Consider the following 72089-nt stretch of genomic DNA (forward strand, 5'->3'; position numbering starts at 1 on the left):
AATATATGGGGGTTATGTGCACCCACAATTTTTAATACTGGTATATAGTGCCATTGTCTGACTGGGAATTCAAAGAATATATGGGGGTTACGTGCACCCACAATTTTTGCTACTGCTATACAGTTCCATTGTCTCACTGGGAATTCAAAGAATATATGGGGGTTATGTGCACCCACAATTTTTAATACTGGTATACAGTGCCATTGTCTGACTGGGAATTCAAAGAATATATGGGGGTTATGTGCACCCACAATTTTTACTACTGGTATATAGTGCCATTGTCTGACTGGGAATTCAAAGAATATATGGGGGTTACGTGCACCCACAATTTTTGCTACTGCTATACAGTTCCATTGTCTCACTGGGAATTCAAAGAATATATGGGGGTTATGTGCACCCACAATTTTTAATACTGGTATATAGTGCCATTGTCTGACTGGGAATTCAAAGAATATATGGGGGTTACGTGCACCCACAATTTTTGCTACTGCTATACAGTGCCATTGTCTGACTGGGAATTCAAAGAATATATGGGGGTTATGTGCACCCACAATTTTTAATACTGGTATATAGTGCCATTGTCTGACTGGGAATTCAAAGAATATATGGGGGTTATGTGCACCCACAATTTTTAATACTGGTATACAGTGCCATTGTCTGACTGGGAATTCAAAGAATATATGGGGGTTATGTGCACCCACAATTTTTAATACTGGTATATAGTGCCATTGTCTGACTGGGAATTCAAAGAATATATGGGGGTTACGTCCACCCACAATTTTTGCTACTGCTATACAGTTCCATTGTCTCACTGGGAATTCAAAGAATATATGGGGGTTATGTGCACCCACAATTTTTAATACTGGTATACAGTGCCATGGTCTGACTGGGAATTCAAAGAATATATGGGGGTTATGTGCACCCACAATTTTTACTACTGGTATACAGTGCCATTGTCTGACTGGGAATACAAAGAATATATTGGGGTGACGTGCACCCACAATTTTTGCTACTGCTATACAGTGCCATTGTCTGACTGGGAATTCAAAGAATATATTGGGGTGACGTGCACCCACAATTTTTGCTACTGCTATACAGTGCCATTGTCTCACTGGGAATTCAAAGAATATATGTGGGTTATGTGCACCCACAATTTTTAATACTGGTATATAGTGCCATTGTCTGACTGGGAATTCAAAGAATATATGGGGGTTACGTGCACCCACAATTTTTGCTACTGCTATACAGTTCCATTGTCTCACTGGGAATTCAAAGAATATATGGGGGTTATGTGCACCCACAATTTTTAATACTGGTATACAGTGCCATTGTCTGACTGGGAATTTAAAGAATATATGGGGGTTATGTGCACCCACAATTTTTACTACTGGTATACAGTGCCATTGTCTGACTGGGAATTCAAAGAATATATTGGGGTGACGTGCACCCACAATTTTTGCTACTGCTATACAGTGCCATTGTCTGACTGGGAATTCAAAGAATATATTGGGGTGACGTGCACCCACAATTTTTGCTACTGCTATACAGTGCCATTGTCTCACTGGGAATTCAAAGAATATATGGGGGTTATGTGCACCCACAATTTTTAATACTGGTATACAGTGCCATTGTCTGACTGGGAATTCAAAGAATATATTGGGGTTATGTGCACCCACAATTTTTAATACTGGTATATAGTGCCATTGTCTGACTGGGAATTCAAAGAATATATGGGGGTTATGTGCACCCACAATTTTTAATACTGGTATACAGTGCCATTGTCTGACTGGGAATTCAAAGAATATATTGGGGTTATGTGCACCCACAATTTTTAATACTGGTATATAGTGCCATTGTCTGACTGGGAATTCAAAGAATATATGGGGGTTACGTGCACCCACAATTTTTGCTACTGCTATACAGTTCCATTGTCTCACTGGGAATTCAAAGAATATATGGGGGTTATGTGCACCCACAATTTTTAATACTGGTATACAGTGCCATTGTCTCACTGGGAATTCAAAGAATATATTGGGGTTATGTGCACCCACAATTTTTAATACTGGTATATAGTGCCATTGTCTGACTGGGAATTCAAAGAATATATGGGGGTTATGTGCACCCACAATTTTTAATACTGGTATACAGTGCCATTGTCTCACTGGGAATTCCACAAATAATTTGGGGATTCATTCACCCTACATCTCAGGCTCTTGCCATATTCACCCAGGTTGTCAGTGCTGCACCAGCTCGTTCCCAGACAGCTCGGCCCGAAAAACACGTTACCTATATAGAGGATTTGGACAATGAAGACAACATGTTCTAAATCTAATGTCTGCACCTTCTCCAGAATTAAAATAAAGGCAGCGTTTAACTTTCAAATAGCACTGCACAAAGGAAGAGCTTATCAGCTTGTCTCATGACATGCTACTGAAAAGTTTCATTTGTGTATCTTAATGTAAATATAGTTGTATAAGCTTTTTGGGTTTTAGGCACTGCCAAGTTATTTATTACCACCCGCTCCCTTATAATGATGATGACGCCAAAGTCACTGTGGGTGTTCAGAGCTCACAGCTTTGGGTGATATTTGTCTTGCTCTCTGTCGGTACCAGCTGTCTTTTTGGATACCGTAAAGTTATGTTGACTTTATTAACAGCTATAGAAGCTTTAGCCAGGTTGTGACGGTGTGTAACCCTAACAACACTAAGTGGGATACACATTAATAGTCAGTCTATGTACGCTAAACGTATCACTGAAGTAATTTTTTTTCCCTCTCCCCTAATATAAGAAAGGAACAGACATTAGACCTAGACCGGGGTTCGAGGCTTGAAAAAATCCAGTATTATTTGTTCTTCATGATGTGAAATATGTGTTGAAAAGCAACCCAAGATGAAGTCAGCCATGTGTGCCAGTGTGTTACTTGGCATGCCTTTGCTGGCCCCAACTGTAAGGGTCACTCTCCATTTCCTCCATTTTCCACTCCCCTTCACACCATTTGTGGTGAAGCAATGGGATGCACTGAAGTGCACCCTCTAGCCTCGTGTGGGATAGGGACATCAGATGCCACTCCAACCCCCTCGTCTTCCTCCGCCAGCCAACGGTGCGAAGATGAGAGGAGTGTGCTCTGAATGTTTTCTGCCTAGCAGAGGCTAGTTCTCACTTACGAAAATGGCCCCACTTTGACCTGTATATCAGGCACAATGGTGTAGGTTTCAAAGAAACATGGCACCAACAAGTTGGAAAACGTGGGCCATGCGTGGACCGTGTTTGAGTCTGGCAAGCTCCAGATCTGCTACCAGGTTCCAGCCATTATCACAGGCGCAAAAATGCCAGGCCCCAGGTGTAGCAGGGAAAAAAAAATGCCATCTCAGCCAGGATGGCATCCCTGACCTCGGAGGCACTGTGCTGTCTGTCCCCCAAGCTGATCAGTTTCAGCACGGCCTGCTGACATCTCCCCATGCCAGTGTTACAGTGTTTTCCGCTAGTAGCTGGGGTGGAGGTTGCAGCTTCGTAGGGTTTCAGTCTACTCCTGCCATGAATTTTGGCCTGAGAGAGGAGATAGGCCACCCCAGTTTGCACCCGGGGAACAGACTCCACCACATTCACCCTGCCTGTCATTAAAGATAAGCACTGCAGCATCCCTGACCACAGGCGCTTGTCCATGTGTCGGTGGTCAAGTGGACCTTGCAGCAAAGCGCAGAGCTCTGGGCCCGACTGATGTTATGGGACACATGCAGGCGCAAGGCAGAGACAGCACACCAAGAGAAGTAGTAACGGCTAGGCCCAGCATAGGGAGGTGCCCCAGCTGCCATCTGCTGACGGAAGGCCTGGGTCTCCAGAAGCATAAACAAACACCAACATCTCCAGGGCCAGCAGTTTATCGATGAGGCTGTTACAGGCTTGGGCATGGGGGTGGGTTGTATTGTACTTCTGCCTGCAATGAAAAGCTTGGGAAATGTGGAGTGGCTGGGAAGAGGCGCATGATGGTGCAGGCCAAAAGGGCGCATGAGGGTGAACTCCCCAATGTGTCAGAGATAGGTGTGTAGGTGTCCTTGCATCATATACTTATACCATATTTGGCTTTGGAAGTTAATTTTGTGCCAAAAAGTGGTTAAGACAGCGATCCCTCAGCTACTCCCGTTACACTGTCTATTGAAGTTACCATCTGTGGAAGTGGACCACCATTTCTAAGATCCCAAAGGAAGCAGGCAAGAGATGTGCAGTTCAGAAAAAAAGATGAGAAAATAAGTTTAGGCTGTAGAGCACAGAGGGATCGGAGAGGACAGAGCTGGTGTCGGCCAGGTATTCCCACAACATGCGCCTATACTTGTCCCTCCTGGTGACACTAGGCCCCTGAGTGGCAGTAATTTGTCCAGGGGGGCCATTAACGTGTTCCAGACCTAGGAATAAGTCTTCCAACAGGGTAGAGTTTTGCATGCCTTTGCTTCTACCCACTGTTTTTGCTGCTTAGCTTCCCTCCACATCTACTCTGCTTTCACCCCTAAACATCACCCCAGTTTATGCCTTTGCTTCTACCCAGGTTTTTTTGTTGATTTAGCTTCCCTCTACATCTACACTGCTTTAGCCCCTAGACATCACCCCTGTCCATGTGGGGTCGGTGGCCTCGTCATCCACCAACTCCTCTTCCAATTGCGCACTGCCCCCTTACTGCAAACCGCACATGACCACAGCTTGCCTTGATGGCAACTGTGTCTCATGATCCCCACTTAGGTCCAGACAAGTCGGTGGCGGGTCCAAAACCCCAAAATTGGAAGGAAATGGCAGATGCTGCAGTATTTCTAACACCTGTTCCTGGTGCTCGGGCCTGGTCTGTGTTGTACCCTGCACCCTGCTTAACGCATCTGCCATATCCGAAGTTGTGCTGAGCGCATGCTAATGTTTCGTGTCCAGTGCAATGGATGGGATGGGATTTCACATAAGTCTGCCACCCATGGCCACTCATGGTTGAGCAACTGAGGGAGTTGACTTTGACGAACCCGAGGGTTTTGGAGTTGGAACTACATCAAAGGTCTGTGCTGCTCACACACTCTGCTCAACACATGATATGTTTAGTGCCAGCAGTGTGGAGACGTCGCACAACAGCCGTTGTTCCAGCAGGTACAGGCGTTGTAGGAGTGCATAGAGGCTAGCAGCGGCAACTATACACTTTAAAAACTATCCGCACAAGCGCCACACTTTCACCAGTAGCTCAGGAACATTGGGGTACCTTTTTCAAAAGATTAGCAGCAATGAGTTAAAAACGTGGCCCAGGCATGGAATATGTTGCAGGCTGCCAAGCTACAGAGCCAATCCCAGGTTACGGCCATTATCACACATGACAACATGCCTGGGCCCAGGTGCAGTGGCAAAAACCACATTGCCGTCTCATCGAGGATGGCATGACTCACTTTGTAGGCAGTGTGCTGTCTGGCCCCCAAGCTGATGAGCTTCAGCACGGCCCGCTGACGTCTCCCCACACCAGTGTTGCAGCGTTTCCAGCTCGTAGCTGGGGTCAATTTAACAGCGAAGGAGGGTGGTGTTTCAGCCCTCCTCCCAGGAATGTTGTGTGGGGAGACAAGTCAGGCCACCACATTTTGCGACCCGGTCCACGCCTCAACTACATTCAACCACTGTGCCCAAATTGAAAGGTAGCGTCCCTGTCCGCATGCACTTGTCCATTCGTAACTGGTCACATGGAACTTTAGGGCTAAGCGCTGAATTTAGGGACCGCCTCATGTTTGGGGGAAAGTGCTGGTGTGGACGGCACAGTGCGGTGGCGCAGTAGACACTCTGCCCAAAAAGGGCAGAGTGTCCCCCAGCCGGGATTCCAACATCTCCTGGGCCAGATTTCTTGAGATGAGGCCGTTGAAGCCTTGGGCATGTGGGTGGGTTGCGCTGTACTTTAGCATGAAATGAAAGGCTTGGGAGATGGGGAGTTGCTGGGAAGAGGCGCATGATGGCGCGGGCAAAAGGAGAAATGGCAGGAAAAGGTGAGGATAAGGGTGAACTCCCCAAAGTGTCAGAGGCAGATGTGGAGGTGTCCTGGCTCCTGGTCTGGACTGCAGCGCCAGCCCTGTCAACAGTGGAAGAGGCAGTGGCCGCCAGGCCAAACGACGATTATCCTGCGCTTGCTCTCACCCACTGAGCCCAGGGCTTGCCTTCCAAATGATGGCACCCGCAAGAGGTGGTGAGATTCCTCTCCGCAGATCTCCAAACCATCTTGGACTTGCAAATTGCACTAAATTTGTCATGTAACTGACATGTATATGATGAGTCTATCCATTGTCTGTTCATTTTGGTGAAAGTCAGCCTGTCAGCTGACAGACAGCTGTGCTTGTCAGTGATGATGTCACCGGCTGCTTGTACCCCCAGTTTTTGCTGCTTAGCTTGCCTCCACATCCACACTGCTTTTGCCCCTACACATCACCCCTATCCATGCCTGTGCCTCTAGCCATAAGTCTGCCACCCATGGAAACTCATGGTGCAGAAAGTGAGGGAGCTGACTCTGAGGAACCCTTGGGTTTTGTAGCTGGTACTCCATCAAAGGTCTCTGCTGCTCACACACCCTGCTGAACATACGGTATCTAGGGTTAGAGCTTGTGGTGACCTCGCACAACAGTAGGTGCTTCAGGCAGATGTAGGCCTTGCTGGAGTGTATTGCGGCTAGCTCCAGGTACTGTAGACTTGGGAAAGTGGGTGTCCAAGTGCCGCACTTTCACCCTTAGCTCAGCTAATTTGGGGTATGTTTTTAAAAATCATTGCACCACTACATTGAACATGTGGGCCAGGCATGGAACGTGTTGGAGGCTGGCAAGCTCCAGAGCCCTCCAACAAGCTAAAAAACCTGGCCCCAGGGGCAGCGGGGATAAACAAATTGCCATCTCATCCAGGATGGCATTCCTGACCTCAGAGGCAGTGTGCTGTCCGTCTCCCAAGCTGATGAGCTTCAGCCCAGCCTGCTGACGTCTCCCCACACCAGTGTTGCAGCGTTTTCAGCTCGTAGCTGGGGTAAATCTAACAGCGGAGGAGGAGGAGGGTGGTGTTTCAGCCCTCCTCCCAGGAATGTTTTGTGGGGAAACAAGTCAGGAAAATTCTTGAAACGGGAGAGTTTTGCATCTTTGCCCTTGCTGCCTATGGACATCCCTTTGCCTCTAGCCACCATTTTCCCTGCTTTGCTTGCCTCCACATCCACACTGCTTTTGCCCCTAGACATCACCCCAGTCCATGCCTTAGCTTGTACCCCCAGTTTTTCCTGCTTAGCTTGCCTCCACATCCACACTGCTTTTGCCCCTAGACATCACCCCAGTCCATGCCTTAGCTTGTACCCCCAGTTTTTCCTGCTTAGCTTGCCTCCACATCCACACTGCTTTTGCCCCTAGACATCACCCCAGTCCATGCCTTAGCTTGTACCCCCAGTTTTTCCTGCTTAGCTTGCCTCCACATCCACACTGCTTTTGCCCCTAGACATCACCCCAGTCCATGCCTTAGCTTGTACCCCCAGTTTTTCCTGCTTAGCTTGCCTCCACATCCACACTGCTTTTGCCCCTAGACATCATCCCTATCCATGCCTCTTCCCCTAGCCATAACTCTGCCACCCCTGGAAACTCATGGTGCAGAAACTTTGGTTGCTGACTTTGAGGAACCCTTGTGTTTTGTAGATGGAACTCCATCAAAGGTCTGTGCAGCTCACACACCCTGCTCAAGATATGGTATTGTAGGGTTTCAGCGTGTGTGAATGACGGACAACAGCCTGTGTTTGGACAGATGTAGGCCTTGCTAGAGTGTTTTTAGGCTAGCAGCGACTCCTGTGCACTTGCAAAAGTGGGCGCACAAGCGCCGCATTTTCAACAGTAGCTTCGGTACATTTGGGTATGTTTTTAAAAAACTTTGCACCACTAGGTTAGACGTGGGCCAAACATGGAACGTGTTGGAGGCTGGCAAGCTCCAGAGCCGCTACCAGGTTCCAGCCATTATCACAGGCGTAAAAATGCCAGGCCCCAGGTGTAGCAGGGAAAAAAAAATGCCATCTCAGCCAGGATGGCATCCCTGACCTCGGAGGCACTGTGCTGTCTGTCCCCCAAGCTGATGAGCTTCAGCACCGCCTGCTGACGTCTCCCCACACCAGTGTTTTAGCGTTTGCCGCTAGTAGCTGTGGTGGAGGTTGCAGCGTCGTAGGGTTTCAGTCTACTCCTGCCATGAATTTTGGCCTGGGAGAGGAGATAGGCCACCCCAGTTTGCACCCGGGGAACAGACTCCACCACATTCACCCTGCCTGTCATTAAAGATAAGCACTGCAGCATCCCTGACCACAGGCGCTTGTCCAAGTGTCGGTGGTCAAGTGGACCTTGCAGCAAAGCGCGGAACTAAGGGCCCACCTGATGTTGAGTGACACGTGCTGGTGCAAGGCGGGGACGCCACACCGGGAGAAGTTGAGACGGCTAGGGACGGCATAGTGAGGTGCCACAGTTGCCATCAGGTCCGGGAAGGCGGGAGTTTCAACAAGCCGGAACGCCAACCTCTCCTGGGCCAGCAGTTTAGCGATGTTGGCGTTCTAGGCTTGCGTGGGTGGGTGGTTAGCGGTGTATTTCTGCCGGCGCTCCAATGTCTGAGAGATGGTGGGTTGTTGTAAAGAAGCGCCTGATGGTGCCTTTGATGGTGCAGGAGAAGGAGATAAGACAGAAACAGGGGAGGATGAGGGAGAAGTCAACAAAGTGGCGGAGGCAGATGAAGTGATGTCCTGGCTCGTCCTCTGGAGTGCATCGCCAGCACTGTGAGCAGAGGCAGTGGCATGAACGGCGGGCGACGTTTGTCCTGCCGTTGCTGCCTGCCACTGATTCCATTGCTTGGATTCCAAATGACGGTGCATTGAAGTGGTGGACAGGTTGCTCTTCTCAGGGCCCCTACTCGATTTCGAGAGGCAAATTGTGTAGACGACACTATATCTGTCCTCGGCGCATTCCTTGAAAAAACTCTACACCTTCAAGAAACGTGCCCTCGATGGGGGAGTTTTTCTGGGCTGGGTACAAAAGGGAACATCTTCGGACATTCCGGGTCTGGCCTGGCTTCGGCAAAGCAGCTGACCTCTGCCTCTGGACATGTCTCTGCCTCTAGCTACCCTTTTTGGTGCTGCACCTGCCTCAACATCCACACTACTTTCCCAGCTTGACATCTGCCTTGTCCAGGTGGGGTCGGTGTCCTCGTCGTCCACCACCTCCTCTTCCAACTCCTGTCTCGCCTCCTCCTCCTGCACAATGCGCATGTCAACTGGCTGCCCTGACAGCAACTGCGTCTCATCGTCGTTGATGAGGGTGGGTTGCTGGTCATCCGCCACCAAATCGACCGGAGATGGAATGGAGGAGACTCTAGTGTTTGAGCATCTGGACACAGATACTCGTCTGTTAGGTCCGTGGAATCGCGAAATGGAGGGGCAGGTTGCGGTACAGTCAAAGGAAGGGAGAACAGCTCTGGGGAGCAGGGACAGTTGGGGTTATTGTTCTGGGAAGATTGGGAATTTTGGGTGGAAGGAGGACAAGACTGTTGGGTAAGAGGAGGTAGAGGCTGACTGGCTGGTGGACAATGTGCTTTAAGCGTTATCCGACAGCCATTGCAAGACCTGTTCCTGGTTCTCGGGCCTACTAATCTTTGTACCATTCAGCCTAGTTAATGTGGAACTTTTGTGCAAAGCGCAGAACTTAGAGCCCGCCTGATGTTAAGGGACACACGCTGGTACAAGGCTCAACTCACCCTAAGTGCCAAAAACACTGCTGGTGCAAGGCTCTACTCATGCCAAGGGCCTCAATCTCTGCTGGTAGCTCAGCTTAAGGTCATGTAACTTTGTTTGGAAGGGCTCATGTTAAGGGCTAGAAAAGTGAATTTTGGAAGGTCTTACCACATCACACACACACACACACACACACACACACACACACACACACTCAAAATGACAGTTAAGGGTGAGGGCTTTTGGAATTCCCATTGCCTATTCCATTTGTGGTTGTCATGGGGAACGTGATTTAAAGGGGTGGTTGTTACTGTTTGTTGAGCTTAAATTGGGGTTTGTGTCCATCCATTTGGGGAGTAAAGAAGGTTTCCAGGTATTTTCCCACTTTGATAGAGGTTTTTTTGAATGTGGAAAGTGTGTAGTTGTTAGGCAGTGATGTTGGGGTAATAGAGGGTCTTTGGTGTGTTAGATGCCCCCAGACATGCTTCCCCTGCTGTCCCAGTGTCATTCCAGAGGTGTTGGCATCATTTCCTGGGGTGTCATAGTGGACTTGGTGACCCTCCAGACACGGATTTGGGTTTCCCCCTTAACGAGTATCTGTTCCCCATAGACTATAATGGGGTTCGAAACCCGTTCGAACACACGAACATTGAGCGGCTGTTCGAATCGAATTTCGAACCTCGAACATTTTAGTGTTCGCTCATCTCTATTAAACATGTATTTTGGTCAATGAGCGGTCACAATGTGTTAGATTATGTGAATCGTGAAATGAATGATTGAAAAATGTTGATGTAATGAAGAGGTGCCAGAAAGTGGCATGAAACAGGAGGTTTAAGTATGTTGCCTAAGTTTAGGATGTCAAACAGATGGAACTTGGAATGTTGAAACATAAAGTGATGTGATAATATGCACATAATAGGATGGGTATCAGATTTTAGGGTGAAGCAAGTGGAAAGATTGCTCCAGCAAGTGAAGAGATTGTGCAAGAAAGTGAACCTAGGTTGAGATAGGCTGATTGAAACCAGGATTGTCCCCATTGTAGGAAAACTGTTATTGAAACTTAGAAACTCAGTAAGGTGTCCGAATTTGAAAACGTGTATGTGTATGTTGATTGATTAAAAAAAAAAAAGTAGAACAGATTATCTTTGTAATGATGTTTTGGGTTTTAGGAAAAAGAAAAAGAGAGAGAAAAATTTCTTTGTTCTATACTAAGTGAATTAGAAGTCACTCTCATATCTGTTGTGTAATGTCCTGTGTGTGTGATTTTATTGTGTGACCAGGAGATTGATTTGATCCCTCAGTTAATGTTTCTGCTTTCTCTGCTGATATATATATATGTGTTCTGAATATGTACCCAACCTTATTGTATTGATATTATGAGATTGTACAAATGTGTTTCTGTTTCTTTAAGAGAGATTGCTGAGGTCTGTAGTCCTACACAAGACACAGCTATGAGATACAGAGGGGGGGGGGGGATACCCAGCTGCAGCTATGAGTGGGATAGGCAGCTATGTGAGCGAGCTGCAGCATGATAAGATAATACTGGCTCTTCTTGTATTGTCTAGCTTTGACCTTGCAGAGACTCCTGTGCCCCGTCAGACATGTATCTCTCTCACAGAACATGAAGTACTTTTGGAAAAAAAAAGAAAAAAAAAAAAGGGTCCAGTCCACGTACATTAAGTTATGTTAAAGCTAATTTCTCTGACAAGTCACATTAGCTTGCTGCATTAGAAGATTTTTGTTTTTGTTTTGTTTTTTTGTTTTTTCCAGGGGGGAAAGACAGCACAGCCATTGTTGTTTGTTCTCCAGCACGCCCCATCCTATTTGTTACCATTGGCAGCTGCACCTATTCTTTCATTAGGGGTGACCATCTTTAGTATCCCAGTCCCTAGCCTCTTTCAGCTCTCACCCCACCTGTCTGTTAGGTCTTCGTGTTTAGAGAGCCAGAAGTTGTCGGGGCCAAGTTTAGCTTGGGAACAGCTGACCAACACCCGCAGGCAGGGCCTAGTCAGCCAGTAGCGCCAGGGAGAGTTTTCCTACCCCATTCCCATAGAGGTGCATGCAGCATTCAGTATATGGTTGTTTGGGCATTGACACAACCGAACCGTGATGTTATTAATAACTTCAAGGTGGGGGGGGGGGGGGTGAAGAAGCCTAAGATAACTTAAGAAAATTTTGCTGATATCAATCTGTTGATAACTTTTTTTTGATTGAGCTCTATTATAGATGGTCTTATATTTGGGAAAGATGGTGAATCCTGCATCAGATATGCCACAGTCACCGTATATGAGGTAAACCAAGCGTAAGGAGACCTATTATGGGACCCCACGGGTCTCAGCTGAACTTGAAGCCATCGCTTGAACATGGTACAATGTCTGAGGGTAGGTGGTTGATATAGTAGAATTATGGTCCGATCTGGATGGCAAGAACTTTTGTGTGATGGAGACCCTGCGGCTGCTCATAGGTTGGTATAGTCAGAAGTCATGGCACACACCAAGGCTGATATGAGAGAAAGTAGAGGTAGCAAGTGGGCACACACTGCCATTAGTCCAGCTGCGGAAGCCTAGGGGACATGTTTTACTGATAAGACCCGAACCTTTTAGCTCTCTTTTCAGGTTTTATGACACTGATGCACCAAAGATGGTCCAGGAGGAAAGGAGACTTGGAAAGAGGATGTACAAGTCCTGGTGTCTGGTGGTAAGAGAGTATGTACTGAGAACATTGTTCCCACTTATGGCATAAGCAGCTTTTTACTAAGTGTACTGTTTAGGAGTAGCCATGTGTGACCTGGTGAGCGGAGGATGGGCAGCTGCAGGATTTAGCATCACTATAGTCAGATATATATGTGAGCCCGCACGGCATGTGCTAGGCCAAAGAGCCAGGCCTGAAGCCCTTGTACCTGTTCCAGAGATTGCAGGTTGAGTACATACAGTGAGACGGTATGAGTACGTGCTTGTGTGTAGTTGTCTCCCTTCAGGATGGCTTGGGGCATATCTGGTGAGGAAAAACCACCACAAACAGTCCGTGTACAAAGTCCACTAGTTCTGGGGCAGACGTGTCTATGCGTGTCATTATTGGTTACCTGAATCTATTGTCCATAAGTATGCAGTGTGTTTCACACTAAGTTGAAAAGAGGAAAATTGATATTTAGCCCTGTTTTTGGATTGTATTCTTTTATGAATGTTCCAGATGTAATATGTTGTGCTGACTGACTATGTGACGAATCATCAAAGACATATGATTAATGTATATTCTCGAGTTTTTCCCTTTTTCCCTCCAAATTCTAAGTCAGTGGAAGGAACTTATAAACTAAAACCCAAAGATTGGATGGTGATAAGGAGATATATGAGATTCGATGGTCACTTCCGGTTCCTCTTGATAACCAGTACAGCTGTGAGAGTATAAGGAAAACCTTAAACCTTTGCCCACTTGATGATGTTCTTAAAAATAAATGGGACAATAAACTGTTAGAGGATATGGACCTTGAGAAGAGAGAATTTGAAGACTGTTGGATCTATCTGAACTTATATTCCTGTTATGTTTCTATAGTTATTATATTCATATTGTTTATAGGTCTGACATTAGTCAATGTATATGCTTTCTATAAGATCTGAAGGGTATTTCCTTACAGTCCAGTAGTGAGAGATAGGGACAGACATCCCACCCTGCATTCCCTTTGTCTGGAGCTGTTTCAAGGGGGGACTATTAAGGTCATGTGTATATACATGCTGGTAACTATACCTGTTTTACTGCCAATGAAACATCTGGAGTCAAACTAGGCATATTTGGCTCTGACTTCTGCATGAAAAACTCTACCACACCCTCCTCCTCTCCCCAAAACCTACTAGCTAAAGATATGATCACACCAGAAAGAGGTGGAGTCTGCTTCATGATTGGTGAAGAATGTTGTACTCACATTCCAGATAACACTGTGTGGAAATTTCAGGGAAAGAAAAATATAATTTAGGGGGGAATGTGAAGGTAGACCATGTCTATTCTTATTTTTATACATGCTTTATACTGCTTAAGAAATTATATTTTTCTTTGTGCAACATTTATACATTAAGATGGCGCCTGTATCCAGTACCGCACCCAGATGCTGACGCACATGATCGTCATGTGGTTTACAAGAAAGACAGTATCATTTCTCTGAAAATCGAAAGCTAAGAGATGTTGAAATTTAAGAGCCAATGACTGATCGCCAGTGTATTCGGATACAATACGTATATGCTTACAGCCTGCCGTTATCTTATCTTTCTTGCATTCCTGTATAAAAACTGTAACTTCTTCAATAAACCTCAGTACTGTGTGAGCAGCCAGAGTGCCCAGTTGCATGGACTGAGATTGAAACTGCATCAACGTCAGTGTTTATCTTTGTCAGCGCGCACATGCATGATTGATTTGGAGCAGGTGACTGACCACTGGAAGTGACCCGTATTCTGGCGGAGGTCACTACCTCAACAACTGGACGGAAACCTCCGTCTCCGGTGAATTGCAAGCTCAGAATAACGCAAACCTGGGCGGCACTGTTCTTTTAAGTTAGAGGTCACATGTTTTCGGCAGCCAATGGGTTTTTCCTACTTTTTTCAATGTCACTGGTGTCGTAGTTCCTGTCCCACCTACCCTGCGCTGTTATTGGAGCAAAAAAGGCGCCAGGGAAGGTGAGAGGGGAATCGAGTAATGGCGCACTTTACCACGCGGTGTTCGATTCGATTCGAACATGCCGAACAGCCTAATATCCGATCGAACATGAGTTTGATAGAACACTGTTCGCTCATCTCTAGTAGACAGTGTATAATAATGATTTGATAATATTTTGGCTTCATTTTTGGTCTTTGTACTGTTATGACCTCAAAGTGTATTTTTTTATGTATGCAAGCTAGTCATTTATAGTAGAGACAGAATATGCTGACGCTGTCACCCAAGTCTGTTACCTGAAACCACATCTATTTCCTTTCACTGCAAAACACTGCAGAACTATGAAATGGCCATTCCTGACAGTGGCGTAACTTAAGTCTTGTAGGCCCCGCTGCAATCTTTTGTCTGGGGCCCCCTACCTCATCCCTAAAGCGAATTCTTCATAGTGATGGTTACGGGAGCTAAGGAGTTTAATCACCCTTAGTGTGGTTAGGGTAATCTGTGGGTCTCCTTGGCTTTTGGAGCAGATGGAAGCTGCAATCTCAATACTGATGCCAATGCTTATGGCCCCCTAAGGCTCCTGGGATCCGTTGGAAACTGCACCCTCTGCGCCCCTGATTCCAGAACCTTACACTGTGAGAATGATGTGATCAAAGGTCCTGCAGGCTGCACCATCTACTGCTGATAACATTGGGGATGGTAATGGGGATATAGTGACCCGACTGTGAGAAAGGGAGGTATCTATGGACAATATGTGAGAGGGGGCTATAGAGAGCAGATAATGGGGGAGGCAGAGGCATTTTGATAGAAGAGGTAGCAGGGGACGGGACTCTGATGACCTTGTCTTAACCTTTTAAGGACCTTTAGCTTGGGAGTTTTTCTTCTAATGTTTTTAATAGTAATTCTGCAATTATTTTAATGTTTGTTGTTGTTAGGGCGTTTACTCTGCATTACAATTACAGCAGCAGCATATTTATATGGGTTTTGTAATGTTTTAGAATTGGTGAGTAAACCCAATCTTATACTGGGTGGATAAGATTTGGGTTTAAGGAGACCCACTGTAACTGTCACCCAAGGACCAGCGACAGAAGTGACAACTATAAGCTACCAAAAAGAGCCATTAACAAAAAAAACTACTCTCACAGATGTGGCCCCATAAATTATATGGTTGGGAATCCCATCGCCAAGAAGTTTCAAACTTTCCCAACCACTCCAAAAGACCACAGAGTCCATTCATTGGCTGCAGTGGCTACGAGGGGTAGTCGGACACGTCATCTCCACGGTACCAGGAACAAAGACTGGTGCAGTGTCACCGAACAGGGGGTTATTGCACAGGGAAGTTATACTTATTTAGTTTTTACATTTTATAACATTCCCTGTATTTCGCTAAAAATTTTTTGGAGTCTCAAAAAACCCTTTAAATATTAGTATAATTCAACATTTTCTATGTAACTAGGAACTTTAGCTTTGATCAGCGGTCACAATATGACTAACCTATACATCGGCCTTTTGCATTGCAATATAATTATGTCACACGACATAATTTGCACAGAATATTCAGAGCAGCTGTTTGAGGAGAACATGACTGTAATGGTTAAAATAGTAGCACAATGCAATATGATTTGTGTGGGTAGAAGCTGTACAGTCGAATAAGCTATTTATATGCCGAGATTTAGAAATAAAACATTATCCCAGCTCCTGTCCAGCAAATAGTCGCAGAGTGTAAATGACTGTTTAGCGCCACCTGCTGGTACAAAATTATATATTATAGTTATAAACCTTGCAGTATAGAGGGTTGGGCCATGGAAAACACAACCATGTTTGCCTATAGTGTCAAATTAGAAAGGAGCTTTCTTTTTACCAACTAGTTTAAGAAATGATTGGGATCCATCATATTCTTCATTGCAGTGCAGAGGGCAGAAGTAGTCAATGCAGAGGGCAGTGGTAGTCATTGCAGAGGGCAGTAGTGTTGTGTGTGAGTTGGTCTGACGTTATTTAATTCCATAAATAATTGCAATACTGGAAGACAGTGTACTGCCATCCAGAGACATTTGGACACCCAACAGACCCCATTATAGTCAATGGCGTCTGTTTGGCTCCGTGTGTAACCGCCATTGTAGCAGTCTGGCTAATGTGAATCTAGCGACATACAGAAATATTTTGCTGGCAAATTTAAATCTTTCGTTAACACAACATAGGCATAATGTCCCATAGCGGCCCCTCCACAGAGTATGATGTCCCATAGTGGTTGGTCTCTTCACAAGGTATAATGTCCCATTGTATTCCATAGGGTGGAAAAACTTCACGTTTGGCAGTACCCTAAATTTTTGGGGTTCATGACTCACAAACTATTATTATACTCGGGGGTCTCAAAACACCTCCAAGTATAATGATCAGATGCCCAGAAGAAGTGACAAACATAAAAAAAAAAATGTTACTTACCTCTTCTGGGCTCCGGTGTCACTCCCTACTCAGTCTGCAGCCCTCTTTGATGACATCAGAGATGTACGATACGCCGGTGTAATCGGGTGTAGCAACGACGGCCTTACCCACGTGAGATGAAACCTCTGCAAACTTTTTTTTTTTTTCTTAAATGTAGATTTTGAGCCCCATATAGGGATCACAATGTATTTTTTTTTCTTCCTATCAGTATGTCTGATACGGGAAAACATACAAACTTCTTGCAGATGTTGTTCCTGGTGGGATTCAAGCCCAGGACTCCAGCGCTGCAAGGCTGTAGTGCTAAACACTGAGCCACCGTGTTGCCCCACTTATGCAAAACTTTCTGTGAAATGTGCTGCGGGAAGAACCGCGATGCCTTGCTGCTGCAGTTTTTAGCCTTAGCCACAGTCATGTTGAATGAATATGGGGGGGGGGGGGGGAGAACACAGACAGCCTGCTATACAAATAAAGTATAGCAGCCCTAATGTTCCTTAGGGCTGCACCTGCTATACAAAGACAGCTACCATTTGTTAAAGGTGTTACCTCATGCACTAGAAAGGGTTAATTGTAGTCATAACTTGACCACAACTAATCCTAAATGTAGGGGTTAGTTACAGTCCAGGGTTTACACTTGTGGGTAACTTCTTTACACAGCAATAACTATCAGTTTTGTGCTAGTGATCATTGGGTTGGAGAGTGAGCAGTGCACAAGGTTTATGCGTACATCTCACTCCCTGGACATGGAAGATTGGAGCAGTAGTCTGTGGGGACCATTCTATTTATAATGCAGGGGGATTGGGAATACTCCTATAACATAGAGGGACAGGAGTGTATTACTGTATGTTATAACTCCAGCATCCCTGTGTTATGTAACCAGAGCCACGTGATTTATACAGCCCCACATACAAGCATCCCCTCTCCCAGGACCCCCACAACCACCTCCTCTACATATGCAGCAACATGCCAGGGGCTCCACACACATTCGAAAAGCGACACTCCCCAGGGACCCCCTCCACCAACACATAGGCGGCAACTCCCCAGGGACTTGACCCTCTCTCCCCACAACAGACATATGGCAGCCCCTCATGGATCCCTCCATATGCACACAGGCAGCAGCCCCACAGGGACCACCACAGCCAGCACCCTCAGAGACCCCTCACTTACATGAAGACAGCACCTCACAAAGGCAGCAGCCCCTCAGCCCCCCATCCCAAGACACAGACGGCAGCCCCTAAGAACCGGAACCCCCACATACATACAACAAGCTCCCCAGGACTGGACCACTAGCACACAGACAGCAGTCCCCCAGGCATTATACCCCTTGATAAATTCCTTGAGGGGTCTAGTTTCAAAAATGGGGTCATTTGTGGAGGGGTGGCTCCACTGTTCTGGCACTTCAGGGACTCTGCAAATGCAACATGGTGCCTGCAACAAATTCCAGCAAAATATACCCTTCTACATCCCAATAGTGTGCCTTTCGTTCTGGACCCTACAGTGTGGCCATACATTAGATTACAGATTAGTGGGATAATTTCACACTCGGGAGAAATTGCGCAACAGGTTGTAAAATGCACTTTCTCTTTTAACCCCGTGTGAATGTGTAAATTCTAGAGCTAAATGAATAGATTAGTGACAGAAATTGAAGAGTGTAAATCTGACTTCAATTTTGCTTTAATTGCTGTGAAATGCTGAAAGGGTTAAGAAACTTCCTAAGTACTGTTTTCAATTCTTTCAGGGGTTCAGTTTTGAGAATGGGGTGAATTATGGGGTTTTCTATTAGTGAGGCCTTTCAAGAACCCTTCAGAACTGAACTGGTCCCTTGAAAAATGTGTTATGGAAATATTCTTGAAATTTTGGAAAATTACTGTTTGACTTGTTAACCTTATAATATGTGAAAAACATAAAGGGGGGAATAAAGATTTAATGCAACATAAAGCAGAGATATGGTAAATTATATGTATGAAGTAATTTGGGTAAAAAAATAATCTCAGAATCACTTTGATAACTTAAAACATCTCAAAATTATTTCCACATAAAGGTGTTCTGGGCAGTTGACGTTGAGCGGATTCCTGTGTCACTGCCATTATGAGAGTTGTGGGAGGAGTCAGCCACAGCTATCCCAGGTCGCCTACTACCAGTAGCCGCAGGCTTTGTTTATGGGCAGCACCAGTAACACCGTCAACCCCTGCTCCTCTTTCATTACTGCCTGCTGCCCTGAGCACCATCACAATCTCAGGGGGTGACCATACTTCTGTGGGAGGTCACTCCAATACATCAGCAACTGCACAGCAGGTTGAACCACTTGTGTACAGAAGCACCATGAACCCAACCACTGTGATTGCCTTCTACCGGGCCATGGAGAGGAAGTTGGCTCAAGAACTGCAACAGAAATCCGGATTGCTGGAGTCATCAACATCATCCATGCCATCCTCACCTCCTGCCATTGGGATAACCATCTGCAGAAGCTGAGCATTGAGGAAGCTGCTACCAGTAAGTTTTGTGTCCCCCAGTCAACACCTGATTGGGGAGCTCAAGATTTGTGACCCTTGGAGTGATTAGTTGAACTCTTTCTGGTTGTACATAGCCACCAAGTTTTTGTCCCTTATCTTGGTGCTGAACTTGTGGACACTACCCCAGTTACTTCTTGTTTCATCATACAGTGCGAACAGAGGATATTGCTCCAGTTCATCCTCTTGTGTTATTTCCCCATGCTCCAGGATTGGACACCTAGGCACCTGTGCGCCGGAGTCCCTTATGTTTTTGTTGAGGCCCTGGGATTGGACACTCACACATCTGTACCTCATGGTCCTCTTTGTATTGTCGATGCCCCTTTTCCCCATTTGTTTTGCGGCCGCAAAATTACAGGTGCAAAATTACACGGTGTATACACTTGTAACTCCCATTGAAATCAATGGGATCTTTTTGAGCGCGCAAACTCTGACACGCCGTATACGTGCCAGATTGCGCTCCACTTTACTACGTGTGAACTCAGCCTCATACTAGGAAGCGGAGAAAAGTATTGCATTATGCTAAGCATGAAGCAGAATTTCCATTATAAAATGTGTAACTGTCCCCCAATTACCATTACACTAGTCTCTTCTTATGTGACATCAGAGCGCGGGTGTGACTGCTACCCCCCAATCCCCTATAGCTGCTCCATTAACATTAACTAGGAGTCAGAGAGAACTTTGTGGAAATTCCATCATGGGATTCCAGATACCCAAATGTCATTATAGATTGTAAATAAAACACATATTCACACACAAAAATAGAAAAAATAACACGGAGGCGATAAAGAAAGTTAATGTGAAATTTATTCTATGTATTTTATTCTATCTATTTTTATATGTGCTGGTTACCTCCCATCACTCACGAAGAGCGTACAGCAACACTCAGGGCAGGAAAAACCCCCAGTGGAGGAAACCTGCAGGGAAACCATGGCCACTGTATTGCCCCTCCTCTGGGCATACTAAGGGAGGCGACCGCTAGAGCAAGTATCAGTGTATATGTGTATGCATGTGTGTGATGATTGTGTGTATGTGCAGTGACTGTGTATAGTGATGTAACGAGTGTATTTATGTGTGTGTGACTATGGAGGATACTTCTCTCCATGATTTCGGTCTTCATCCTGTGCTGTTCTTCTCCTTGGACGTCTGGTCGATGTCTTCCATCGTGTCTTCTTAGTTCTTCTTCTTCTTTTTGTTGGTCTGGTTGCTGAACATATAAATAGAAATGATAGAAGGAAAACTTTAGTAACACATTTATTATAGAATAGAAGCAAAGCAATGTTACCAAGCTTTTCTACAGCAACTTCTCATTGAAAAGGTATTTCAGGTTCTACAATATGCCATAACAATCCCATAGAAGTGGTTCCAACCCCCGACCTCCTTGGCCAGAAGAAGATGCAAAGGAGCTGTTTGTTATTTTCATTCACCCCCTTGGGGCTGCACTAATTATATTCTGGTGTCTGAGATGACCCCAGATATAATAATAGCACTTTTGGAAAAGAAGGGGGGAGGGGCAAACCTCACAAATATTTGTGGAAACAAATCTAGTGAGGTTCGCCCATGTCTACACACCAGTATTCATGGCTCTGCTTTTTATTTATGAATATTTGTATCCATATTTACTATTAAAAAAAATATATCCATTGAACGGATCTGCTGAATGGACAGCAGAAACGTCATGTGAATGGCTCCCTACTTGAAGTTCTCTTTCACACAATGGATACACTTACCTGAGATGATTGTGACTGATGTTCCGGGTTTCTCCTCTGCGTCTGTCTGATGATGAATGTCTTTCTCCTCTTCTTCCTTGCTTGAATCTACAATGGGGTTACAAAGAGAGCAGGTTGGAAGGGTGGTCCATGGGCCTCTTATGGTGAATTCTGAAATATCCCTCCTGAACCAGCGTATAGCCCAGCTGTGATGGTCTTCTCTCTGTCTCTTCCATGCCCAGTGGTCGGGGTCTTGTGCCATGATCTAGAATTTAACATAATCTACAATTATTAGAATCACCACAAGCTTTAGTTCAAAGTTTACATCTTTCTGTTTCATGCTACACACCAGATCGCAGGTTTCCTTTTCTACCCAAGCTCTGAAGTCCATCTTGATGAGCATTAGGTCACGAAGGTGAAGCAGCTGGTTCCTCTTAATCGTCCTTAATGTCCGTCCAGGGGTCCAGGCGTAGATCTCATCTCGAAATTCTTCATCTTCTTCAAATTGGTTTGCTAAAAACCTGGAAGAAATAAAAAGTAGGGCAAAGAAATTATAGAACATGTAAAAAAAAAGCTAATGAGGAGAACTGTTGTCTAGTAGAGTATGAATGGCATGTTAATAGCAGAGTGTTGTAGCTCACTATATCTACGGTTGTACAATTAATGGCTGTTATAAGCCTAGAAAGGGAATTTGACGACTGTCTTCTATTAAACACATACTATAGGTATAGATTGGGCTAATAATAATAGAAACTTACAGAGAAGGAAAGAAATACTGGCGATATTCCTTTATACGCAGTTTGGCTCTTCTAAAGTAGGTCAGGACCATCGCCAGGAGATACTAGTAGGATAAGAGGAGAGTTAGAAGTTTGCCATAGATTTCCTAATACATAATAGTATGCAGTACAGATATATGAGCTCAGTATATTCTTGTGTATACTGATATCTAGTTACAACCTGACTGCAGCATAGATTGGGGTTATATATCATTGTATAGTATCTAATACTGATATCAGGTCATAGTTTGCAAAGCTCAGGAATATTTTCTATTCTTTCCCTCTATATCATGATACCTTGTCTGAGGTCTTCAGACATCTGTCCCTGTCTAGATACAGCTTGATGTCCTCGTCGTCTATCAAAGTAACAAAAATAAGATATTAGTTTAATGTATTTCATCAATACCTTCTGAAATGTTCAGAACACCTTTATATCTACAGCAAAGGAACAAACTGCTTTATCATTGTGTATACTTTTACTGATACATTGTATTCTATATACTATACTATGTTTTGTCTGTAAGTATGCTAAATCTCCATAATACAACACATTGTAATAATACTGTGTTTCCCCGAAAATAAGACAGTGTCTTATATTAAATCCTTGTCCTAAATATAGGACCTGTCTTATTTTCGGAGGAATGTCTTATTATGGTGCGACTTCCTTAGCAGAGCTCTGGCATGACTGCTGGTTGTAGGTAGTTTCGGGGAGGGGAGGTGGAGGTATCCTACTTACCCTCCCCATCTTTGTAGCAGCGCTGGTGCTGCTATTTGTCCCAGCAGCGGCAATGGTGAGCGGGGCTAAGCGAGGCTTCAGGCGGTTGCGCCGGAGAGCCTCACTCGTGGGAATTGCAGCCGGCTGGATGCTGTGCACTGTGCTCCGTGTGCACAGGAAAGCCGGCTGCTGCCTCTGCTGTATGCCGGCTGCTGCCTCTGCCTCTTGAGTGAGCTGGGAGAGTGAACTCCCTGCAGCATATGCACAGCGGGCATCTCCCAGCTCATCCTATAGCAGCAGGGACAGTGGATACAACAGTAGAGGCAGCAGCCGGCTTTCCTGTGCACACGGAGCACAGTGCATAAACTGTGGCCCTTCCCACCCTCCTACTTGTTATATCTGACTGGGTATAACCTGCCAGATATAACAAGTAGCAGAAGCCTGACATTACCCGGGTGGGAAGGGCCATAGGTTTAAGCCCCTCCCAGTGTAATAATACCAGCCTGTGGCCGTGCCACTATCCAGCAGTCTCTTTAGACCCATTATGCATACTTTTGTGTAAAAATAAGATACTTTCCATAAGGTTGTAGGGGCTGGAAGGAGTATTTTACCCAGGAGTTTGAAGTAAGCAGTCTTTTCTTTCTGCAAGACGCTGTCCTCCATCTTCCTCTTCTTGGCTTCCTCCTCAGGGTCCGTCCGTGAACTGTGAGAGAAGAAACTATATTAAGCCTCATGTTCACGACCCATTATAGTTTATCCAGGTTCCAAAATATGGTAAAAAAGGACATATATGGGACCATAGTGGGCCACAATGTGCCTATGAATTAATATTGTGCCATGCAGAGGTTTCTACTATTCATTCTTATGATATCTGAGAGACTGTATACAGAGCCATGTGTCATCAGATGCCATATTAAGAAGATTTCTTTCTCTTAAATACACTGCATTCATCTAGGAGAAAAATCTTCCATTGTATAAAGGGCCCATTCATAGGTACAAGGAGTGCATATGGCTCTGTAGTTTAGAAGTCTACAAACCCCAAGTGACAAAATAAGTGAATCTTTAAAGAATTATGCATGATTTGGTTTTTGCAGTATAGTATGTGTAAGGTGCAGACACTTAATAACAAAAGGCAACATTCACCCTGGTCTCCTCATGGGTCAATCTCGTATTAAAGTGTCTGTCCAAGATTAGATATTGAGGTGTTATCCTTAGGTTAGGTCATTAATATTACTTCAGTAGCTCCAACATCTGACTGCCCCCCTTCCCACACGGATCAGATGATATATGTAAAGAGTTGGCTCCTTAGATGGCTCCTTAAACTGTGTAATGTCTTTGCTTCAAGTGAATGGGAGCTGAGCTGCCATAGAACTACAAGGCTGCTACATAGTGGATGAAGCCATCTTCTACTGGCTCTGAGTGGAAATTAGATGATAGATGGTGGTGTCATTTGACAGACTCTTAGGGTGAGTTCACACTGAGTATACGCCAGCTTAATCTGAAACACGTTCAGAATCAGCAGCGTATAAAGCAGTTCCATTCATTTCTATGGGAGCCGGCATACGAGCGCTCCCCATAGAAATGAATGGGCTGCTTTTTTCACTACGAGCAGTCCCATTGAAGTGAATGGAAAGTGCTCGTGTGTATGGCTAGCTCTGCTGATGCCGAGCCGTACACGCGAGCGCTTCCCATTCACTGCTTTATACGCCACTGATTCTGAACGTGTTTTACGTTCAGAATAAGCTGGCGTATACTCAGTGTGAACTCACCCTTACTGATCTGATATTGATGACCTATTCTAAAGACAGGCCACCATTGACAGATCTTTGTAATACAGTGATATACACTATCGCACTTACTGGGAAATACGTTCTCTCTTCCTTTTCCGCATCATCTTCTCTTCCTCCAGGGAAACGTGAAGAGAAAGAAAATTGTACACAAATACTTAGGAACGTGACTTAACAAGACCTTACATAAGCATAAATTTTGGAAAATCTAACACCACAACACCGCTCAGATGTGCTGTCCTATGTGAGAGCAGGAGAAAAGCTATGCCCTGTGATAAATAGGTTTGTGTGATTTGGAACAGGTTTTCTAAGTAAGAGAGCCTGCACACGGAGTAAACGCTCAGGGTTGGTTCACACTAGCGCTCGTATTCTGTCCGCAAGGAGTCCGCATGGAGACCCCCCGGACGGAATGCAATCGCAATTGCAAGCGATGTGCTTGCGAAGCACATGGAGCCCATAGACTATAATGGGCTCCGTGTGCTTGCCGCGCACTGCCCGCACGAATTAATTGTGCAGGCAGTGCGCGGCAAGCACACGGAGACCATTATAGTCTGTGGGCTCCGTGTGCTTAACTGCACAGCGCTTGCATTAGCGTTGGTATTCCGTCCGGGGGGTCTCCATGCGGACTCCTTGCGGACGGAATACAAGCGCTAGTGTGAATCAACCCTCACTCATTATGAATGTAAAACTCATTCAGAGTGAGCGGTGTAAAAAACAAATCCCATTGACTTGAATGGGTGCCAGCATATGCGCGCTCCCCATTGAAATCAATGGGAGGCTTTTTTACCTATTGCTTTCAATGTGATATGCGCGTAATACATTGAAAGCAATAGGGAAAAAAGCCTCCCATTGATATCAATGGGGAGCCTGCGTATGCCGGCACCCATTCAAGTCAATGGGATCTGATTTTTATGCCGCTCACTCTGAACGAGTTTTACATTCAGAATGAGCGAGCATTTACTCCGTGTGCAGGCTCCCTAAGAAGTAGAGTAAATCCAGAAAGGACTCTTAGGGGAGACAGTGAGAGTCCTGCTTACCCTGCTTGACAATTTGTCAATGGTGATTAGGAGGGCAGTGCTAGGCAGTATTTTTGGCTGAGATCCTAAACTGGTAATGTCGGGCTCTGAACCTTGTAGCATATTAGCATATTGCTGAAAATTTTTTTCCCCCAGTAACGTAGTATCAGTTCACCAGTATGGAGGTAGGAGCTTGGTGAGGGGGATGAGACCTGTAAGGCGCTGTGGTAGCTTAACATTGATTATTCAGATGACAGACTCCTTTTAAAGATGTCTCATAAAAAATATAAGCTTTTATTACTGACTTACATGAAGTGTTAACCAAAAGGATCTGCTTTTTTGGAAACAATATCAGCTAATGGTTTGTCTCAACTCAGCTCCATGTACTGGATTCGGGGTAACAGTGTGTCTAATAGAAGAGACTTTTCCTAATTCCATACAATCTCTGTAACAGTTATTATATTAACCCCTTAGTGACCAGCCTATTTTGGACCTTAATGACCAAGCCAAATTTTGGAAATTTGCCCTGTGTGACTTTATCAGTGAATAATTCTGTAACAGTTTTAGGCATCCAAGCGATTCTGATATTGTTTTTTCGTGACATGTTGTACTTTACTGAGAAGGTAAAATTAGACTGATATAACTTGTGTAAATTTATTAAAAAACTCGCAAATGCTGAAAATTTTTAAAATTTTTCAATGTTTTCCACTTTCAGCTGCGATATCTCACATATGCACAATAATACAGGGCAAAAAAGTTAGTAGTTATATACTTCCAAATGTTCCTTTTGTGTTTCAAGCATATTTGAAATAATTTTAACATATTTGAGTAATTTAGACAATTTAGATGTTTATCAAGTTTATAAGCAAATTTTGGAAATTTGGAGTTTGTGATTTTTTTCTCTACCAAGCTATGTTTGCAGACAGGAATAGGTGGCATAATGACAGAAACTCCCATTAAATGACCCGATTTGTAAAACTAGACCCCTTCAGGTTTTCTTTGAGGGGTATAGTGAGCATTTTGTTCAAACAAATATTGTTTTGCAAGAATTATTACAAATGATGAAAAAAATTACATTTTCATTTTCTTCAAATATGTGTCATTTTAAAGCCAGTTTTTTTGCACACAACACATCAAAAAGAAGAAACACACCCCAAAATATATCACCCCACTTCTCCCGTGTTAAAAAATGTACAGTTTGTGGCCTTAATCCTATGTATGGACGCACCTTAGGGCCCAAGAGGTCGGGAGGGCCAAATGGATTTCAAAACACAAATTTTGCTTGCAGATATTTTAGGCCCATTGCACATTTCAACAAGATTTGAGTTACCAAAGCAATTGAAACCCCCCATAAATGGCACCATTTTATAAACTAGACCCCTTAAGGTATTCATTGAGGGGTATAGTGAGTACTTTGACCCCATAAGTTTTTAGAAAATTTGCATCAAACAAAAAATGTCATATTTTTTTACACAAAAGTGTCATTTTATAGGCAGTTTTTTTGCACTTAACACAAGAAAATGAAGAAAAACACTCCAAAGTAGATGACTCAATTTCTCCTGTGTTCAAAAATGTACACTTTGTAGCCTTAATCCAATGTATGGATGCACGGTAGGGCCCAAAAAGAAGGGAGCACCAACTGGATTTCAAGACACAATTTTTGCTTTCAAATGTTTCAGGCCCATTGCGCATTCAAACAAGATTTGAGTTACCAAAATAATTTAAAACCCCAATAAATGACCCCATTTTATAAACTAGACCCCTTTAGGTATTGATTGAGGGGTATAATGAGTATTTTGACCCCATAGGTTTTAAAAGAATTTGTGTCAAACAAAAAATTCTCATATTTTTTACACATAAGAGTCATTTTAAGGGGGCATTCACACTACGTATACTGAAGCTTATTCTGAACGTAAAACACGTTCAGAATAAGCGATGTATAAAGCAGCTCCATTCATTTCTATGGGAGCCGGCATACGAGCGCTTGCCATAGAAATGAATGGGCTGCTTCTTTCACTGTGAGCAGTCCCATTGAAGTGAATGGGAAGTGCCGGCGTGTACGGCTCGGCATGAGCAGAGCTTGCCGTATATGCCGTCACTTCCCATTCACTTCAATGGGACTGCTCGCAGTGAAAGAAGCAGCCCATTCATTTATATGGGGAGCGCTTGTGTGCCTGCTCCCATAGAAATGAATGGAGCTGCTTTATACAGCGCTTATTCTGAATGTATACGTAGTGTGAATGCCCCCTAAAGGCAGTTTTTTTGCACACAAGGCATGAAAATAAAGAAAAACACCCCAAAATAGATGACCCCATTTCTCCCGTGTTCAAAAATGTACAGTTTGTGGCCTTAATCCTATGTACGGACGCATGGTAGGGCCCAAAAAGATGGGAGCACCAACTGGATTTCAAGACACAAATTTTGCTTGCAGATATTTTAGGCCCATTGCACATTCAAACAAGATTTGAGTTACCAAAGCAATTGAAAACCCCTATAAATGACACCATTTTATAAACTAGATCCCTTAAGGTATTCATTGAGGCGTATAGTGAGTATTTTGACCCTATAGCCGTTTCACAGATTTTACTAACCTTGGGATGTGTAGGTTAAAAATTACTAAAATGTCCCTTTATCCCCAAAGTTTTTATTTTCACAAGGGGTTAAAAGAGAAATAGCCCCCCACAGTTTGTTACACAATTTCTCCTGAACACGGCAATACCCCATATGTGGCCATAATCTGCTGTATGGGTACATGGTGGGGCTCAGAATGGTAAGAGCGCTATTTGGGTTTTGGAGGGCAGATGTGTCTGGAATAGTTTTCAGGTGCCATGTTGCATTAGCTGAGCCCCTAAAGTATCAATACAATAGAAACCCCTCAAAAGTGACCCCATTTTAAAAACTACACCCATCAAAGAATGTATCAAAGTGTATTATCATTTTGAGCCTAAAAATTCTTCCCAAAAATTAATGTACAAAATGAAAATTGAAATTTTGAAAGAAATATGCCATTTCGGTGCCCAAAACGTTGCTCCCACTTTGTGTTGTCAGAGACCTGCACAAAAATGATATATGTGGGTGTAAACTGCTGCTTGGGAACACAGCAGGGCTCAGAAGAGAAGGAGCACTGCGCTTTTTAGCTTTTGGGGTACAGATTTAGAGGGACCCTCTGGGCACCATGATGTTTTTGCAGAGCCCTGGAGGTTCCAGGTTCCAGTAAACTGGAATTCCCCAAGAAGTGACCCCATTTTGTAGGGGCAATTTTGGGTCTCTGCAAATGTGACATGGTGTCCAAACACCAACAATCTAAGTCTGCACTCCAAAAGCACATATCGCTCCTTCACATCTGCGCCCTGCTGTGTACCCAAATGGCAGTGTATGCCGACATGTATGACACTGGTGTACCCCGGATAACGGACTTAATGCCATATGTGGGTAGAATCGGCTGTTCGGGCACAGAAGGGAAGGAGCGCTATTTTGGTTTTTGGACGTCACTTTTGCAAAGACCCTGAATTGCCAATAAAGTGGAATCTGCAGACATGTCACCCCATTTTGGACATTACCCCACTGATGGGATTTATCAAGTGGCGTAACGAGTATTTTTAACCCCTGAGTGTTGCATTTATTTAGTTTCCAGAAATGAAATCGCAACTGATAATGAGAAGTTAAAAATGAAAGTTTTTCAGAGATTCGCCATTTTAGTGCCCGATATGTTATGCCCAACTTATATCAGCAGAGACACTCCAAAAACTGGTAAGCGGGTATCCCGGGCACAACAGCTTTTAGAGCGTTCATCTCTGATACAAGTCGGGCACAACATATTACGCACTGAAATGACGTATTCCTGGAAAAATGGTCATTTTCACTTCACACAATCATCTTCGTATTCATTTATGGATAATAAGTTATAGCAACACTTGGGGGTTAAAAATGCTCTCTGTACCCCTGGATGAATCCTTCAGGGGTGTAGTTTCCAAAATAAGGTCTCATATCAGGGGATTCCACTTTACTGGCGTTTCAGCTCTGCAAAAGTGTCATGGCATCCAATAACCAAACCGTCTGTGCTCCAAAACCCCAATAACCCTTCTTCCCTTCTGTGTCCGGCTGTGCCCTAATATCAGTTTATTCCCACATATGACATTACGTCCGTTATCCCGGGTACACCAGTGTCATACATATGTCATACATGTGGCATAAACTGCAGTTTGGGCACACAGCAGGGCGCAGAAGGGAAGGAGCGCGATGCGGCTTTTGGAGTACAGATTCAGATGTTTGGTATCTGAACGCCATGTCATGTTTGTAGAGCCTGTAAGGTACCAGAAAAGTGGATTCCCCAAAGGAGTGACCCCATTTTGAAAACTGCACCCCTCAAAGTATTTATCAGGGTGTGTAGTGAGTATTAGTATCCCGGACGTGACTGCACAGCGGATGGCGAAGAGGGAATATATAAGCAGTGCGGAGAACATTGCAGACACCAAATTCCCTACTATGTTCCAGTAGCTCCTATGATTGGGGGAGTCACTCTGGGGGTCACTCTGGGGGTCATTTCTGGTGTCTGTTCCCTCATAAGCTGTAAATCTGGGGTGTCCCCTGATATTCGCTCGCACAGCTTATATATTCCCTCCCTGCCGCTGCCAGTTGTGTTCTAATGATTTGGCGATTTTTGCGGGTTTTTGTTCTCACATCACTAGATGCTATATTTTCTTTATTTTTCTGGTGACGTGGCCATATAAGGGCATGTTGTTTGCGGGATGAGATGCATTTTGTAATGACACCATTTTTGGGTGCCTACAATCTATTGAATACATTTTATTAACTCTTTTTTTGCTGGATTTTAAAAAATAAAATCAATTCTGGCATTGAATTTTCCCTTTTAAATTTTGCGCCATGCAGCATACAGTATAAGTAACATGTGACCTTTATTCTGCGGGTCGGTACGGTTACGGCGATACCTCATTTATAGTATTTTTTTATGCGATACTAAGTCTGCAGAGGAAAAACACATTTGGGGACATAAATCAGTGATTTTTGCATCGCCATCTTCTGAGAGGCATAACATTTTTATTTTTCACAGTATAGTTGACAGTGTTGGTTGGGGGTCTATTTTTTGCGGGACAACCTGCGCTTTTTATTGGTACTATTGTGGGGTGCATATGACTTTTTGATCACTTTTTATAGCATATTTTCTAAGGTGAGATGGCAAAAAATCACTACTTCCGGCAGGTTTTTCCGTTTTTTCCGGGGGTTTTCTCCGACGTTTACCGTATACATTAAATATTATTTCAGTTTTATTGTACAGATTGTTACAGATGCGGCGATACCAAATATGCATTGTTTTTATTAATTTTTAGGTTTTTTTTTTTACATAACTCATTTTCTATAGAAAAAAGGGGATTTTTGGGGCTTTATAACTTTATTCATTTTTTTCAAAAGCTTTATTTATTTATTTTTCACTTTTTTTCACTTTTTATTTAACCTTTTTATGTGTCCCTTTTAGGACACTTGATTCAGCAATGATTTCATTGCTGAATCAGTATTACAGGCTGGAGACGCAGGCTGCACGTGTCTCCATTCTGTAACAGGAAGCCAAGCGATGTAGACGCATCGCTTGGCTTCCTGAGTATGGGGCAGGATCAACCAAGTAACGGGGGGCTCAGGCAGTCTGGGGTCACTGGCCAGACCCCAGACTGCATGTTTTTCATATTGCCACCCCCCGATCTCGCCGCGGGGGGGTGCCAATCTGACCGGCACCATCACGGAACCGCTTTAGTTCCGTGATCATGTTGGATCACGGAACTGAAGGGGTTAAACCCCCCCCAATCGGAGCCCCCTCCGATGAGGGGTTATGGAGCAAGGTCTTAGCTGTAAGATACAGCTAAGATCCGCTCCATTTACGTCGGCACTGACAGGGAATCCTTCCCTGACTGCCCGACGTAGTTTTCCTATAGGGCAGTCTGGAAGGACCTGTCACTGCTGATTCCCTATGGGCCGGTCGTTAAGGGGTTAAGAATGACTGGAATGATCCTCCATATTTCTCTGTATTATCAATAAGCATCCAATATTCCCCATATTAGACCATGAGCATCCAAAATTATTCAAATAATCTATTGGCACCTGAGTTTTTCAATATTCATCCATTTTTTTTCCAATGTCCATATATCCATAATTACCTAAGTGTCTCCATATCTATCCACAGTCACCCAAGTGTTTCTACGGTATATATATATACCGTATACACATATATATATGTGTGTGTGTAACCATAGATTAAGTATCTTCACATGGATAAACCCAAGTTTCTAAAATTCTATTTTGTTGTCCTATAGTCCCCCAGGCTTATCCATGTGCATCCAATCCAGCTTCTATATCTCACACAGTGTACACCATCTCTATTTCCTAAAAACTGGAGTCCCATCACTGTCCTTTTCCAGGTGACATAAATCCAGATTTCACAATAAAGTGATAATATCTTACCTCTGGTGTCTCGCTATTAGCGGTTTTCTTCGTAATCCTCAGGTGTCGATCAGGTCTCTGTAAAAAAAACTCTCGCTTTCTGTCGCTTTCTGTCGCTTTCTGGGAGCAATAGGGAGCCGGTCTATTCTCTGAAAGAGCAATCGCTGACTGGCACCAACTGACGTTTCTTTTCCAGGTTTGTAGCCGCATGCTGGGATTCTATTGGCTGATGTTTGCGGCACATGCCAGGATAAGTCATGCGGCACAGGCCAGTGCCAGTTATACTGCAGTAAAATATATGACATGTATTCTGTATCATGAGATCCTGACAATTAATAGAAATTTTGAAAAACTCAGCATTGAAAGTCACATATAAAAAACAGATCAAAAACATTAACATTAAAGTCATGTCAGGAGAGAAATGTAAAGAGCCTAAAGTATAAATATGTTACACATGGCCGATAGTGCGTGCATCTGTATTCTTATTATACAATAAGGCCTCGTATACACAACCAGGCGCACAGTCACTGTGCTAGCTGTGTTTTTCATGACCCATTCATTACTATGGCCCCCTATGGCCGAGTATTTTCACAGCTTGGTGTTTGGGGTCATGAGCAAAACTAAGGATAGGTCCTATTCCTGTCCGTTTTGTGGATCATGCTCACTGGCAATGTGGTGCATGGGTGTTACACGGATGACATCTATGTTCCGTCAGTGCAGATCAATCATGGCCTGGCGACATGCTCACAAACCTTCTACCTCCTTCGCCTGTTGCTCGTGTATTAGACCTCAGCTTGCCCTGGACGTCACCTTGGTCTGCTTATTTGGTGACATGAATGACTTTATATTGCTGTCTCAGACTCTTGGCTCTGAATCAATGGATCTCTGGTATGGTCCTGACAGCTATTCAGATTTCTTAGGCTTGGAGGACTTCGATGATCCATCTACCCATCAATCCTGGACTCCTACTGTATTTCCATCTCTACATAGGCTGTACATTAGGTGACTATATTTATAGCCTTTTGATCCAGGCATTATTTTCCAACAGCCATATTTGGAGTCAGGATGGAGTATGCTTCCACTACATCTTACTAAGGGTTTTTTCAACTAGTCTGATAATTTTATTTATTGCTGGATCAAAAAAAAGCAAGTCTGAACAAAGCCTTAATCCCTTGTTTCTCCCATAAAAGTGCTTTTATATTGATTGGACAGCTGTTGGTTTATGGCGGGAAATTTGAAAATAAAAGACGGCTCAGCTGTTAGCTCCGTGTCATTTTCCTGAGGAGACCAGCTGGAGAAAATCGACGCCCACCTGCTTCAAGCAACACTATGGAAGAGCTATTGAAGAGACTGATTGAAAGAGCTGAAGCTGCCGGCGGAGAGGAATGGCTCAGGAGTTGCCTCTCACAGCCAGCAGTGGGTGGAGCTAGGGGCAGCCAAGCGGAGGGACTTACCTTGCCGGACGTCGGGAGCGGAGTGGAGAGGCAGCCTGTTCTGTCAGCCGGCGAAGCTTCAATGCCGGCGAAGAGGAGCCTTCGGAGCCGCTCGGCCTATACCCCGCCTCCTGACATCAGACGGGGGCGGGGCTCAGCGAATGCCGGCGGCCGGAGACACAGAGAGGAGCGTGCGGAGTCCGGGCAGAGAGGGAGACCGCAGCAGCAGCAGGCGAGCGGCGGCTGCCGCGAAGACGCTGTCCTGGAGCCCCAGACCCCTTCAGTGAGCCGAGGTCAGACGAGCCGGGCAGGGGGGAGCGCGAGGGGGTCGCGGGACACGCACCGGCGGCATGTTAGCCCTTGTCCCCCTGAGCACCCTTATCAGGGCGTCTCGGGTGAGAGACAGTGGCGGAGCTATAGCCTGGGACCACAGCAGCCTAATGTGTTGTGGCAGCTGCCGGTGGTTGATGTACCTGCCCCTCCTGCACCCCCTGCTGCTGAACAGAGGCCAGCTTTTCAACACAGGAGCCGATCCATTTCTACTGATGACATCCTTCATCCGTCACAGCAATCCTCTGGTATGGGGCAGGAGGCCACAACAGCGTGTGAGAGCATCCATGTGCAGTCTGTTTTTATGCGAGATTTATTGCATTTAATTAATAACTTTGCTAGTGCTTCCAAGGCATCTTCTGTATCGGATGCCTGGGTTAAGCCTCCCAGTTTGGCTAGTAATTTTCTCAATGATGCAAATGTTAACCCTGTTATTGAAAAAGGTTCTGGTGTAGCTGAAACTTGCGTGAAGGAAGCCATGACGTGCGAAATTTCCCCGCTTGGTTTTCATTTGAATAGTTCTGTTAAAGAACGGATTTGGAAATTAGAATACGTTGAGTTATTGTCATTGCTTCCTTCAGCAAAAGAAACTTTGCTTAAAGTTGATAAGAAAGATGACAAAGAGGAGGAAAGGAAGCGAGTTGCTCCGCGTTCTTTCCATAATTGGGTACAAGCTTTTTGCATTTATGCTGCGGTACTTGGGGAGAAGCATCCCAATCTATGTTCGGGCTTGTTCCAACATTTGGACATAATTGTAGAGGCTTACAAAAATTTTGGTGGGATGGCCTGGTATTCTTATGATGAGTTATTCCGACAAAAAATTGCAGTTTACCCTTCATTAAAATGGGGGGTAAAGGATGTGGGATTATGGTTAAACCTGATGCTACCGCAGCGGAATGCTCCTGTTCGTCAACCTACTCCTACTCAAACTAGCATGAGAAAAGGAGTATGTTTTGCTTTTAATGAGTCAACATGTAAATGGTTTAATAATTGCAGGTACCGTCATGAATGTTCCTTTTGTGGCGGTACCCACCCTATGTCCAAATGTTTTCAAAAAAATGCACAGTCAGGACAGCAACTGTTATGTCAGTCCAGGTAGCTGCAACGGGGCTAAGGAACAGCAGTAGGAAATCTCGCCCTGCACTACTCCCACTAGCTATCCCGGTCCCTGCCTCACGGGTGTGGGTCGGCTGTTCTCAGGCTAAGCCTGACCCCGACAGCTCCTCTCTCACTGAAACCGTAGGCCTAGAGGGAAGTGGGAGAAGGAATGCCCTATAAGATTTCTAGGGACTGGAGACTAAAGGGGGTCACCCCTAACGAACAAGTGAAGCTGCTACTGACAGGGACTGACAAGGGTGTGCGCTGACTAACAACACAAGCAGCACACAGGAAAAATGTGGGAAAGGATTCCCCCAAACCAATATGGGAAGGAACCTTACACTAGGAAACAAACAAAGGGAAACTGAGTAGAAATCAAAGGATAAGGCAATTTCACTCACACAGTCAATTACACACAGAGGAAGGATTGGTGAACACAGAAGGGAAAACTCACACACCAACTAGTTCACCCAAACCTCCCAAAAACCAACCACGGAACTTCCTCTATCCCAGATCACCACCTACTCCTTCTGCTAAGGCCTAGCACTGTAAAAGAGACACTCAGCAAAGAACCATGGGAGGCATGGGTTTAAATACAGAGTAGAGACCACTCCTCCCAGGTGCAAATGGGAGGACAGACTAATAAACCAGGAAATAAAGCTGCCTACCAACAGTGCGCGCGTGCAAGTCAGAAGGTGTGCACCAATACCCACGACAGGACAACCCCGCAGCGCCAGGATGCCACCCCAGACACTGCGCAGCCAAAAACTCCCCAGGTAAGAAAAATAGAAAGCAATGAACCAAAATACTCCTAACAGGATCCTCCCCTCAAGGAGAAGACTCCGGATTCTCTAGGAGCATCCTTCTTCGGGAACTCCTTGTGGAATTTCTCCATGAGTCTGGGGGCTGACATATCCGACTCCAGAACCCAAGAATTATCCTCAGGACCGTATCCCTTCCATGCCACCAGATACCGTAGCTTCCCCCGAACATATTTGCTATCCAGAACTCGGGATATCTCATACTCCCCGGACTCAGAAACTGGTGGAACCTTAACTGGAGACGTTCCCTTCTTGGCCTTCTTTAACAAGGAGACAAGGAACACCCGGTTTATCTTCCACTTTTTAGGTAGTTGCAGCTGCGCCGCCACTTCATTTACCATCTTGATGATCTTAAAAGGACCCACAAACCTGGGACCCAGCTTCTTGCTAGGAACCTTCAACCTGATATTCTTGGTGGACAACCAAACCATCTCACCAGGGAAGAACTGCAACTCTCCTCTCTTCCTATCCGCCTGGACCTTAGCCTGGTGCGACGCCCGCACCAGATTCTCTCGGCTACGGGACCATACCCCTTGCAGCTTTTTAGAAAATAGCTTCTCCTCCGGAACTGGGGAAGAAATGGAAGAAAATACTCCGAAAACAGGATGTCTACCACCGGAGCAAAAAAAAGGTGTGGTACCTGTGGCGTTGGAATCATGGTTGTTTAGGGAAAATTCTGCCAGGGGGAGAAAGTCAGCCCAATTATTCTGGTTCTCTCAAACAAAACACCTCAAAAACTGTTCCACATCCTGATTCTTCCTCTCTGTTTGCCCGTTAGACTCCGGGTGAAACCCGGAGGAAAACGACAGTGTAACTCCCAACCTGCTGCAAAAAGCCCGCCAGAATTTAGCCACAAATTGCGGACCCCTGTCCGAAACGATCTCCTCAGGAAGACCATGCAACCTTACAATTTCTTTAATAAACGCCTCTGATAGTGTCTTGGCACATGGCAGCCTGGAAAACGGGATCAAATGGCACATTTTCGTGAAGCAGTCAACGACTACCCAAATGACCGTGAAACCCTTAGACACCGGAAGGCCCGTGATGAAATCCATAGACAGATGAGTCCAAGGTGCCTTAGGAGGTTCCAATGGATGTAGAAGACCGTGGGGACGGGTATGCGACGCCTTGGCTCTTGCACAGACCGAACAATTTTGAACAAACTGCAAGACATCCTTACTCCACCCTGGCCACCAAAAATTCCTAGACACCAATCTCATGGTCTCTGAAACCCCCGGGTGACCAGCAAGAACCAACTCGTGACACTCCCTCAGGAGACTTTGTCGGAGAGTAGTTGGGACAAACAGCTTGTTTCTAGGTATCTTGGAAGGTGCAGCGTGTTGCGCTTCAATCAAGGCCTTCTCCAATTTCGCGCCCAATACTGCTACCACCACTCCATCCCCAAGAATAGTGGCAGGCGCCTCTCGTTCCTCCTCGGTCGACATATACCGGGATAAAGCATCAGCCTTAACATTCTTCGAACCCGGCACATAAGTCACGGTAAAGTGGAACCGCGCAAAAAATAGAGCCCATCTGGCCTGCCGTGCATTTAATCTCTTCGCCGACCCAAGATAAACCAAATTCTTGTGATCAGTAAATACCTGGACTGGCCTTCTGGCCCCCTCCAGGAAATGACGCCAATGTTCGAACGCTAGTTTTATTGCTAGTAGTTCCCTATCTCCGATGTCATAATTCCGTTCAGAGGCAGAGAATTTCTTAGAAAAGAAGGCACAGGGATGCGTACCCTCCTCGAACTCCTGAGAAAGTACTGCTCCCACCCCCACCGAGGAGGCATCCACCTCCACTCGGAAGGCCAACCTCTCATCCGGCTGTCTCAAAATGGGAGCGGACGAGAATCGCTTCTTCAATTCTTCAAACGCGGCTAGCGCTTCTGGCGACCACTTAGCACAGTCAGCCCCCTTCTTAGTCAAGTCCAAGATGGGTTTCACAACCTCAGAAAATCCCTTAATAAACTGGCGATAATAGTTGGAGAATCCCAAGAACCGTTGGACCGCCTTTAGGTTCTCGGGTCGCGGCCACTACAAGACTGCCCTGACCTTCTCAGGGTCCATCTCGAACCCCTTTTCCGATAGGATATAGCCAAGGAAACATAATTTATTGACTGCGAACACACATTTCTCCAGCTTAGCACTTAATTGGTTAACCCTCAGGAGATCTAAAACCTCTCTCACTCTCTCCCAATGAGTCTCCAAATCCGGGGTGTAAATGAGTATATCATCCAGATAGACCACAACCCCCCTCCCTATGACGGCACTTAGTACATCATTAATAAAATTCTGAAAAAACGCGGGCGCATTGGTTAGACCGAAATGCATCACAAGACTCTCAAAGTGTCCTAGGGGTGTGTTAAACGCTGTTTTCCACTCATCCCCCTTCTTGATTCTCAGCAAGTTATACGCCCCACGTAAATCTATTTTACTAAACCAGCGAGCTCCCGTAATCTGGCTGAATAGATCCGAGATCAACGGGATGGGATAGGGATTCCGCACCGTGATTTTGTTAATCTCCCTAAAATCCAAACAAGGGCGCAACCCTCCATCTTTCTTCTTTACAAAGAAAAACCCCACTGCTACTGGGGACTTAGATGGGCAAATATGCCCCACCTCTAGACTCCCCTCAATATACTCCTTGAGCGCCTCCCTCTCCGGAATAGTGAGATTGTACAACCTTGTCTTGGGTAACACTGCATTTGGTATAAATTTAATCGAGCAATCATAGGTGCGATGTGGTGGTAATGTCTTGGCTGCCCTTTCCTCAAAGACCTCCCTGAACTCACATATTTCTTGAGGAAATTGTCTATAGACAAAGACATAACGGATATGGGCAGACATCGACCATTACACCCCTGCCCCCAAGAAACTACTGACTCGGTCTCCCAGTTGATAATAGGGTTATGCTGCTTCAGCCAGGGCCACCCCAACACTACTTGTGCTGGTAACTTAGACAACAAGAACAAGTCAATCTCTTCCCTGTGGCCACCCACAATAAACTCCAGACCCTCCACCTGTTTGGAGATGACAGCTTGCTGTAGAGGGGTCTTATCAATAGCCCACACCGGTATCTGAGACTTAAAGACCAAAGGACTCACCCTTAGTTGCTCGCAAAACTCTGAGTCAATAAGGTTGACTACCGAACCACAATCAACCAAAATCCGGCACTTCTGCCCATTTACCCATCCATCAAGGGTCAACCCGGCAGTCTGAGTACAGGAAACATACACACCTCCCTCCTTAGTAGGTTTTCTCCCTTTACTCTCAAAAGACCTGGGGTTATTACTCTCCTCGGCGAACCATTCTCTGGAGGGGCATACCCTTGCTACATGTCCCATCCCTCCACACACAAAACAGCGTACTGTGCGGGACCCTTCCCTCTTGGGTCTAGCACTTCGCACAGTGGCCCCAATCTGCATGGGTTGGTCCCCCGGGTCCTTTCTAAAAACAGAGAATTGAGGAGGGCTAACCCCCCCAGGACTCTTGTCTCCACACTCCCGAAGGCGCCGTCCAACTCTAATTGCCAGCTGCATGGCCTCATCTAGATCTCCCGGAACAGGGTGAGAAACTAGATGGTCTTTAACCTGGTCCGAGAGCCCTGTCTCAAACTGACTAAGTAGAGCGGGGTCATTCCAGTGTACTTCTGCGGCCCACCTACGAAACTCTGTGCAATATTTCTCTATAGCGTGATCCCCTTGCACCAAACGTCATAGGTTATACTCAGCCGTGCGTACCCTGTCTGGGTTGTCATACAGTAACCCCATTGTGGAGAAAAACGCCTCTACAGTTAGTAAGCAAGCTGAGTCGGTTGGTAACGAATGTGCCCAGATGAGGGGATCATCTCTCAATAAAGTAATAATAATCCCAACTCTCTGTACCTCAGAACCGGAGGAAAACGGCCGTAGCCGGAAATACAAAAGACAGTCCCTTTGAAATCGGAAAAAATCTGACCTCTTACCTCGGAAGGGTTCAGGTAAGCTGACTTTTGGCTCCAGAGGCCGACCCACAGGGGCGCTACTCACCTGCCTTTGTATGCCCTCCACCTGAGAGGCTGTGTGTTGAGCCAACTGCTGTAACTGAGATACGTCAGAAGCTTGGATGGCATCCATTCGTAGCTTGATCCCCTCCATCTCAGTGGAGATTTGCTGCACCGCCTGGTACAACTGATTCAGGTCCGTCATAATGCAAACAAACCTTTTTTTTTTTTTTTTTTTTTTTACGGCTGAGTGTACTGTTATGTCAGTCCAGGTAGCTGCAACGGGGCTAAGGAATAGCAGTAGGGAATCTCGCCCTGCACTACTCCCACTAGCTATCCCGGTCCCTGCCTCACGGGTGTGGGTCGGCTGTACTCAGGCTAAGCCTGACCCCGACAGCTCCTCTCTCACTGATTCCGTAGGCCTAGAGGGAAGTGGGAGAAGGAATGCCCTATAAGATCTCTAGGGACTGGAGACTAAAGGGGGTCACCTCTAACGAACAAGTGAAGCTGCTACTGACAGGGACTGACAAGGGTGTGCGCTGACTAACAACACAAGCAGCACACAGGAAAAATGTGGGAAAGGATTCCCCCAAACCAATATGGGAAGGAACCTTACACTAGGAAACAAACACAGGGAAACTGAGTAGAAATCAAAGGATAAGGCAATTTCACTCACACAGTCAATTACACACAGAGGAAGGATTGGTGAACACAGAAGGGAAAACTCACACACCAACTAGTTCACCCAAACCTCCCAAAAACCAACCACGGAACTTCCTCTATCCCAGATCACCACCTACTCCTCCTGCAAAGGCCTAGCACTGTAAAAGAGACACTCAGCACAGAACCATGGGAGGCAGGGGTTTAAATACAGAGTAGAGACCACTCCTCCCAGGTGCAAATGGGAGGACAGACTAATAAACCAGGAAATAAAGCTGCCTACCAACAGTGCGCGCGTGCAAGTCAGAAGGTGTGCACCAATACCCACGACAGGACAACCCCGCCGCGCCAGGATGCCACCCCAGACACCGCGCAGCCAAAAACTCCCCAGGTAAGAAAAATAGAAAGCAATGAACCAAAATACTCCTAACAGCAACAGCCCGATGCAAGGGAGCAGTTGGTCAAGAGCGTGGACGCCAGTGAGGCTGCAAAACATGCTTCACTGGCTAAGGCTCTACCCAAACAGAGCGATGGCTGAGCTTTTGACTAATGGCTTCAAGTATGGTTTTGATGTACCAGAGTTTATTGGACCTGGTTGTTGCTGGTCTGATAATTTAAAGTCTGATACTTTGCATACACAAGTGGTAGCTCAAAAAATTAATAAGGAATTGACATCGGGCAGAGTAGCAGGCCCATTTCTTGCTCCGCCTTTCGCTAATTTTAGAATTTCACCTCTGGGTATTGTGCCCAAAAAAGAACCTGGGGAATTTAGATTAATTCATCATTTATCTTACCCCAAATGTTATTCTCTAAATGATGAATTAGCGAAAGAAGAGTGTAAAGTTGAATATGCTTCCTTCGATGACGCACTGTTATTGTTAAGACGATGCGGGCATAGAGCTTTGCTTGCGAAAGCGGATATTAAATCCGCTTTTCGCTTATTGCCAGTACACCCCAGGGGTTTTAATTCTTTAGGATTTCAATTTGAAGGGAGGTATTATTTCGACAAATGTCTTCCTATAGGATTCAGTAAATCGTGTAGCTATTTTGAAGCTTTTTCTTCATTTTTGCATTGGGTAGTAGAGAAAGAAGCAGGTAGTGTTAATATTGTTCATTATTTAGATGATTTCTTATTTGTTAGTTGTTCTGGTTCCTATGATTGTAGTTCTTTATTGAGTACGTTTTTAAGCATTTGTAAATATTTTGGCATTCTGGTTGTGGAGGAGAAAACTGTTTTACCTTGTCTGTCTTTACAGTTTTTAGGGATAGTTATTGATTCGGAAAAAAATGGAATTCCGTTTACCTTGTGAAAAAATAATTAAAATGAGAACATTGTTGATTGATTTTCTAGCTAGGTCAAAAGTTACATTAAAAGAGTTACAATCCCTTTTAGGTTTGTTGAATTTCGCAGGGCGAGTAATTCCAATGGGTAGAGTCTTTTCTAAGCGGTTATATAGAGCTATGTGTGGTTTACAATCCCCACATGCGCATATTAGATTGATGAAGAGTTTAAAAGAGGATCTCAGTGTATGGCTTGATTTTCTTTCGCAATATAATGGCTCTAGTTGTTGGCAGTCGCAGTTCACGGAATCGGATGCTTTCCAATTGTTTACTGACGCAGCCGGTGGAATTGGTTATGGAGTTTTTTATCAGGGTCAATGGTCAGCGGAGCGTTGGCCTAAAACTTGGTTTGATAATGGCATAGTTAAAAACATTGTGTTGCTTGAACTCTTCCCTGTAGTAGTGGCTGTGGTAATTTGGGGCTCAGTTTTTAGGAATAAGAGAATTTTATTACATTGTGATAACCAGGGAGTGGTGTTCGCGATTAACACTCTCTCTTCTAAGTCGGACATGGTGGTTAAATTATTACGCCATTTAGTCCTGTGTTGTTTTAATTTTAATGTGTGGATTAAGGCAAAATATGTACCAGGTAGTAATAATGTTATAGCTGATGCATTATCTCGTTTGCAGCTAGATCAATTTTTTACCCTGGTGCCGAATGCAGAGAGAGTGGGGATTCCATGTCCGGTGCATCTTTGGGACCTTATTTGGGATTGATTGGTGAGAATTTGAGAGCATCTGTCGCACCGAGAATATGGGCCGACTATTCGGCTGCATGGAAAGATTGGATTTATTTTTGTAATACATTTGGAATTAATTGCCTGACAACGGATGTAGCGTTAGTATTAATTTTTATTTGTGATCTTATTCAAAAAGGGTTATCGAGTGCGTCAATTCAGAAGCAGTTAGCTGGTATTTCATTCTTTCTAAAATTACATGGTCAGCCGTCAATAGCCTCCCCATTTTTAGTGAAACAAATGTTAAAGGGGCATCGCAGAATGGCACCTATTCCATTGAGAAGAATGCCAATAACAATTTCATTATTAGAAAAGTTATGGGAAGTCTTAGAAGTAATTTGTTTTAATCAATTTGAAATATGTTTATTTAGAGCGGCTTTCACAGTGGCCTTTTTTGCAGCATTGCGGGTTTCGGAGTTGGTGGCGAACAACAGCCGTACTAAATCAGGTTTGGATATAAAAGATGTGCAACTGAATGGTAACATGCTGATAATTTTTTTACTCAGATCTAAAACCGACCAAGCAGCTAGAGGATGTTTTATTCAGTTATATGCCTTATAGCACAGAAGCATCTGTCCCATTGCTAATGTATCAAAATGGTTAAGTTTACGACCCAATGTAGATGGTAACTTTTTGTTACACGCTGGTCTTAAACCGCTAACAAAGTTTCAGTTCAGCTCTGTCCTCAGGAAATGTTTAGACCATTTGGGTTTGCAACATTGTAAGATATCAGCACATTCCTTCAGGATTGGAGCTGCTACTGAAGCTGCGAGAATGGGTCTTGATGAAGCTATAATAAAAAAGATTGGCAGATGGGAATCCCATCGTTTTAAGTTGTACATAAGGCCTGAGTTATTGCCATTATAACTTGTTCTGTTTTATTTTAGGTGGTCCATTAGTCATTTGGCTAATTGGCCATTCATTCCTTTATTGGGCCCTGAAGAGAGCGCAAGTGCGGAATTACAGGGAAAATTTATCATTTGATTCCAATAGTGTGCAAATTTTCTGGCAGGGTATACGCGGTATGATGTGGAAGTCATTGATTAATGAAGTCCGAAAGTTAAGTTTTTTACGGCCTAATCCACATGCAATTATTATTCATTTGGGAGGGAACGATATTGGTAAAGTGAATACATTGGTCCTGATGTCAGAAATGAAAAGAGACCTGGCCTTCTTAAAAGGTTTATTCCCTGAGGCGCTGTTAATTTTTTCTGAAATAGTCCCTAGATTAGTTTGGAACACCAATAGTACAAAATTTTTGGATGCAATCAGAAAACGTTTAAACAGAGCCATGTCTAAATATTTGCCTTGCTTGTGTGGTTTTTCTTACCGCCATGTTGATCTAGAGGGTTTTATTTTAGGTCTTTACAGAAAAGATGGTGTTCATTTAGATGATGTTGGAAATGATATTTTCAATCTGGGATTGCAGAATATGATTGAAAAAGGGCTGTTGGTGTTTGGGGGGGGGGGGGGGGGGCCTTGACTAGTTAGTCAAGGCCAGGTGGGGGTTTTAGTCGCCCAGCTGTCGCTGGGAGGACTGTAAGATTACTGTTATGGTTATTCAGTTTTACGGTTTTTGGTTTTAATTATTAATTTAATATTTTATTAAAGTTGAAAATTTTATTGATGAATTATTTATTTATTTATTTATTGTTGGTAACCCCTTAATAAAACACCACAGCCATTTGTTTTCCACTATAAAAGTTGTTGTGTGTTTATTTTATTATTTTAAGTATACAAGGTTAAGCTTACTGAAGTTGTTTGCCTGTGGGTCATGTGACACCATGTGTAGAGTCTGATGAAGGCACTGAGGTGCCGAAAAACGTTTAACTCTGCTCTACAGAATAAATTTACGTTTCTTCGCACATTTGAAGTGTGTCGTTCCATTTAATATTGTATATTGGGTTGGGACCCTACGACCACATTGTTCCATCTTATTGGACCTTGCATCCCTCTACTACTAGCCCTAAGGAAGCCTCACCTGTGAATGCCCCAGACTCAGGACAAAACCTGTGGTGGAGTAAGGGTGTGGACTGGAAGGCTCCCACTACCAACCTGCCCTCCAGTCCAGAAAAGCCAGCCCATAATATGGAACAAGAGCTCTAGCAGACTATGCTCTGCTAGAACATTATTGCTCTGGCTTTCCTTTATCTCGCCTGGCTGAGGAAACCAGGCAAGATATACACTCCGTCCACCACCTTAGCGTACACTTTACCACAAGGGGTATTCGTGTATGAGGTGGTCGCAGGTTCTTTCTGAGGCGGTGGATTTTAGCCGCAGTGCCAACGGCCCGGCCATCCTGGTCATCCATGCCGGTGGAAATGACCTCTGTTTTGTCCGCATGGCCAAGCTTTTGGCTGTCATGCGGTCAGGTTTGGAACGTAATCCTGGGTTTTTCTCAGAAATGGTTCTAGTTTGGTGCGAGATTGTTCCCAGAGTCTGCTGACATGGTTCCAGAGATCCCGAGTCCGCTGAGCGCTGCAGACGGTCCGTGAACGCTCGCATGGCGCGCTTCGTTCGTTCCCGTGTAGGTGTTGTAATCTGGCACCGTCAGTTGGAGGGCGACAATGGTCGCCTCCTCCGGGAGGACGGTGTTCACCTTAATGATATTGGCCTCAATATTTACCTGTCGGGATTGCAGGACGGCATTGAGCAGGCCCTGTTTTTGTTGGGTGGGGGTCGGCACCTGGTGTAGGCACTCGGGTCCCTCCGTGGCGGTTATGCATAGGAAGTAGGGTAGCTGGGAGATGCTGCTCCTCCGCGGGAGGGGGCCAGGTTACCCTTTCCTGAGTTTATTGTGTTTACTACTGTTAATGTTTACATCTTCGTTGCCATGGAAATGGCAACTTAACGTTTTCATACTTAACTGTTTTATAAATAAACAAGCTGTGGCCGACCTGCACCCACGCAAAAAGTTTATTGTAGTCTGTGTATCTATTTATTTGCCTTGGGTTTTGCTGGGGGAAGGTTTCCATTCTTAGGGTTCACTTAATCCCCGCAGTCTGAATGATAAGGTGAGTGGTGGTGGCAGAGTCTGTAGGGGCAGGCTAGGAAGTTCGATAAGCCTTCATCAGGGGGTCGACCAGGGAGGATCCACATCCAATCAACAAAGAATAGGAGTCAAGTTACTTCATGATGAAGCTATGCGTTTCGGGACTAGCGTGTTCCTTCCTCATGGCATGAAAGAAAAACCACCAACACACCTAAGTAAATAAACTCCACCTCTGAAGGTAAGTTCAGACGGGTTTTTTTAGTCAGGGTTTTGAGGCCGTATTCTCCTCAAAACCCTGACCAAAAAGATGGCTCCCATTGAAATCAAAAGGAGACGCTCAGTACTTCTTTCCAGGAACCCTTTCTTCCGGCTCCCGGAAAAAAGAAGCGAGGTGCTCATTCTTCAGGTCGTTTCGCCTCACGGTTTGGCCTGAAGACACACCCTCCTTTGGACTAGACCCATTCATTGGGTCTCATCCGGAGCAGAATGCACGGCTGAATGCTGGTGCAGGACATCGGCTTTCAGTTGCGGCTACCCGTGTGAACTTACCCTCTAATAGCTTAATTAAGATTGAATATCTTAAACGATAACATTAATATACATATGAATTTAATAGTATTAAGATTAAAAATAGATAATAGAAAATCTATTTTTAATCTAAATCATATTAAATTTATATGTATATTAATGATTATAGTTTAAGATATTCAGTATGAATTAAGCTATCAGAGGGTAAGTTCACACGGGGTTCTTTGGATCGGAACCTGAAGCGGAGGCCGACTTAGGTTCCGATACAAATATCGGTTAGCCGCGACTGAAAACCGGTGCACTGCACCAGCATTCAGCCGCGCATTCTGCTCCGGATTAGGCCCAATGAATGGGAATAGTCCGGAGGAGGGTGTGTCTTCAGGCCAAACCGTGAGGCGAAACAGCCTGAAGAATAAGCACCTCGCTTCTTTTTTCCGGGAGTCGGAAGAAACGGCTCCCGGAAAAAAGGCCTGAGCGGCTCCCATTGATTTCAATGGGAGCCGTCTTTTTGGTCAGGGTTTTCAGGCGAATACGGCCTCAAAACCCTGACCAAAAAACCCTGTGTGAACTTGCCCTCTGAGGTGGAGATTAGTTACTCAGGCGTGTTTTATAAGTGTTGGTGTTTGGTTTTTCTTTCATGCCATGAGGAAGGGACAGGCTAGTCCCGAAACGATGTAACTGATGGAAATAAAAGTTGTTTTACACTCTTTGTTGATTTGATGTGGATCCTCCCTGGTCGTCGCTGGTCTTACATGACTGATGACGTCCATGTTTCTATTTTTTCCAAATTTGTGTTGAAAGAAGGCTCTGTTAAGAAGGAAAAGAAATGATGATGTGAATAGTGTGATATATGTGTATATATGCATATATATGGCTTCTCTTTTTATAGAATACACAGTGCTTAAAGGGGTTATTCACTTATCCATGAGAGCGGCAGATCTAATCCTAAGGATAGGCCGTCAATGTTAGACCTGAAGCCCTCTACATGGCAAAGCTGCTTTAGTTTAGCAGACCCCGACCAGCTCTACCAATAGGACTGTAGGCCCCTCTACCTAGAGCTCATATGGATAAAAAATAGTAAATACAGGCTTAAAATGTGTTTTGGAGAGGGTTTGGAGCTCTGTGTCAGAAAAGCCACATACATAATAGCTGGTAGATAACTGTAAAGCCCTGTATAGTAATGAAATTATTACCTAGATTATGGACAATGACGCCCAACAGCTCAGCATCCTGATGTTCTTTATTTTTACATCTCTTGCTATAAAATAAAAAGGAAAAACAATTATGTATTCAATCTAGACAGGACATGCATTGGTTGTCCCATGACAATGTTTTATTTCTTATGTTTTTACTTCTTGTCATCTGGTGATTCAGGTCTTGACACTATTACCAGTTGGAGAGTTGGTTTCCAACTGAAATGAATGGCAGGGATTTCATTGGAAAACTACTTTAAGAATTTGGGCAAGAAATATATGGGGATAATGCAATCCAAGAATGTGAATTATTTACAGGAATTAGGTCACTGAAAGGTAATATAGGTTATATCTATTGTGGGGAGGATAGGCTCAGCGGTAGCCGCACCGGACCCAGGCAGTCAGAGTCAGACAAAAAAATTTGACTCTGTGCACAGAATAGTCCTGGCGCTGCAGCTGGCGATTCACCTCTACTGCGCAGGCATGAGATACTAGAGTTCCCACACCTGTGCAATAGAGATGGATAGCCAGCTGCAAAGCACAGAGCAGCATCGCTGCGACTATTGCGCGCACGCCAGCAGAGTCAAGGAAGAGGAGAAGGAGTCCCATAGAAGGAAGCCTAGAAGGAAAACAGGTAAGTATGATGGGCTGGGGGAGGGTAGATTGGTGATGTTTTCTGAAATGGGGAAATGGAATGTCACTGGATAACCCGAAAATGTTGCTGGGGCGGTCATATGGGTAAATATACATTTTTGTTAAATGACGCATATTAGAAAGTAGGTGGGGGAGGGTGTTTAAATTAGTCTATGAATTCAATATTATCCCGGACAACCCCTTTAAAGAGAACCAGTGATAAGTAGGCTTAAACAAGTCATATTTCTATTGTCATGTAACAAGTGTTGTTAAGAACTTACCAGATGAAACGCATGATGATCGCATACGACATAATCGCATTGTAAATGCAGGCCAAAATGATCATCACTTGTAAAGTAATGTCTGTATAAGAAAGAAATTCGATTAGAAAAATCTTCATGAAATTCAATGTTATTCTATTCAAGGTTCTTTTTCACCATCTACTGGCAGTTTAGAGGTACTGCAGAGGCCAGAGGTCTATAAGCCCTCACTGTTGTTTTTGAGGTCAGGACTACACTGTGACTTTTTGTTGCGCTTCACATTGATTTTAACTACTCAACTACAGCCCCAGTCCAGATGAATATATTGAGTTGTATGCAAACTCGTGACCTGAGGCTGTCACTGAATAGTGGAAATCAATTAACAGCCTGGGCCACACAAAAGTTCCAACCAAAACTCATCACAATGCCCACAATGTTTCTCAGGAGTCCGGCCACAAGTTGGGATGTTGGGAGGTGAGCCCGACCATGGTTGGAATGATTAGAGATGATCATTCTATTCTGGGGTGCCGGGGATTCTTTTTTACTTAAGCAAACATGGGACACAGTGACGGTTGTTTGCTATAATGAGAGCCACAGTGGGGACATTTTAGGAAGAATGCACAGTGAGGAATCTTTTTAAATGGGGGTGCACAATTTTGTATACGTAGAAAGTTTTGATATGGGGGCCTATGCTATCTGTGTATGACCCTGGCCTTGGAAATCCCCATTTGAAGGGGTGTTCTGATCATTCTTGTAAACCTCTTCAGAGACTTAACCTTACAAGCACTGCATATCCAGCTGTCCATTTGGCTGGGGATCCAGCAGAGAGTCTCTGTTCAGGTCCCCCATTAGTATGCAGATATTGATATTTTAGGCCGCTGCAGGGGTTAGAAGAAGGAAGCAGAACATCTCTTAAGGACAGATCCCTAAAAATATTGGTTACAGCAAAAACGTGACTCCTAAAATCTGTTGTAGCACATACCTGCCATCTCTGTATTGCTTTCAATTCACTCTCAAAGTTCTTAGAACTCTGTGCAGCCTGTTTATCCCAGAACATCATTGTGACATCATGACTCTATATGCTGTCAAAACTACAACTATGTCATAATGACAAGTAGCAGTTTATTATGAATTACCAGACTAAATATATTAAAAGTAGGAAATATGTTTACTACTGGATTACAGCATAACACCATTAATAATAATTCCTTTTATGTAATGACGACATCTGGAAAAATATTTACATATTCAGGAAGGAATCCTGTGAAAGTATGTGTGATTGGATGTTTGAATGTTTGTGTGTTTGGATGTTTGTTCCTCAATCACGCAAAAACCGCTAAACTGATTTGGCTCAAATTTTTAACAAACATAGTTCCTAGGCAGGATTGAACGATAGGCATACGTTTTAGCCAGGACCCCCACAAATCCACAACTCATACCACCAGCTCTGCAATCCCACACACATAGCAAGCCACAAACTCCCTATTGCCCTCTCGGGCCTAGCCCCTAACCCCAGGCAGGGGAGGAGGCCGGGTTGCGGGGTAGGTGCAAAGGGGACAGGGGGAGAGTAGGGGAGGGGGGGTTGGAAAGGGGACGTAATGACACCTAGACGGGCGAACGGATTTGGCTGAAATTGCGCACATACATACCTTGGGTCCTGGATTGAACGGTAGGGTACATGGAATTCCCGTACACCACCGCAATTCACTTCCGTGACCGATGCTTTTCACTTTTGAATTCGCTGCAGGACCTGGGGCGCTGTAGGACCTGGGATGTCATCCCAGCCCCATCAGCAGCTCACCTGGATGGGTGCCGCTTCTCTATGTGGGCGGAGCTATCGGTCGGCCGGCGTCCACAAGAACATGGCGGCTCTCAGAGGTCCACAGCGTCCTGAACCAGCGCCCGTACTCTGGGGCAGCTTTGTGGGCTTACCACAGGACCACGGTGTTCTGCCGTGGCCGGACAGGGGGTCACCTGCACCGCGTTCTGGAACGGCCTGCTGTCCCGTGGCGGCTGCGGCCTCTGGACTCTGCATGTCCGTCAGGGATGTCGCCGATGTCTGCTCAGGGCTATCTACAGTGTCATTCGGCCGCACGAGAAGGGTTGTGACGACAGGCGAGTTAGGGGACTTTGAGAAGGGAAAGAGGTGGGGTGTTGGGAGTGAGGAGGTTGCCGGTCCAGTGGGGGACGCGGGAATGGGGGGGGGCTGGGCAGGTAAACCCAGGGGCCCCTGGAAGGTGGACGGGGACAGGGCCGCCACAGCGCCCACAGATGGAATGGGGCACATGGCTTGCCGCGGGAGGGGGGCCCCTCATCGGCACCTCTGTAACATCGGTGCACGGGGAGCCCGGGGTTTGGTGAGGCCGTGGGCACAGGTTGGTGGGGGGAAAGGTGACACAGGGTCTGGGGGTGGGGGGGAAGGGGTCACTGGGTAGGTAAGACAGGAAAGGGGGCATGTGGTGGTGGGAAAAAGGGGGCACGGGGTAGGTAACACGAGGGAAGGGGGCATGGGGTTGGGGGGGGGAAGGGGACACGGGGCTAGGGGGGAAAAGGAGCACGGGATAGGAGAAAGAAGCAAGCACTTGAGGGAGTGGGTAGGAATAAAGGGGGATGGCGGGCGCCAGGGGGGAGATGAGGAAAAGGGAGCCGCTGTGGACACAAGGCAAAGGAAGAAGCCTGTGCGGCGCTACAGGTGGATCACGCAGGGGGTCAGGGTTCCGCGAACGAAGTCGCAGGTACTGCTAGTATGAGATAAGGTTGATGGGCACTTGCAGCCATGGAATCCTACAGGGGCAAATTGGCTTCTGTTTTCCTTTGCACAAATAAATCTTGTACCTTAGTAGCCTTGGGCTTCCATATGTGCTCTTGTATTCTGTTTACTGATGATGGAATCTTTTCATGGTTGTGTCTTAGATGATCGTTTAGAGAGCCTGGCGAAATGCGAGATAATGTTTTCAGTAGTTGAGTGATTTTTGCCTCTATTTTAGACTTAATTTTGTGGACTGAGCTGTCTCATTGCAAGTTAAGGATAAGTTCAGATGGGGTTTTTTGGACAGGATCCTGATGCGGAGACCGCTAAGCGAAGACGGGTAGCCACAACTGAAAGTCAGTGCACTGCATCGGCATCCAGCCGCGCACTCCGCTCTGGATTAGGCCCAATGAATGGGCCTAGTCCGGAGGAGGGTGTGTCTTCAGGTCGAATCACGAGGCGAAACGGCTGAAGAATGAGTACCTCACTTCTTTTCCTGGGAGCCGGAGCAAGCCGACTCCCGGGAAGAACTCCTGAGCGGCTCCCATTGATTTCAATAGGAGCTGTCTTTTTGGTCAGGATTTTGAGGCCGCATCCGTCTGAACTTACCCTCAGATGATAGAAGCTTTGCAATTCTTCTGTGCCCTGTGTATTAAATGTCTTCAAGATGCTAACATACTCTTGGCATTACAATGAATACATCTCATAAATTGTACAAAGTTGCTCTAGTGCTCCTTCTAGTGGCAGTACTTCAATGGTAGTTTGAGAGATGAGTATTTCTCACTTAGACTTGAAAGATCAGCTTTCACAAGATTCTCTTCAGCTTTCCATGTAGGTTTATTTGGAACATTTAGCTCACACACTACAGCAGAGCCTGGCCACAGGGCCCGAGAAGGGACAAACTAATAGAAAGTAAACTTCTCAAGCAGCAATTGACATATTGATAGTTTCTAATCGAGGGACATGGCCCTGTCCAGCAGCAATTCTGTCACTGGTCAGACCCCAGGTATAATGTAATAATGACAATTAACAGCTGCTTATGAATTTTCAGCTATGACTATTAAATTGTAATGTGCATGCATCTTAACCAAATTGCATCTTAACCGAAGTGCAGACTAACCAAAGTGCACTTATACATGGCATGATTATGACCTTCATTCTCCCTCTCTTCATACAGGTATATGAATCTTCTATTGTATCCACCCCACCTCTGCTTGCTGCTGTCTGTATCTCCCTTCATGCATCTGCTGTAACATTGAATGGTATATGAACCACTATTTTACCTCTGCCTGATCTCTGACCTATATTCCAGCAATTAATCCAGGCTGTATTTTTGCACTTCCATGTCTTATCTGCTCTAGTATCAGTCTTTTGATCCTCACTGATTTTATTGCTGTTTCTGGCCAAGTGTTTACTAGGATCCACACTGCCAGTCTCCTCATGTGTCACAGTTTGTAGATTAATTAGTTAACGACTTAAATTAGTGCTAGTTCTGAAGATGTGCTTTCCTATATAAGTAGATGTAGCTTATGGGGTGCATCTCATATGCGGGGGCATCTCATGTGCAGCATGATTAATTATATAATTATATAATTAAATATATCAGCAATAATTATTATGACAAGTGTAATGAATTTTTTTTTCTTGTACTTTGGAGACATAAAATGATGAGACTATTCATATAGTTTATACTGGAATATATTCCAGTCATGAGGCAGCATAGAAGGGTCTTTATCCCCGTCCTTAACTTTTCCCAGGACCGGCCCACCTACGTAACAATGAGACAGGTAATTAGCATAATGAATGGTATAAGAACTCCTTCTCTCCAGCCTCTCTGAGAGGTTGGGGTGCTCAGCTGCAAACTTCTTGGGTTCAAGGACTATGGGACAAATTAGATGGGCTCCATTCCTCAAATTTTCAGGAGATGAAAGCTGTCAGGTTGGCACATCTGCATTTCAAACCATCAATTCAGGACAAATTAGTCCTAATTCAGACAGACAACCTATTTTAGACAGCCTATTATTAGACCAAGCAGGGTGGGACACAAAGCAGGTTACTGATGACAGAATGCATGGAGATTCTCCAACCAGCAGAATCTTCCCTGCTGGACTTAAAAGCTCTGTATATAAAAGGATCTCTGAATATTAGAGTTGAGCAAACTCCATCTTTCAGCTTGGATTGTGAAGGGCTGAGACAGAAGAATAGTGTTATCTACATCAGCTATTAATACTCTATTGGCAGCCTGTGAGACTTAGAAAAATTGGTCTAAATTCTCTTCCTGGCTCAGCAAAATCCTATTTAACTCTCAAAGTACGTATGACCGCCATTAATGCCGTGACTGATGGTAAATTCTCTGGTTTTCCTTTAATATCAAGATTTTTCAAAGCAATTAGGAACCTGAGACTGGAGGTAAAACCTCCTGTGCTTTTTTGGGACTTGTTTGTTGTTTTCAATGCTCTTTACATCCCATCCATTGGAGCCGTTCCAGGAAATAGATATAAAACAGCTATCCTGCAAAGTGGTTTTCTTAGTCGCCATTACAGCTGCTAAAAGCCTGGGAGAACTACAGGCCTTATACTCCAGAAGCCTGTATTTGAGATTTCTACCCAATGGAGTCCTCTTGAGAACGCTGTCAAACTTAATACCTAAAGGTTAGAGATGATGGGAATAGTATTAGAAACTAGAGTTTCGCTGGCCGGCACTTAACCCCTTGCTGTACGGCCGGTCCCATGCATTCCTATGGGAGCGAGGTATTCGAAACTCTAGTTTCTAATACTATTCGCTCATCTCTACTAAAAGTCCTTCTTTTCAAAATATTACTGAAGAATCCTTCTTACCAGTTTACTATCTTCATCCTAAGGCCTCATTCACATCTGCGTTGGTAATCCGTCGGGGGGTTCTGCATGGGGACCCCCCGAATGGACTACCAAACGCACTGGCAGGTGGTGTGCAGTGAAAGCACATGGACCCCATAGACTATAATGGGATAGAGTATAATGGGGTCCGTGTGCTCTCCCTGTGCTGCCCGCATGGAACATGCAGATAGGAAAGTAGATCACGATCACTTTCATGTCCATATGATTCGTGTGGACAGCACAGGGAGAGCACACAAACCCCATTATAGTCTATCCCATTATAGTCTATGGGGTCCGTGTGCTTTCACTGCACACCGCCTGCCAGGGCGTTTGGTAGCCCGTTCGGGGGGTCCCCATGCGGACTCCCCGAACAGTTTACCAAACACAGATGTGAACGAAGGGTAAGACGGAAGAAGATATATTTCCACACCCTAGATGTCAAAAGAACTATTCTGACTTATCTGGATAGAACCAGATTTCAGAAAGCAGGGAAATGTATATGTATTCTTTTCAAGTGCAAGGAAGGGGAAGAAATCCTCTAAAGACACATTAGGCAGGTGGACCAAATCTACTATTTTTAAGATCTCTCTTTACCAACTTCACTAATGGCACATTCTCCACGTTCCAAAGCAACTTTATGGGCTCAAGTATCTATTCTGTATACGTGTAATGCTGCTTTTCTCTACCTTCATCAAGCATTATCACCTGGACATCCACTCTGAGGGTCCAGCAGTGCTTAATATTGTTTCCAAATGATGATTCCCCCCTCCTCCCACTCCTCTTATGAGTCCTACGGCAGCACAGCATGTCCTCCCATTATGTTATACTATTAATTATGCTAAATAACTTTCATTAGTGGACTGTTCCTGGGAGGAGTTAAAGGCGGGGATAAAGACCCTTCTATGCTGCCTTCAGATTCAATGAAAATAAAATTCCAGGTGAACCCAATTTTCTCTACACAATTCCATGTGCTTGCTAGGTATGGAATGAACAGGTGATCTGTATAGCTCAGTGAAACCTGTCATGCCGAGTCCGGCCGTGAGCGGCAGTGAGTGTTTTATGCTCTCTACGGCGAAACCATCTTTTAAAAACTGGACACAGAGTACTGCATGTGTCCGGTTTCGCTCACCGCATAAAACGCTCACCGGCGCTCACGGCCGGACACTTTTCAAACCCATTCAAATGAATGGGTTTGAATTATGCCTGCAGTTTTCTCCTGCCCTGTTTTGTGCAGGAAATGGAAACCTGCAAAACGGAGTCCCGGACGCAGATGTGAGCGAGCCCTAAGCATGTAGTAAATTCACTGTGCTTCATAGATGTGGAATGAAATGTTATATGTGTAGATAGTAGTTGACTGAACACATATGACTGAACAGATACCATGTGTAGTTTATTGTGGAATGAACAGATAACTCTGTTCCCATATCTGGGAAGTACACAGAATTTACTACATGACTCTATATCTGCAATTTGTGACTATTTCCCAATAAATGATGATACATGTAACCTGTTCATTCCATAGTTAGGAATCAGAGGGAATTTACTACATGGCTGTATATGTAAATTATATGTAAATTATGTATTGATTCCACAATAAACTACACATATAACCTGCTCATTCCATACCTAAGAAGCACAGGGAATTGACTATATGTCTGTAGATGTAGAATGTGAGTTCATTTCAATAGAAACTATATATATAACCTCTTTATTATATGGCTCCAAAGCACAAGAAACTCATTATACTCGTCTTAATAATTATAAAAATTTATAACATTGTTCATTCTTTTTCTTCATGATTTTTAGTATGTCTCATTTTAACCCCTTCCCACCACAGGCATTTTTCGACCCCCCCTCCAAACCCTATAACTTTATTTTTCCGCTCTCTGAGCCATATGAGGGATTAATGTTTGTGGGACAAATTCTTCTTCATGATATTACCATTAATATTCTGTAGCATGTACTAGAAAGCTGGAAGAAAAATTCAGAATGGGGTAGATTTGAAGAAAAAGTGCATTTGTACGATTTTCTTACGGGTTTGGATTTTACAGCGTTCACTGTGCAGCCAAAATGACATGTCATCTGTATTCTATGTTTCGGTATGATTCCAAGGATGCCTAATTCATATGGTATTATTTATAATACCCTGTTTCCCCGAAAATAAGACGGTGTCTTATATTAATTTTTGCTCCCAAAGATGTGCCATGTCTTATTTTCAGGGGGTGTCTTATTTTTTTCAAAGAAGAATTCACATATATTGCTAAATATAAAAATTAACATTTATTAAATACTGTACAGTATAAAAATATTTGTATAGATTTGTAGAGCAGGCGATTTTGGACACAGGGATACCTAACATGTACGGTATGTGTTTCACAGTATTTACATACTTTTATATGTGTTCTAGGGAAATGGGTTGATTTGAATTTTTAATACTTTATATATATATATTGTAAATACGGGACCCTCAGAGAAGGTAAGTTGCTAGGTCAAGCAGACGGAGGCAAGGAGATTAGCTCTCAGTTGTAGTCAGTTTATTGGAGGCAGTTCACACAGTCCACAGAATGTAAATCAAAAACAGCTTTCTTCAGCATAAGGATAACATAAAGGAGCTTTCTTCAGCAGGGTACAAAAATGAAACAACAAAACCGTCCTTACTTCAGGATGTAAAGAAGGTAAGTCCTCAGGCTTTCCTCACCCACACACAAGGTGAGTTTTAAGGTTTTATCCTCCAGACACACACACAGGGCAGTGTGTACAACAGGTTTCTCCTCCAAGAGACGACCACACCCCCTTCCCATGGGCAACCTCAGTGCTTTTATAGCTGACCACTTGAGTCAGCCAGCAAAACCCAGGACTGGAGTACGGCCTGAGTTTACAACAACACCTAACTCCTGGTCCCATACTCCAGCCAGTCACCTTGTAGATACTAACCATCTTAGTGGAATGTACCTGCCCTCTACCACTTTACCATCTGCCTGTTTACAATATATATATATATATATATATATATATATATATATATATATATATATATATATATATATATATATTCTTCTTTTTTTGCATTTATTAACCCCCTGTAATACATTACAGACAGGCAACCTGCCTTCAAAAGAAATGACGATTTTTTGCAATGCAATTGCAAAGGTCTGATCACTAATGCAATGCAATGCATTAGTGATCAGACCTTTGCAATTGCATTGCATTGCAAAAAAATCGTCATTTCTTTTGCAGGCTGCCGGGTGTTTAACTATGCCGGCCACCCGGGAGTCGGGCGGCCGCCATTGTCGTCTGGTGTCTACTGGTGTCAGCAGACATCCAGCGCTCATTCCTCCGGTCGGTGCCCTCACACGCTCCCATAGAAATGAATGGAAGTGCCCGGCACACCGATTAACCCCCCGCTTGCCGGCTACTTCCATTCATTTCTATTCACTACGTCTTATTTTCGGGGGAGCGCCTTATATTAGGCAAGGCAGCAAAATGTCTGCCATGCCTTACTTTCGGGGTACGTCCTATTTTCGGGGAAACACGGTAATAAATTTTATTTATATAGCGCCAACATATTCCGCAGCGCTGTACAATTTGTAGGGTTCAAATACAGACAGAAAGATACATTACAAAGAAAGTCATTTCACACAATGGGACTGAGAGTCCTGCTCACAAGAGCTTACAATCTATGATATTTACATTTCAACCCGTGCCAATTTTTTTTTTCCCTAAAAGTTGTCATATTCTGACACCAGTAACTTTTTTTTGATACTTCCATGTAAGGGGATGTATAGGGAGTCTTTTTTTGCGGTACCAAGTGTATTTTTAGTTATACCTTTTTGGGGAATTGCTATTGCTTTGATCACTGTAAAGATGTCCGACTTCTCAAGCGGACAGAAAAACCCAACATGTAGGGTTCTTCTGTCCGCTTGAGAAGTCGGACATCTTTACATGCGGACAGGGAAGAAAGGGCACGGAGTGCAAAAGAACTCACCCGATCGCCATTTAAATAAAAGACAGGTGTCACGGACACAGCTAGTGTCCGCTCCTAATGTCCGTGCCAGATTTTGAACGGACACTAGGAGCGGACACTACCTGTCGCACACAGACAGTAGTGTGAACGCTCCCTTAGTTAGCCGATGTATTTTATTTATATTTCTGTATTTTCTTAATAAACCTGTTTCCTGCATCTTTCGTGTTCCTGTCTTTGACTGTTTGGGTCCTCGCTATTGCTGCTATCAAGTTACCTCTGCCACAGTGGGTATAGCCAAGGTAATCCACTAAATAACCAAGTGCTCTGCAATTTCATAAACTTTGATTTTCTATACTATGTACTGGATGCAATGAGGAGCGATTAAAGAATCTCTGTATTGCACATCCATTTTGGCAGCTTCCATAAAAAGGTGAGAATTTGTACAAAGGCGAAAATTTTATCTCAAGAATAAACATGAAGAGAAACATGGACACAGGTGGAACTAAAAATCATGGTTTTATTCTTTCCATTAATAGAAAGACTTATGCTTTTGCTTTCTTGGTCCCCTCCTTTACAAGTTTCTTCATCTCATGTCGGATGATCTTGTTCCTCTGTAAAAAGAAAAACAAAGATTGGCATGCTGTAATAAAATCCCCCCAAAAGCCAGCATATCCATACGATTAACTATTGTGACTTGGTATCGTAGTATTTGGCTAGGAGTACACACTTCCACAGACCCTCCAAAATATATGATGTTTAGCATAGTGATTAGAGATGAGCGAACAGTAAAATATTTGATATTCGTTGTTTGTTTCGAATAGCCGCTCAATATTCGACTATTCGATCGAATATCAAACCCTATTATAGTCTATGGGGAAAAATGCTTTGTTTCAGGGGAACCCACCATTCAACTCAGGAGGGTCACCAGGTCCACTATAACACCTCAGCAAATGATGACAACACCTCTGCAATGCAACTGGGACAGCAGGGGAAGCATGTCCGGGGGCATCTAACAAGCCCAAGTCACAGTTTTACCCAACCATCACAGCCTATCAACTACACACTTTCCACACTCAAAAAAACCTCTATCAAAGTGGGAAAATACCTGGAAACCTTCTTTCTTCCCCAAATGGATGGACAGAAACCCAAATTTAAGCTAAAGAAACATTAACAAGCACCCCTTTAAATCACGTTGCCCATGACAACCACAGATGGAATAGGCAATGGGAAATCCAAAAGCCCCCACCCTTAACTGTCATTGTGGATGTGTGTGTGTGATGTGGTAAGACCTTCCAAAATTCACTTTTATGGCCCTTAACGTGAGCCTTTCCAAATTAAGTTACAGGCCCTTAAGCTGAGCTACCAGCAGAGATTGAGGCCCTTTAGGCGACTTCAGCCTCTTACCAGCAGAGTTTTAGGCCCTTAGAGTGAGTAGAGCCTTTAAAAAGCAGTGTTTTTGGCCCTTGGAGTGAGTTGAGCCTCTAATCAGCCGAGTTGGGAGGAATCAGGGTGGATTGAGACTCTAACCAGCAGAGTTGGGGGAATCAGGGTGGATTGAGCCTCTAACCAGCAGAGTTGGGGGGAATCAGGGTGGATTGAGACTCTAACCAGCAGAGTTGGGGGAAATCAGGGTGGATTGAGACTCTAACCAGCAGAGTTGGGGGGAATCAGGGTGGATTGAGACTCTAACCAGCAGAGTTGGGGGGAATCAGGGTGGATTGAGACTCTAACCAGCAGAGTTGGGGGGAATCAGGGTGGATTGAGACTCTAACCATCAGAGTTGGGGGAATCAGGGTGGATTGAGACTCTAACCAGCAGAGTTGGGGGAAAATCAGGGTGTATTGAGCCTAGTAGGAGCACAATTGTGCAACGCTGTTGGTGGAGGAGGAGGAATTGTAGAGAGTGAGCACACAGATGAAACTTCATGTCGGGGTGCTTGACACCGGTGGACATGAAAATGATGGGTCTATCCAGTGACTGTTCATTTTTATCAGCGTCAGCCGGTCAGCACTGTCAGCTGAAAGCCGGCTGCGCTTATCTGTATTTATGCCACCGGCTGCGCTGAAGACCCTTTCCGAAAGCACGCTGGCGGCAGGGCAGGAAAGGACCTCCAATGCATACAGCGCAAGTTCCAGCCACAAATCCAACTTGGAGACCCAATAAGTATAGGGCGCAGAGGGATTGGAGAGGACAGGGCTGGTGTCGGCCAGGTACTCCTGCAACATGCATCTATACTTGTCCCTCCTGGTGACACTAGGCCCCTCAGCGGTGGTAGTTTGGCCAGGGGGGGCCATTAACGTGTCCCAGACCTAGGAATAAGTCTTGCAACAGAGTGTTCCCCTGCCGGGTGTGGACCGGATGACAGTTGTTTGCCTGTTGGAGGAACTCTCCTGTGTGCCGCCAACGAGAGTTGATGGAAACATCTCCATAATATTATGCACCAGTTGCTTGTGGCAATCACTTATTCAACTGGGCCTCCCCTCTACCGGAATAAAATTACAAACATTATTTTTATACCGGGGGTCGAGGATTGCAAAAATCCAGTAGTCGTTGCTCTCCAGGATTTTGACAATACGATTGTCAGTTGAAAAGCACTCTAACATGTATTCAGCCATGTGTGCCAGAGTGTTACTTGGCATCACTTGGCTGCCCCCACCGGAATGGTCACTCTCCATTTCCTCCCCTTCCTCCTCCATTTCGCCCCAACCGCACTGCAGCAATGGGACACCATGAACTTCCCCGCTAGCCTCCTGTGTGACAATGAGATCTGCCACTTCGTCGTCGTCCTCCTCCTCCTCCTCCCTCAATATATGCTGTGAAGCGGACAGGAGTGTGGCTTGACTATCCTGCTGGGATGGTTGTGCTCCTATGCCTGACTCCTCAGCCTCCAACACATTATCCCTGATGGCGATTAGGATTCTCGCATCACACACAGGAGCGGGATTGTGACACTCACGAGTGCGTCGTCACAGCTGACCCTCATGGTTGACTCCTCAAAGACAAGCAAGATCTCGCATAAGTCTGCCATCCATGGCCACTCATTGTACAGAAACTGCGGGAGCTGACTCTGAGGAACCCTTGGGTTTTGGAGATGGTACTCCATCAAGGGTCTCTGCTGCTCACACACTCTACTCAACATGTGGTACGTCGAGTTCCAGCGTGTGGGGACGTCGCACATCAGCCGGTGTTCTGACAGATGGTGGCATTGCTGGAGGCTTCGGAGGCTAGCAGCGGCTACTATGGACTTGCGAAAGTGGGCGCACAAGCGCCGTACTTTCACCAGTAGCTCGGGTACATTTGGATACGTTTTTAAAAAACGTTGCACCACTAAATTGAACACATGGGCAAGGCATGGAACGTGTCAGAGGTTGGCAAGCTCCAGAACCGCTACCAGGTTGCGGCCGTTATCACACACGACCATGCCTGGGCCCAGGTGCAGCGGTGAAAACCATGTTGCTGTCTCATCAAGGAGGGTATCCCTCACCTTGGAGGCAGTGTGCTGTCTGTCCCCCAAGTAGATGAGCTTCAGCATTGCCTGTTGACGTCTCCCCATGCCAGTGCTGCAGCATTTCCAGCAGGTAGCTGGGGTCGATGTGATGGCGGAGGCAGAAGAGGAGGAGGAGGGTGGTGGTTCAGAGTTCCTGCCAGGAATGTTGGGAAATGAGGTAGACCACCCCAGATTGTGACCCAGTCCCAGCCTCAAATACATTCACCCAGTGTGTCGTCAGTGAAATGTTGTGTCCCTGTCCGCATGCACTTGTCCACGCGTCGGTGGTCAAGTGGACCTTTGTGCAAATTGCGGAACTTAGGGCCCACCTGATGTTGCGTGACACGTGCTGGTGCAAGGCAGGGACGGCACAGCGGGAGAAGTAGTGACGGCTAGGGACGGCATAGCGAGATGCCGCACTTGCCATCAGTTCACGGAAGGCCTGAGGTTCCACAAGCCGGAACGGTAACATCTCCTGGGCCAGAAGTTTGGAGATGTGCGCGTTTAAGGCTTGTGCATGGGGGTGGGTAGCGCTGTATTTTTGCCTGTGGGTTGCTGTGAAGAGGCGCATGAAGGTACAGGAGAAGGAGCTAAGGCAGGAGAAGGAGCTGAGGCAGGAAAAGGGGAGGATGAGGGAGAAGTCTCCAAAGTGGTGGAGGCAGATGTGGAGGTTTCCTGGCTGCTGGTCTGGACTGCAGCGCCAGCACTGGCAACAGTGGGAGAGGCAATGGTGGCAACGCCGGATGACGATTGTCCTGCGTTTGCTCTCTGCCACTGAGCCCAGTGCTTGCCTTCCAAATGACAGCACATGCAAGTCGTTGTAAGGTTGCTCTTTTCAGAGCCCCTACTCAGTTTTGAGTTGCAGAGTGTGCAAACCGCAGTATATTTGTCCGCCACACATACATTAAAAAAATTCCACACCACCGAAGACCGTGGCCTCGATGTGGGAGTTTTTCTAGGCTGGCTACAAGAGGGAACATTTTGGGCCCTGCTGGCTGTGGCCTGGCTTCGGTGAAGCAGCTGTCCTCTGCCTCTGGACGTGCCTCTACCTCTAGCCACCCTCTTTGGTGGTGCACTTCCCTCAACATCTACACTGCTCTCCCTGCTTGACATCCGCCCTGTCCATGTTGAGTCAGTGTCCTCATCGTCCACCACCTCCTCTTCCAATTCCTCTGACGGCTCCTCCTCCTCCTCGTCTTGCACACCGCACATGGCAACAGGCTGCCCTGATGGCAACTGTGTCTCGTCTTCATCTTCACTGAGGGCCGATTGTTGGTCAACAACAACAACAGGAGATAACGGATGACCCATTGTTTGTGCATCAGGACACAGCAACTCATCTGTTAGTTGTGGTGGGACAGAGAGAGGGACAGTGAATGGACCCGAAAACAGCTCCTGGGAGGTGGGAAAGGTGGGATTAGGTTGCTGGGAAGACTGGGCATGTTGTGAGGAAGGAGGAGGAGACTGTTGGGTAGGAGGAGGAGTTGAGGTAGAGGCTGACTGGCTGGTGGAGAATGTGCTGGAAGCATTGTCCGCCAGCCATTGTAACACCTCTTCCTGGTGCTCGGGCCTGGTTAGGGTTGTACCCTGCACCCTACTTAATGTGGCCATCAAGCCAGAGACTATGGGGAAGCGCAATGCTTGCTGCCGCAGAGCAGTAGGCACTGTAGACACTGTTGGTTGAGCGCAACCTTGCTCCACATCTGCATTTCCACGCCCCCGTCCTTGTCCCCTTGCGCTAGCCTTACGCATTTTTTGAGGTATTCTAATGTCCTTTTTATGGTCTATACACCCCAGAGAAAAGCTGTTTGTCACGTATATAGTAAGAAGTAATTGCTGTGGATTCCTGCTATGTTTTTGGGTACACCCCAGAGAAAAGCTGCTTTTCACGTATATAGCAAGAAATAACTGCTGTGGATTCCTGCTATTTTTTTGGGGGACACCCCTAATAAAAGCTGTTTGTCACGTATATAGCAAGAAGTAACTGCTGTGGATTCCTGCTATTTTGTGTGGGAACATCCCTAACAAAAGCTGGTGTGCATGTATATAGCAAGAAGTAACTGTTCTGTATCCCTGTTTTCCACCATCCGTGGAAAGTTGGACTCCTGTCCCTGCAGTGTATAGCTCTGAGAAAAGCTGTTGTTGTTCTTCGGTTTTTCCCTGCCTATCTGAAGCTAAACCCTATCTAGCCCTCAGCAGATCTCTCTCTCTCCCTATCTCTGACCGCAAATCTGGCGAATATGGCGACGGCCGTTCTTATAAATGGGAGGTCATATGTTTTCGTCAGCCAATGGGTTTTTTCAATTTTTTTTCACTGCCTCCGTTGTCGTAGTTCCTGTTCCACCTCCCCTGTGCAGTTATTGGTGCAAAAAACGCGCCAGGGAAGGTGGGAGGGGAAACAAATTTTTACTGCGTATTGTGCGTGGTATTCGTTTGGGAACGAATACTTCGAACGGCCTGATATTCCATCGAATACCTATTCGATCGAACGGTGTTCACTCATCTCTAGTTATAAGGTTAATCCTACTAAAACGGAAGCTCTCCCCATCAATATCCCTGGTGAGACCTTACAGCTACTCAAATCTAACTTCGACTTCCAATGGCGTACTCACTTTCTTCATTACTTGGGGATTCAGCTTTCGCCCTCCCGTTCGTCCCTCTACTCAGCTAATTACCCTTGCCTGTGATCATACGAGCCCTGTTAGATAAATGGCGTTCTCTCCTCATCTCTCTTATCGGCCACATCACAGCGGTTAAAATTACTCTCCTCCCTAAACTCCTTTACTTTTTTATGACCCTCCCAATCCCTGTCCCGCGTTCAGAGTTACGCTCTCTCCAGAAGTCTATAACAGTCCGTGGGGTCTCATCTTCCTCTTAGTTAGTGACAGCTATGTGGGGGAGTGGGGTGGGGTGGGTGATTTGTGGTATAACAGTCCGTGGGGTCTCATCTTCCTCTTGTTTGGTGACAGCTGGACACATATTGGGCAGCGAGCTCCACAGTGGACTCTTCTTCTCCCAGTAGGATGTAGAGTTTCCTCTTCTCCTCTGTAGATGTGAAGTCTGGGATGTGGGCAGAGAGTCTTTGGAAGTAGACGGCCATCACAGCTGAGTATTTGGTGCAGTGCAGCAGGAAGTGGGTCTCGTCTTCTAGGGCCCCCTGGTCACAGTGCTAGCACAGACTGTTCTCCCGTGGCTTGTACGTCTGCCTGTGTCGCCCCGTCTCCATGTCCAGGTTGTGGGCACTCAGTCTGTACCGGCTCAGGGTCTGTCTGTGTTTGGGGTGGGGTATTCTCTCCAGGTAGGTGGCCATGGTGTAGTCCTTTTGCAATGACTGGTACACATTGAGTTTCTTGGAGTTATTTATTGCGCTTCTCCATTCCTCGATGTACTGCTCTTTGTCTCGCTCAATGACTCCTTTTATTTGAGCCTTGTTCAGGGCATGTTGGGGTTTTTGGCTTGTCAGATGGCTGATGCTCGGTTGGGGGGTATAGGATTTGATCAGGGCTCTGTGGCTCATCCAGGCTTGGTGGTGGTAAGAGCCAGGGCTGCTGCCCTGTATGTGTGTCCAGAATGATAGAGCCCTCTTCTGCATGGTGAGTCATAGGGGGAGTCTGCCTAGCTCTGCCCGGCATCCCATGTTGGAGGTGCTGCGGTGGACATGGAGGAGGTACTTGCAGAACTCCAGGTGGAAGGTCCCTGTTGGGCTGGAATCCCACTTTGACTGGTCTGGGTAGGTGGCTGGGCCCCAAACCTCACTGCCATAGAGAAGGATCGGAGCGATGACTGCGTCAAATATCTTCAGCCAGACCCTCACCGGTGGTTTGAGGTGGTACAGCCGTCTTCTAGTGGCGTAGAAGGTTCTGCAGGCTTTTCCTTTCAGAGTTTCTATTGCTGCTTTGAAGCTTCCTGATTGGCTGAGCTCCAGCCCCAGGTAGGTGTAGCTGTTGGTTTTCTCCAGTGTGGAGCTGTTCAGTGTGAATTGTGGGGTGGGGGCTTTGTTGTGGCCCTTCTTCTGAAATACCATGACTTTGGTCTTCTTCTAGTTGATGGGTAGAGCCCATGTGGTGCTGAATTTTTTCAGCACTGACAGGCTTTCTGGGAGGTCTTTCTCGGTGGGGGACAGGACTAGGAGGTCGTCGGCGTATAGCAGAAACTTCACCTTATGGTCGTTCAGGGTGAGGCCTGGGGTTGGTGAGGCCTCCAGGGCTGTAGCCAGTTCATTGATGTAGATGTTGAAGAGCGTTGGGCTCAGTCTACAGCCCTGTCTGACCCCTCGGGCCTGTTGGAAGTATGCTGTCCTTTTCCTGTTCACCTTCACACAGCACTGGTTTCCGGTGTAGGAGCTCTTGATGACGTCATACGTTCTTCCTCCTATTCCACTCTCTAGGAGTTTCAGGAGCAGACCCGGGTGCCATACTGAATCACTTTACTTCTTAAAGTCTACGAAGCAGGCGAATATCTTGCTTCTTCTGGAGTTGTGGACGTGGGTCTTGATGATGTTGTGCAGGGTGTAGATATGGTCTGTGGTGCGGTGATTTGGCATGAACCCTGCTTGGCTCTTGCAGAGGACCTAGTGTTCTGCGAGGAAGGTGAGGATTCTGTTATTGATGATGCTGTTGAACAGTTTCCCCAGCGTGCTGCTGACGCAGATGCCTCTGTAGTTGTTGGGGTCGTATTGGTCCCCATTCTTTTAGATAGGGTTTATGAGGCCTTTGTTCCAGACTTGGGGGAAGTATCTGGTGTGTAGGACGAGGGTGAATAGTTTTGCCAGTGCTGTATGTATGTCTGGGGCTGTATTTAATAATCTCTGGTAGGGCCACTGGCCTTTTTGCCTTTCAGCAGGGAAATTCTTTCTTGTATATCTTTTATAGTGATTGGTGAGTCCAGAGGGTTCTGGAAGTCTTTGATGACCTTCTCCATATCCCTCAGTTTGGTGATTATTTGTTGCTGTTCTGGGGTTAGGTCTTCTTCTGGGATGTTTTTGTAGAGACCTCTGAAGTAGTTGAGCCAGATGTTGCCGTTTTGGATGTGGAGGGAGTTTTTCTTGGGCTTTGTGTCCATATGGTGCCAGGTCTCCCAGAATGAGCTGCCCTGGAGGGAGTCCTCGAGTTGCTCCACTTTGTGGGAGAGGTACTTCTGTTCCTTCTCTCTGAGGGTGTATTTGTATTGCTTGCATAGATTGTTGTAGGCTTCCCTCGCCTCTCTGTTGTTGGGGTCTCACCTAACAACAATAACTACAAAAACTGAAAGAAAAACCCTTCTCCTACTGGCAGTTAAATTAATGGTGTGCTGTCATGGGCTTCAGAAAAATTGAGAAAAGTGATTGTCTCATTTTAGTGTAAAGGGACCACATACAATGTATCTAACACTAGGTTCACACCTGCGTTCGGGTCTCCGTTCTGTGGTTTCTGTCTTCTGCATGCAAGAAGACGGAAACCACAGACCGGGTCCGGCCGTGAGCGGCGATGAGCGTTTTATGCTCTCAGCCGCGAAACCGGTTTTTTAAATCCGGACACAGAGTACTGCATGTCCGACTCTGTGTCCGGATTAAGAAAAAAACGGTTTTGCTTTTTATGCTCTCCGCCATTCACAGCCAGACAGCTTTCAAACCTATTCAAATGGATGGGTATGAAAGAGTCCTGCAGGTTTCCGTCTCCTGCCTCTGTTTTGTGCAGGAAACGGAAACCTGCAGAACGGAGACCCGGGCGCAGATGTGAACGAGCCCTTACACATGTAGATTACCTTCTTTTTTTTTTGATAACGCAGCCTGTAGAATCCCTTTCAAATTTAATGCAGGAATTCTATCCCAGCACAACTTTTTAACATTAAAATCAATTTCAATAATTGGAGATTTGGTTTATCACTAATACCCTAATAAATAAACTAATAAAGTACTCACTATACCCCTTGATAAATTCCTTGAGGGGTCTAGTTTCAAAAATGGGGTCATTTGTGGAGGGGTGGCTCCACTGTTCTGGCACTTCAGGGACTCTGCAAATGCAACATGGTGCCTGCAACAGATTCCAGCAAAATCTGCCCTCCTTTATCCCAATAGTGTGCCTTCCGTTCTGGACCCTACAGTGTGGCCATACATTAGATTACATCCACATGTGGGATAATTTCACACTCGGGAGAAATTGCGCAACAGGTTGTAGAATGCACTTTCTCTTTTAACCCCGTGTGAATGTGTAAATTCTAGAGCTAAATAAATAGATTAGTGACAGAAATTGAAGAGTGTAAATTTGACTTCAATTTTGCTTTAATTGCTGTGAAATGCTGAAAGGGTTAAGAAACTTCCTAAGTACTGTTTTCAATTCTTTCAGGGGTTCAGTTTTGAGAATAGGGTGAATTATGGGGGTTTCTATTAGAGAGGCCTTTCAAAAACCCTTCAGAACTGAACTGGTCCCTTGAAAAATGTGTTATGGAATTATTCTTGAAATTTTGGAAAATTACTGTTTGACTTGTTAACCTTATAATATGTGAAAAACATAAAAGGGGGAATAAAGATTTAATGCAACATAAAGCAGAGATATGGTAAATTCAATTTATGAAGTAATTTGGGTATAAACATAATCTCAGAATCACTTTGATAACTTAAAACATCTCAAAATTATTTCCACATAAAGGTGTTCTGGGCAGTTGACGTTGAGCGGATTCCTGTGTCACTGCCATTATGAGAGTTGTGGGAGGAGTCAGACACAACTATCCCAGGTCGCCTACTACCAGTAGCCGCAGGCTTTGTTTATGGGCAGCACCAGTAACACCGTCACCCCCTGCTCCTCTTTCATTACTGCCTGCTGCCCTGAGCACCATCACAATCTCAGGGGGTGACCATACTTCTGTGGGAGGTCACTCCAATACATCAGCAACTGCACAGCAGGTTGAACCACTTGTGTACAGAAGCACCATGAACCCAACCACTGTGATTGCCTTCTACCGGGCCATGGAGAGGAAGTTGGCTCAAGAACTGCAACAGAAATCCGGATTGCTGGAGTCATCAACATCATCCATGCCATCCTCACCTCCTGCCATTGGGATAACCATCTGCAGAAGCTGAGCATTGAGGAAGCTGCTACCAGTAAGTTTTGTGTCCTCCAGTCAACACCTGATTGGGGAGCTCAAGATGTGTGACCCTTGGAGTGATTAGTCGAACTCTTTCTGGTTGTACATAGCCACCAAGTTTTTGTCCCTTATCTTGGTGCTGAACTTGTGGACACTACCCCAGTTACTTCTTGTTTCATCATACAGTGCGAACAGAGGATATTGCTCCAGTTCATCCTCTTGCGTTATTTCCCCATACTCCAGGATTGGACACCTAGGCACCTGTGCACCAGAGTCCCTTATGTTTTTGTTGAGGCCCTGGGATTGGACACTCACACATCTGTACCTCATGTTCCTCTTTGTATTGTCGATGTCCCTTTTCCCCATTTGTTTTGCGGCCGCAAAATTACAGGTGCAAAATTACACGGTGTATACACTTGTAACTCCCATTGAAATCAATGGGATCTTTTTGAGCGCGCAAACTCTGACACGCCGTATACGTGCCAGATTGCGCTCCACTTTACTACGTGTGAACTCAGCCTCATACTAGGAAGTGGGGAAAAGTATTGCGTTATACAAAGCATGAAGCAGAATTTCCATTATAAAATGTGTAACTGTCCCCCAATTACCATTACACTAGTCTCTTCTTATGTGACATCAGAGCGCGGGTGTGACTGCTACCCCCCAATCCCCTATAGCTGCTCCATTAACATTAACTAGGAGTCAGAGAGAACTTTGTGGAAATTCCATCATGGGATTCCAGATACTCAAATGTCATTATAGATTGTAAATAAAACACATATTCACACACAAAAATAGAAGAAATAAAGAAGATGATAAAGAAAGTTAATGTGAAATTTATTCTATGTATTTTATTCTATCTATTTTTATATGTGCTGGTTACCTCCCATCACTCACGAAGAGCGTACAGCAACACTCAGGGCAGGAAAAACCCCCAGTGGAGGAAACCTGCAGGGAAACCATGGCCACTGTATTGCCCCTCCTCTGGGCATACTAAGGGAGGCGACCGCTAGAGCAAGTATCAGTGTATATGTGTATGCATGTGTGTGATGATTGTGTGTATGTGCAGTGACTGTGTATAGTGATGTAACGAGTGTATTTATGTGTGTGTGACTATGGAGGATACTTCTCTCCATGATTTCGGTCTTCATCCTGTGCTGTTCTTCTCCTTGGACGTCTGGCCGATGTCTTCCATCGTGTCTTCTTAGTTCTTCTTCTTCTTCTTCTTGGTCTGGTTGCTGTATATATAAGTAGAAATGATAGAAGGAAAACTTTAGTAACACATTTATTATAGAATAGAAGCAAAGCAATGTTACCAAGCTTTTCTACAGCAACTTCTCATTGAAAAGGTATTTCAGGTTCTACAATATGCCATAACAATCCCATAGAAGTGGCTCCAACCCCCGACCTCCTTGGCTAGAAGAAGATGCAAATGAACTGTTTGTTATTTTCATTCACCCCCTTGGGGCTGCACTAATTATATTCTGGTGTCTGAGATGACCCCAGATATAATAATAGCACTTTTGGAAAAGAAGGGGGGAGGGGCAAACCTCATAAATATTTGTGGAAACAAATCTAGTGAGGTTCGCCCATGTCTACACACCAGTATTCATGGCTCTGCTTTTTATTTATGAATATTTGTATCCATATTTACTATTAAAAAAAATATATCCATTGAACGGATCTGCTGAATGGACAGCAGAAACGTCATGTGAATGGCTCCCTACTTGAAGTTCTCTTTCACACAATGGATACACTTACCTGAGATGATTGTGACTGATGTTCCGGGTTTCTCCTCTGCGTCTGTCTGATGATGAATGTCTTTCTCCTCTTCTTCCTTGCTTGAATCTACAATGGGGTTACAAAGAGAGCAGGTTGGAAGGGTGGTCCATGGGCCTCTTATGGTGAATTCTGAAATATCCCTCCTGAACCAGCGTATAGCCCAGCTGTGATGGTCTTCTCTCTGTCTCTTCCATGCCCAGTGGTCGGGGTCTTGTGCCATGATCTAGAATTTAACATAATCTACAATTATTAGAATCACCACAAGCTTTAGTTCAAAGTTTACATCTTTCTGTTTCATGCTACACACCAGATCGCAGGTTTCCTTTTCTACCCAAGCTCTGAAGTCCATCTTGATGAGCATTAGGTCACGAAGGTGAAGCAGCTGGTTCCTCTTAATCGTCCTTAATGTCCGTCCAGGGGTCCAGGCGTACATCTCATCTCGAAATTCTTCATCTTCTTCAAATTGGTTTGCTAAAAACCTGGAAGAAATAAAAAGTAGGGCAAAGAAATTATAGAACATGTAAAAAAAAAAGGTAATGAGGAGAACTGTTGTCTAGTAGAGTATGAATGGCATGTTAATAGCAGAGTGTTGTAGCTCACTATATCTACGGTTGTACAATTAATGGCTGTTATAAGCCTAGAAAGGGAATTTGACGACTGTCTTCTATTAAACACATACTATAGGTATAGATTGGGCTAATAATAATAGAAACTTACAGAGAAGGAAAGAAATACTGGCGATATTCCTTTATACGCAGTTTGGCTCTTCTAAAGTAGGTCAGGACCATCGCCAGGAGATACTAGTAGGATAAGAGGAGAGTTAGAAGTTTGCCATAGATTTCCTAATACATAATAGTATGCAATATAGATATATGAGCTCAGTATATTCTTGTGTATACTGATATCTAGTTACAACCTGACTGCAGCATAGATTGGGGTTATATATCATTGTATAGTATCTAATACTGATATCAGGTCATAGTTTGCAAAGCTCAGGAATATTTTCTATTCTTTCCCTCTATATCATGATACCTTGTCTGAGGTCTTCAGACATCTGTCCCTGTCTAGATACAGCTTGATGTCCTCGTCGTCTATCAAAATAACAAAAATAAGATATTAGTTTAATGTATTTCATCAATACCTTCTGAAATGTTCAGAAGATCTTTATATCTACAGCAAAGGAACAAACTGCTTTATCATTGTGTATACTTTTACTGATACATTGTATTCTATATACTATACTATGTTTTGTCTGTAAGTATACTAAATCTCCATAATACAACACATTGTAATAATACTGTGTTTCCCCGAAAATAAGACAGTGTCTTATATTAAATCCTTGTCCTAAATATAGGACCTGTCTTATTTTCGGAGGAATGTCTTATTATGGTGCGACTTCCTTAGCAGAGCTCTGGCATGACTGCTGGTTGTAGGTAGTTTCGGGGAGGGGAGGTGGAGGTATCCTACTTACCCTCCCCATCTTTGTAGCAGCGCTGGTGCTGCTATTTGTCCCAGCAGCGGCAATGGTGAGCGGGGCTAAGCGAGGCTTCAGGCGGTTGCACCGGAGAGCCTCACTCGTGGGCATTGCAGCCGGCTGGATGCTGTGCACTGTGCTCCGTGTGCACAGGAAAGCCGGCTGCTGCCTCTGCTGTATGCCGGCTGCTGCCTCTGCCTCTTGAGTGAGCTGGGAGAGTGAACTCCCTGCAGCATATGCACAGCGGGCATCTCCCAGCTCATCCTATAGCAGCAGGGACAGTGGATACAACAGTAGAGGCAGCAGCCGGCTTTCCTGTGCACACGGAGCACAGTGCACAGCATCCAGCCGGCTGCAATGCCCACAAGTGAGGCTCTCCGGTGCAACCGCCGGAAGCCTCGCTTAGCCCCACCCACCATTTCCGCTGCTGGGACGAATAGCAGCACCAGCGCTGCTATGAAGATGGGGAGGGTAAGTAGGATACCTCCGCCTCCCCTCCCCTAAACTACCTACAACCAGCAGTCATGCAGGCGCTCTGCTAAGGCAGCCCATTCATTTCTATGGGGTGCGCACGTATGCCGGCTCCCATAGAAAGCAATGGGATCTGTTTTAAACGTTGCTGATTTGGAATGTTTACACGTTCAGAATCAGCCAGCGTATACTCCGTGTGAAGGGGCCCTTAGCCTGTGAAAAGGCAGGCACTAAACCCTCAGTTATTACACTGGTACCCAACGCTGTCAGGGGTGTATCTTAAGAAAAGGGCAGGCATTAGAGGAGCTGGTATGCGAAGGGTCATAAACTGTGGCCCTTCCCACCCTCCTACTTGTTATATCTGACTGGGTATAACCTGCCAGATATAACAAGTAGCAGAAGCCTGACATTACCCGGGTGGGAAGGGCCATAGGTTTAAGCCCCTCCCAGCGTAATAATACCAGCCTGTGG

The sequence above is a fragment of the Leptodactylus fuscus genome, chromosome 3, assembly GCF_031893055.1.
Source record: "Leptodactylus fuscus isolate aLepFus1 chromosome 3, aLepFus1.hap2, whole genome shotgun sequence".
Taxonomy (NCBI): domain Eukaryota; kingdom Metazoa; phylum Chordata; class Amphibia; order Anura; family Leptodactylidae; genus Leptodactylus; species Leptodactylus fuscus.